Consider the following 72089-nt stretch of genomic DNA (forward strand, 5'->3'; position numbering starts at 1 on the left):
AGCAGCTGATCTCTGCATCCACCATTTCTGTATTCTTTAGGGTTCTCTTTACCCCTTAGTAGTTAATCATGCTATTAGTTAATAAGCCTTTAAGTTTTTTCCTAGTGTGGCTTCTGTCTCCTAACTCTACCCTGACTGACACAACTGATCTAAGATTTAAGAAACTCACAAAACCTTCCAGAAAACAAAGGAGAGGAGGGAATACTTCCCAACTGATTTTACAAATCATCATCCTGTTACCAAAACCAAACAAAGATACTGAAAAAAAAAAAAAAAGCTAGATCAGTATTCTGCATAAACATAGACAAAAAGAACCCTTAACCAAATACAGGCAAATCAAATTCACTACTATATAAACAGGGTAATAAGCCCCACTTGGTCATGATACAGCTCAGGAATACAAAGTTATTTTAATATTTAAAACTCAAACAATGGGATATACCACCTTAATAAAATATAGGAGAAATATCTTATTAGGTGTAGAAAAAGTATTTAATAAAGTCAATCTCTAGTCATAAAAAATTCTCAACAAATTGGAAATGGAAGGTAACTTTCCCTAGACAAAGGGAATCAACAAAAACAACAAAAAACCCTCTATAAGCTAACATCACACTTGATGATGACAGACACTTCTCCCCTAAGATCAGAAATACGGCAAGGACATCTGCTCTCATCACTGCTTCCCTACCTTGTACTGGAACTCTCAACCAGTTCAGTAAGGCAACAATATCAGAAACAAAGCAGACGTACAGGAAAGGAAGAACTAAAACTAACTGTATTCACAGGTGACATTACTGTATATGTAAAAAATCCTGAAGAATTTATTTTTGAAAAAAGCTACTGGATACACCAGAAATTGACACAGCATACTATACTTCAATAGAAAGAAAGAAAAGAAAAGAAAAGAAGGAAGGAAAGAAAGAGAAAGAAAAAGAGAAAGAGAAAGAAAGAAAGAAAAAGAAAGAGAAGAAAGAAAGAAAAAAAGAAAAGAAAGAAAGAGAAAGAAAAGAAAGAAAGAAAGAAAGAAAGAAAGAAAGAAAGAAAGAAAGAAAGAAAGAAAGAAAGAAAGAAAGAAAGAAAGAAAGAAAGAAAGAAAGAAAGAAAGAAAGAAAGAAAAGAAAAGGAAAGGAAAGAAAAGAAAAGTCTACTGGAATAAGTGAATTTAGTAATGCAGGAGGATTGCAGGTCAACATAAGAAAATCAACTGTATTTCAATGTATGCACAAAGAACTGAAAAATGAAATAAGGAAAAAAAACACCATTTACAACAGCATTGAAAAACCTAAAATATTTAACGATAAATCTAATAAAATATGTACAAGATCTGCTCACTGAAAGCTACAGAAATTGCTGAGAGGTATTATGGGAAGCCTAAAAACAGGGAGATGTAACATGTTTATGGATTGAAGGGTAAATATTATTAAGCTATCCACTCTCCCCATCTATAATTTCAATGTGCTCCCAATCAAAATTCCAGAAAGCTGTTTACAGAAATATATGAGTCTAAAATTTATGGAAATGTAAAGGACCTAGATTATCCAAAGCAATTTTGAAGAACAAAGTTGGATAAACTGAGTTCAATATTTACTATAAAACTACAGTAATGAAGACAGTGTGGTATTTGCCTAGAGATAGACACATAGATCAGTAGAACAGAATACAGAGTTTATTACTGGCTGTACAGTCAATTGATTTTTGACAAAGGAAGGTCTTTTCAGCAAATGATGCTGGAAAAACTAAATATCCATATAGGAAAAATGAACCTCAATCCTCACCTCTCACCATGTACAAAAAGTAATGCAAAGTGGATCACAGATCTGAATATAAAAGCTAAATATATTACACTTCTAGGAGAAAATTCCCGTGAACTTGGGGTAAACAAAGATGTCTGAGGATACCAAAAAAACACCTACCATAAAAGAAAAAAATGATAAACTGTACTTCCAAATTAAAATTTTATACTCTTCAAAAGATATAGACTTGGAGAAAAAAAATCTTCTACTCAAAATGTATAAAGAGCTCTTATAACTCAATATTAAGACAGAGAACAAAATTTTTTAAATGAGCAAAAGATTTGAACAGACATTTCCCAAAAATAAATGAATGCCACATAAGCCCTTGAAAAGACGCTCAATATCAAATGTACATATTATGAACCACAAGAAAGGATTAAAATTGGAAAGAGTAACAATAGGAAGCCTTGACGAGAATGTGCAGCAACAAAAACTCTCAAACATTGCTAATGGGACTGTAAAATCATACAATTATTTTGGAGAACAGTTTGACAATTTCTTATAAAGTTAAACACACACTTTCTGAAAGATTGAGCAGTTTCACTCCTTGGTATTTACCCAGAAAATATGAAAACATATGTCCACACAAAGACTTGTACACAAATGTTTGTAACAGCTGTATTTGCAATACCAAAAACTGGGGGACAAATTGTGTTCTACTCATACCACGGAATAATCTTTGAAATAAGGAGCAAACCGTCGATATACATGGCACATAGACAAATTTCAAAAGCTTTATGTTGAATGAAAGAAACCATTCACAGAAGAATACCAAGTGCATGATGTCACTTTTATAATGTTTTGGAACAAAGAAAACTTACCAATAGTGATCGAAATTGGATCAGTGGTTGCCTGACATTGGGGTCGGGGGTGAGGGAAATGACTGCACAGGTGTACAAGAGAGCTTTCTGGGGTGATGGAAATGTTCAATATCTTGGTTGGGGTGTTGGTTACCTGGGTGTATCCATTTATCAGGACTCACTGAACTGTACACTTAAAATGGGAATATTTTATTGTATGTAAATTACACCTCAATAAAGTTAATTTTTAAAAATATGTAGGGACCTAAACTGGAAATCACTTAGACTTGAGTTTTAACTTTAAAATTTTCTCTGTAATCTAATTTATTCTAATATTTAGTTTCTTGTCTCTAACAGTAATACAAAATTTCATGTCAGTTTAGCCTACATTAAACCACTACAAATTCAAAAATTGTAGAATTCGTTCAACAAAGCTTTAAGCTTTCATTATAAAGAATTCCAGAATTTACTTTATCCACATGAATAACTGAGTTGTTTCTACGAGGTACACTAATGCTTAGATGTAAATTACACTGCATTAGAAATCTGCTCACCCGTGCTTAAACATATCTGTACTTCAACGAAATAAATGCATCTAACTAAACAAAACGTTAGAGGATGATCCAATTCTGTGAACTAGCAAAAGGCTAAGGGTTCTTCTTCCAAGCACAAGGTGATAAATGTATTCATTCGCTATTTTAGTCTGTCTCCAGCGCCACAAGAGAAGACAGATCATTAAAGGCACAATGAAATGAAACACAAGAAAACTGCTACAATTTACCTCTGGACCCCCTTCCAGCATTGGCTATGTCGGGTTTCTGTCCTCCTTTCAGCCACAGAGAGTTACAAGGGTCACAAGACCAAAAGTTGGATTCAAAAGAAATAAAAAATGCAGATGACTCAATTAATCCACTGCTATTTATTAGTGTAGAAATAGCTTTGGAGGTAGTTTATTAATGAGGCATTTTTCAAATCATCCCACTCATCATGTCTATAATTCAAAAGCATCATCTTAAAAAGGAAAAGAAAAACACTTGTTAGTGTGTAAGCATAACACGTTGAAGTGGTTTTCAAAAAGCGGCACTTCCAGTGTCCTTCAGCTTCCTGGTGCGGCAGCGTCACCTGCGAGGAGGTCGCCAGCTCCCTCGGACACGCGGTCAGCATGAAGAAGTGCATCACAGTGATGATCACATTGCTGCCATCTGCATGGTCACTTGCAAATAAGATGACGAGAGCTCCCTCAGCTTAACACGAGGCTTTGAGGTCTGAACACCCAAGCCACTCCTAAGGACAGGACCGACATACACAGGGTCCTGTCTGCAGGACATAACAGGTCACGTCAGAGGTTCATCCATTTCCCCTTGGAATTAGTTAAAAAAAAATCTTCCAGGGGGTCTAGCAAAAATATTTTTTTCTCCCCATTTCTCTTCATTATTTTTAGCCTCCAAAAGGCTCATCTATTGATCCATCAGAACAAGAATTGGCTCTGAACCAAAACCAAAAAAAAAAGAAAATCCCTGCAGGGTTCTGTGGCACTTCATGAGTATCAGTGTGCAGCTTCCACGTGGAAGTTGTCAAACTGTGCGAACTCAAAGGAGTGCGTTCCTATCGCGGCCCAGCCGTGTTTCGGGAAGGTCACGGACACATTCTTCCAGAGAGGCCAGCCATTCAGCAGGCCAGACGAGAAGCCACCCTGGAGCGGGGAGAAACACAGCCCGTGAAGACACGTGAGAATGATCCTCTGGAGTCTGTCCCTTAATGGATGGCCCACCTACTTAGTGCAGCAAACAGCCTTCTCACTTAAGACATAACCACAGCAAAACGATTCCACAAGGTTGAGCAAAAGTTTGAAATGCAGGGAAAATTCTCCCAGAGGAAATTCTTATCTATTTATATAAACAGTTTTGAAGGCACAAGGAAAATCTTAATATTTTCTTGTACTCCACCAAAGTGCTGTAAAACTGGAAGAAATGGAACACTTTTCCTAACATTATGATAAAATTTTAGACAAAAGCTCACTAAAATAAAAAACATCTGTTATTTATAAGTAGTTGCAAGTACATGGGTGGTGGCTTACAGCCACCAGCTCTTCAGACAGGACTGCTGAAGCGAAAATGTTTAAGATCTTCATTCAGGAACCTCGGCCCTGCCGGGGGAGTAGTAATTAACCTTAGTTTTATTGTTTTATCCCCATGTACAGAGTATCGTTTCAAAGTCACATCAAGAGCCCACCCTTAAGTTAGAAGAATAGTAGCCATCAGTTAACCCGATGATTTGGAGGGTGGGAGAGGGGACGGGGAGAGGAAGGAAAGAATCCACAGGAACAACTCACTGATCACTGACAGAGTCCTCCGCAGACAGCTGCCATTCCTGCTTAGCTAAGCGCCTGGAACACAGCGAACAATGCACATGGACCCTTACTATCACCGTCCAGCATGCTTCTGAGCGTATGTTCACAGCATACTCCTTATAGCTACACTTAAAACTAGCTAATTTCAAAGGGTGAAGAGCTGAAGACCCAAAGTACTAGGCCAAGAACCAAAATGAAATCTGCTCTTAAGTCAGAGAATTATCATGGGATGGGCCTTCATTTAGTTCTTTTATTTAATATATGGAGCCACTGCCAAAGTAACAGGATTAAAAATCAAAGTCACAGGTTTACCAGCAGCGCTAGGGCTGGACTTGGAGTTGCCCAACTCCGCATTCAGAGCCACACGCCCTTCTGTTACTACACACCTGCAGTGGTCTTCAGCCCTCAAAGTGCAGGCTGAGTATCTTCTTCCACTTAGTGAATGGTGAATATTAACACTGAGCCAAGGGACTCAAGTATACAAATCACATTAAGCGCGAAGCCTGTGTCTAACGGCACCTCATCCCATCCTCCCCTTGCCCTCGCTCCCCAGGCCTCGGCCATCCTGGCCTCCCAGCTGCTCCTCTCCCAAGGCTGGTCACAGAAGTGCCCTCTGCACGGCTGCTCCTCCCACCAGTCGCATCTCAGGACAAACATCACCAACTCTAAACAGTCTTCCTGGACCTCTCACTAGAGAATCTGGCAGGGGAGCTTCTTTACCTCATTATCCCATTTTTCTTTCATAATTGTATTTACTTGTTCATTCAGAGCAGGAGTCAGCCAACTATGGCCCCCAGGTCAGCCACCTATTTTCATAAACTAAATGTTATTGGAACACAGCCACACGATTCACCTACTTACTGTCTGTGGCCGCTTTCCCACCGCCAAGAGCAGAGCTGGAAAACTGCAACACAGACCACATGGGTCACAAAGCCTGAAACATGCACTTTCTGGCCCTTTACAGAAAGAGTCTACTAGCCCCCGTCCTCGAAGAAAACGGGCACCGAGAGAGCCGGAACCTCATCCGTCTTGCTCACGGCTGCATCCGCAGCACCGGGAACAGTGCACGTAACAGATGCTTGATAACAAGGTGTCCAGTGAAAAAATAAAAAATACTTGACTCTAAAACAACCTACTTCCATTTTACAGATAAAGAAACAGAAGGTAAAAAAGTGAAATAACTTGCTGGAAGTCTCAGCATATGCCAGTAAGGAAAGATGAAAGCTGTCTGGTTCCAAACACACCCACTGCTAAGAGTATTAATTTGACTCATTAAGTGCTTACCACATAACAGGTACTGTACCAAACTTGCAAATATTTACTCATATATACATATATATGACTCCATGCACAAGAAGGGTGTGCCTTCGTGATATTATGATGAGAAATAGAGTCTGAGCAACAAAATATTTTCAAGTCTATTGCTCTAACCATCAAGCAGCAGTGCTGAGATAGAGCATCTGGTGTGTGTTGAGAAAAATTCAAAAATGGCCAACGTTAAAATGATAAAATCCTAATACTGGCAGTAATTTGGAAAATGAACATCATAAGAGATGTTTTGTTTTTCATTTATGGAGTGAATTTTTATACACCAAATGTTACTTAATGCACTGAGAATCTAGGATGAATGAGAAAGACAAGGTCCCTGCTCTTAGGGAGCTTACATTCCAGCAGACGGAGACATACAAACACACACATGATAAATAAGAGCTTAGCAATAAGTAGCACGTGAAGAATTAAAACAGGTTGATGTTACGAGTGCCTGGGGGACCACTTTAGATTGGAGAGTTGCAGAAAGATTCTCGGAGTGCGTGTGCAGAGCTGAAATGCAAGGGAGAAGCAGAACTGCCCAGAGTTGACGGAGCAAGAAATAATGGGGTAGTGGGTGGAGCAGGTGTAAGTCAGCAAAATCCCCATCTATCCCAGTAGCAAGATGGGAATTGATTTCTAAAAGCAGTAAATCCCACTGTATTAGAGAGATACCCGAAGAAACAGCGAACATCGTTCAAAGTGGCTGTGTCGGAGGAACAGAACAGAGTGGGGTGAGGAGGAAGGGACAAGCGGCGAGGCAGGAGGCAGCTGTTTTCAATAAGCCCCTTTGATTTTGTTAACTATGTATGCAAAGTATCTTTAGAAAATTAGGAAATTTACCTTTTAAGTCTCATTCATGATTTCAAAAAATTCATAGTTACTAAAAATAAGCCTAACAAGAAATGTGCAAAAACTACAAAAATAAAACTGAAGGACATAGTGGGAGATTTTAATAAATGGTGAGATGCAGCATGTTCCTGTGACCATGTTCTTGAGAGGGAAACACATTATTCTAAACAAATATATTATTTTTACTCAAATTGATGTATAAATTCAGTGTAATACTAGCAACATTTTTCATGGAACTGAAAAGATGTCTTAAAAATTCCAATAGAAGAGTAAATATACTATAAGAGAAAAGGTAATTTTAAAAAGAAATAATGAGGAGCTTGCCTCACCAGATAACCACTCATTCATTCAACAAGGATGCACCGGGCTCCTGCTCTGTGTGTGCACCAGGCACTTTTCTAGGTGCCGGAGAGCCGGCAGTGACTAAAACAGAGAGGTGCCTGTCGTGAAAGGAGCAGGTCCTAGTGAAGGGAGCAGGACAAACACACAAGCGATCAACAGAACATGCATGATGCCAGGAGGTAGTAAGAGCTTCGGAGAAAAATAAAGGAAGGAAAGAGGGGCAGTGAGGGACATGGGGTACTATGCTACATAAGGTGCTCAGGAAAGACTCAGAAGGAAGGAAGGGAGTAAACCACATAATCAAAGATTTTCTAAAGTAGACACAATTTAAAATGTGATACTGGATAGTAACAGACAAAGCAATTAAAGAACAGAAAAAAGTTCAGAAATAAGCCTCTGCACATGTGATGAGTTGTTGTATCAAAAAGGTGGTCTTTAAATCAAAAGCAAAAGGACAGTTTATATAATAAATGATGATGGCTATCCATTTGTTTTAAAAAAAAAAAAATATATATAGGGCTTTTCTCCTTATGATTCACAAATAAATTCCAGGTGGATTAAAAACTTAAACACACACAAAAAAAATCCTAAACTTTGTTTAGCTGGAGGCAGAAAAATGTTTCTAACCTTAAGAAAAGGTAAGGCCTTCTTAAATAAAGCAAAAAAGCAATAAAAAAAGTGAAATATGTGACAGTACCAAAATTTAAAATTTCTATTCATGAAAAAACCATAAGCAAAACTGAAGTACATGAGACAGAATGGAAGAAAATATTTGTGGCATATACAGCAGACAATAGGTTACTACCCGGAATATATAATAAATTCATACAAATTCGTCAGAAAAAGACAACACAATAGGAAAATGAGGAAAGAATGTGAACGGGTAACTTCAGAGAAGAAAAAAAAAACACAAATAGCCAATAAACATAAGAAGATGTGTGACCTCCTTAATTATCTAGGAAATAAAAATCATGTCTATTAGTTTGAAAAAAAATCTTTAAAATCGATAATATCAAATATGTTATAACTGCTATAAAAATTGATATAGTTTGGCTAGCAATAGGGCAGTAGCTGTTAAAATTTAAAATCCAATTCCAAGACCTAGTATCTTCCTAAACAAACAACAGCACATGGGTACCCCAAGAGGCAAGTAAAAGATCCCTCCCTTCTGCCTGCAAGTAAGCCAGCCCTTACTGCCTCAGTTCACTGCAAAAGGGGAGAACTGGGAGCCAGGTTATGCCCATCAAGTGTGACACAGTTAAATAAACTATGTTACACCCAAACCCGACATTCAGTGCATGTTACTGTTACTGCCAGAAAAATCAGTATTGTCACTTTTGCTGGTTGAGTAAGAGAACAAGTTCAAAGCTATTTGAATTCCATTTTTAACATCTACTGTAACCTAGACAAACTTATGACAGGACTCTTTTAGCCAAGAGCAGTACATTATACAGAGGACTTTCTCCACACAGCATCCCTTGGAAGCATGTCAATCAATTACCGATGATCAACCAGTAAATTGACACATATTTTTAGATTCCCATGATACTACAGTTAATCCAGTGTCAATCTTTTCTGACAAAAAAAGAGTCATGGAAACCAACTTCTAAAAAAAATTGTCTTTATAGTTGAAGACCAAATCATTCTTAACCATCAAAAATAAACTTATGTGGCTTTGCTTTTATACCTGTTAGCTCCAATCAGAATCTTGGTTTAAGAAAACTTGAAAAAAATAGTTCAATTATTAAATTTATCTATTAATTACTCTTGAGTTTAAAAAACAGAAACAAAATTTGAAAAAATAGTGGGGGTGATAAAGTCAGCTGTCGATGGTTCTCACGTGGGCTTACCCAGACACACACTGTCATCCCAGGGACAGTGGTTTGCTGGTATCGTGGCAGATTCTCTGCCTATTTCCACTACTTATCACACTTTCCCCCTCCCATCTGGTAACAGAACATGCTAAAAAGTCACAAGGAAAGAGCAGTTTACCTCCAGGCGTTCTGATCAGCAATACTCACCTTAATAGTTAAAGTGAGCGTATACCACTTTTTTGCTGTAATGTCAGCATGTCCTACAGTATATATGGTCCATCCAGCTGTAACACAAAAAGATTATCCTGATACATCTTTAAAATCTAAATCACAGAATCGCAGAACTCAGTGGGGGTTCTCAGGTGCATTTGTATGCAGTAGAATCAGCCTTAATAAAATTGACGTTTCCATAACTATAACTGATTCTAAAGCAAAACATCCTTCACTCAGGCATGCATTCAACATGCAGAGAGAGCCAACCCCAAGCCATATACTATATATGAGCTCACAAAAGAACTAGAGAATAAACTTACAAACTAACTATGGTACAACAGTGTATTAGCGTGTACAGTTCAGGTATATATATGTACACCCGATTGGATTAAATACAGAGGATAAGAAGGAACAGTCAAAAAGTACCATAAGCGTTGCAGCTAGTGTAACTGGCCACATGGTAACAGCATTCACTGAGAATTACGCAGAGAAAATAACCATTTTTGAATGCATTATATTTGAATGTCCTAGACACAGATTTAAATTCCTAGTCCCAGTTCCGCCACTAATTCATTCTGAGACCTTGGGCCAATCAGCTGTCCTCTCTGGCACTCTGTTTTGGATTGGAAAATGTGAGGTACCTTCTCGATCAGTCATTCTATGATTATGCAATTCCTATTCTAATTTTTTTTTACACACTCCTTCTTTAATTGTTATTTTATAATTGAAGCCCTTTTCACCTCAGGAAGAGGCAAAGAGGAGTAAACTTTAGGACAGAAGAGTTTTTATTAATGCAGGATAAAATTCAAGAGACTGTGAATCAAGAAGAGTCACCAGCAATAAAGACCAGTTTCAACAAAGCAGTGTGTGCACAAACCAAAGTGAACTGGATGGAATTCAACCTGAACAGACTCTAAAAGCACCCACTCTGGATAAAATACTATTCTACTAAGACAAGGACTATTCGGATGAATGAGAAAAGTCAAGCTGTTTTCAAGTTACTGACTAAGCCAAGAAGTAGGATTTCTCCATTGTAAGCAAATCAATCCTTCCCCTTACATTTCCATAAGCACACCTGCAACATTCTGACAGTCTTGCTTTTATTTATAGTATTTCCTAGGCATCCTCTCGGTACTGATACCACCTCACCCCCAGCCTACGGTAGTCCTACCCTGGCAGCCTAGTTCTCCTCTACAATAGCCGAAAAGCTTTGCACAATTTTCTCTTTCACTGTGCTGCCTCTCTCTGTACCAATTAATTAACACTATAATTTTGAATTGTTTGGTATTTGCTTACTTGTGTTAAATCTCTGCCCAATTAAATGTCCAGCACACTGGGGTATAAAGCTCTTTTGTTACTCCCTTAAGTAGTAAACAGATACAGCAACATATCACATAGTGAGTCACGTGCTATAGAGGAAGCTACTTACCTAGATCACCTGTAACTCTGTAGGTTCCATCTGCAAAAATCCAGAAGAAAACTCCTCTGGCACTTCTAATCAAAATGCCACCTTTATTCACTCTTCCAGCAATGAACACACCCCCCTTCTCAGGGGTCTCTATATAGACATCACACTTTATAGTCAGATTGGACCTGCAGAAGGGAGTGTTAGTGCTTTTAATTATGTCATTTCCAATGTAGCACAAATGGCTCATTTCACAGCCACATGCTTCCAAACTTCTCATTGAGGTGAGTACCTGATTTGCTAAGCCTACACTTATGGCAGGGATGGCCTTCAAGAATCTTCACTGATAATGGTTTTAAGCTTTACAGGATTAAAGTCAAGTCATTTCATCACTCTTTTAATGACTTACTACTGGAAAATAATATTTACTGTTTTCAAGTTTACTAAGAACATATTTCCTATCTCTCTATAATAAAACAATTTCTCATTCTAAAAATATAATAAAAGCCATTTTCTCTAGGAATACATAAAAGGTAAGTTTTCACATAATTCTGAGCAAAGAGGTTTATTAAATTTCCATCAGCAGAGAGAAGCAAGAAGACTACTAGGAGCCTTTGGGAGAACATAAGCTACATTGGGGCTAATTTTTACATTTAATCCTAACAAGACTTAAAAACTCCAGAAGAAAGATCTAAAATTATTTCTCTGCAAAGACACAGTCAACTCTACCCTGACTCTATAGGCAGGGGTTTTCAAACTTGAGCAGCGTTGAAATCACCCCAGAGGGCTCGTTCGATTCAGTCTGCTGGCTCCCCCACAGGCTCTGATTCAGTAGGTCTCTGGTGGGCCCCTTGACCTTGCATGTCTAACAAACTGCCAGGTGATGCTGACGCTGCTGGTTGGGGAATTCCACTCTGAGAACCACTTCCCCCTATAGAGCATCTCTATCTACACAGAGGCAGGCAAACTCTGGTCCGGGGATCTCTGGTTGACACCAGTATATCAAAGGAGGGGAAAGGTTCAGCCAGCCAGGAACTATCAGAGCTTTAACAGTGAGCTCTCCTCCAGGCTTCCTTCTAGAAACGCTACTAGACGCCTTCTGCAGCGATGCACCACCCCGATCCAACATGAGCAAGGAAAATAATTCCCCTCCTACTCAAATTCTAACTGCAAATGGGAAAGAGTTAGAAAGCCTGCACACAGCCAAGCAGTACAGCAAGCAATTTATCTAAAATAAAACTAAGAATGCCAAGAAATATATTTTAGAAATGGGGAAAAACTGAATCTTGAATTATGTGACTTTTTACATTTCTCAGAGTTTCTAGTCAGTGAATTTTGCACAGTGCAATTTTACTACGTAAAGGAAAATATAAAAAAGAAGCACCTACAACAGGCACACAGCAATCAGGAAAGTTCACATTTAGTCATTTAACCAAAGCTGGACTACTTTATGGGAAAATCAAATGCTACGTAACTAAAGCCCAGTCTCTCTCGTGTGTCCTCCCACAGCAGAGGGGGCTTTCCTCTCTGCAGAGCATCCCCAGCACGAAACCACTGCGGATCAGCCTCGTCCAGCACATCCCCACCTCCCTGCTGGTTCATCCAAAGTCTGAAAGTGTACAGGTCCTGTCAGCACCACAAACTTATTCTATTTAGAGTTAAAGTAAGAGAAGATCAAACGTTTTCCTTTTTTTTTTTTAACCTTACATTCCAAAATAAGTGATTCTTGCATCAGAATTTACAGGCAATTTTACAGATAATGAAGGAAACTGAATAAAAGTCTGGTTCAGTCTTCCACAGCCATAATCTCTCAGAGTGCTGAGAGAGCAAAAACCAGCCAATAAATTAAAGCAAATTTGATCAAAAGGATGCAGAGTTCAGATGTGTGCAGCAAAAGATAGTTTTGTGATTGTCTTCAGATCTCAACCAAGGCTCACTAACAAGGTGGAAGTCTTAAGGAGCTTTGGTAAAGTCCACCTTTTATAGTCAAATTACTGTGCTGATACTTCACTAAATCTAAATATGAGAGAGGAAGTTCTGCCATAAACACAGTTCTAAGAACCGATGGCACTGTGCACACGTGGCGCCGACTTACTCAAATAGCACCTGACTTTCCCTCTCCTACTCTCAGGAAGAAGACAGTGATTAAAACAAGGCTGTGAGGTGTATTCAAAAGAGCATGGGCTACAGCACCAGACAGACTTGGCCTCGTGTTCGGGTTCTGGAACTTCAAAGAATGGGATCTTGAGTAAATCTAGCCCTGAAGCCTCAGTTTCCCAATCTGTAAGGTAAAAAGGATGCTACCTCTGCCATAAGGTGGCTGTGGAAAGCTCACAGCAGCGTTCAGCGTTGCCCAGTTTTCAGTCCCTCCTTCCCCTGCAATAAAGAGGCATCACAGCCAGAAAACAGCAATGACCGTAGGATGTCTGTGACTCTCGGAACAGATCCGGCTGCCTCAAATCCAGAACAAGGTAACAGCAAACAACACACAGTAAATAGCATGAGACCAGATTTTAAAGGGTCTTGGAAGTCAGGCATAGAAGACTAGACTTCTCAAGACTAATATTAGAGCTTGGGACTAGAGTTGGGATTTATAATAGGGAGGAAGGCAATACGGAGGGATAAAGACTTTCTGCAGCATCCCACAGGGGAACAATTCAAGGTTCTTTTCTGAATTATCTTCCCTTTCCTGTCCAATTCCTAAGCTATGACTTGACTGGTCACGATAAGACTGGTGATTCGGCATTAATAGTTACTATCACCAAACCTGGAATGCTTGTGTTTTATGTTTCACATTGGAATTACACTAGTTAAAAGAAAAAATAGAAAAGATACACCTATAACAGTTATAGTAAGTCAATACATTGGCATTTCATAACTGACTTAAAGGGGAAGGTGAAGTTTTGGTTTGGCCATTATATTTTGAGTGAAGAATAAACACATCTTCTTTCTTTGTCAAATGCCCAAAGACAAGAGTGGAGTGCACCAGCCAACTAAAAGCTGATTTGCTTTTCACTGTTGCCATCTACTGTCACCTGGTAAATAGATTTTCCACCAAGGCTCAAACAGTGCAATTCAAGCGTGGATCCAGCAGGTGGCAACACCAGATCAACAAATCAATTCACCAGCAAAAACAAAAACTTAAAAGCAACAGGCAAATCACAAAGTCTGCTTATAAATAAATTTTAAATTATAATTAGTCCCCAAATCCTCAATTTCTATACTAAGATCAGTCTTATCCTGCAATAATTATTATTAAATTGGGCAAGGCCACTGAGGCAACAGAATAATTGGCTGGTTTGTGACCAGATATTCAGCAATTACCACAAACCTGTTAGGTTCTTAGACAAGGAAGAACGTTAAAAAGTCCTGGCTTCAGAATGTGCCTGACAATGTTACAAGGTTATTCCAGCCAGAGCAATGTGAAGGACGTCAGTTTTACATACCACTGGTAATCTCCTATAACACTGATCGTGTTGAACGCATCAGCAGCCCAAGTAATGGGTCTTTGATTGAGAACCTGGCGCAGTGTGAAGCGATGCTCTCCAGGGTCTTCAATATTCATGAAGTATTCAAATACGCCAGTCTGATCAGCAAAATTTGGAGCTTCACTAAAAAATGGGTAATCTGTTCAGGACACAATAAGTTCTGTTCAGTATCAAATCCTTACAGAGTCTCTCCTTTCTGACATTTTCTGGTACATTTGGAAATACTTTGAAAAGTTTTAAATAAGTAAATGATACTTATAACCAGTAAAAGTTTAGGGATTTGGCTAATAAAGAGCGATTGACTTTTATATCATCATTATTAAATATCACTATGGTCAGCTTGACATCAGACTTTACATATTTAATCCATGCAACTGCCTAAGAGGGAAGGTGATGAGTTCTGGAATAAGGCAGACCTACATTCAAATTCCAGCTCAGCTGATTCCATGCGCAAGTTTCTTAACTGCCCTGTGTCTCAAGTTTCCTCATTTTCAAGGGCCAGAGGACAAGAAAATTAAATAAAAGAATGTATATAAAGTGTGTATAAAAGCTAGCACTTAGCAAGGGTTCAATATGAGATAGTTTTGTTGTTTCTAATATGTGTCAAACAAGGTTCTAAATCACTGGTCACAGTCAGCAGCTGAGAGAATGTCAGAAAAGGCTGACTGCCAAGTTCAGAATTTACAAATGGCAACTTCTCTTCTCTTTCCAAAATGGAGCAAAAACCAGTTTGGGGTCTAAATTAGTTTTATTAAATTATAGTCCTACAATGACGAAGGCTATAGAAGATCAATTTGAGTTGTAATATCTTATAGCCACTTTGCACTTCATGCTTTTTCAAATGTTTTCAGACTCGCCACAACATTTCAGACATCAAAAACCCTATAAAGCACCTTGAACAACATGAGGACTAATCCGCATATAACTCACAGCTGGCCCCTCCCCATCCGAGGTTCCTCCGCATCCTTGGATTCAACCCACCACAGACGAGGGAGAGCTGCGGTATCTACCACTGAAAACTGCCCACACGTAAGGGGACCTGTCCACATCAAACCTGTGCCGTTCGAGGGTCAACTGTAGCTCTAAGGTCTGGCATATAGTTTTTTAACTTTAGTTTTTAGTTTATTTTGCAGCCAATAAAGCATTACATTTTGGATTTGAAGACTTGGAGTTGCCTTTCAGTTTTCAGGTCACAGAATACACGGTTTTGGTGTTGGCAGAAGTTTTTTAGTCATTAATTAGGCATATCCCAAATCCCACACAGACTCCTCGCCTACTGAAGGTAAGAAGCGTTCCCTTTGCCAACAGACAGCTGAGCAACAGACTGCTGCCCCTCTCGAGGTTAGCATTAATGGGTCGTCTATGAGGCCACTTCAGAGTTGCAAGGGAACAAAGCACCAGGCTCCCCCGAGGCTCACGGTGTGTCCAGGACAGAGTCCGCAGGGCCTGGTACTCCAATCAACCAGGAGATCATTTCCTGGGAAAGGAAGGTGAGACCCTGTGGCAGGGACTGGAGCGGGAGGGAGGAGTCTCCAACCTCGTGGAACAAGCGGCCGGGCAGCAACAGGAAGTTCAAGTTGCCCTCCAGCAACAGCAGTCTCCCTCCCGACCTCTCTCCTACAGCTACAGGTTTTAGGAGCAAAGAACAGGGCACCTGGCCCCTGTCTGTGAGGTCAGGGGTGCCAGACAACATCATCTACCAGTCAACAAGTTCGTCGCTTACTGAGTGACCTGGGAATGTAACCACAATGACCGTGCCTTCAAACTTCTCACACAGTTCTCCTAAGTGACCTATAATCAAAAGCTTTTCTACTAGCTTTAGGACAGATCTTCCGAGAAAACCAGGAGAGCACAAATATCAAGCTCCCAGGCACAGCCAGAGGGCAGAAAGTGGGCTGGGTTACCCAAGAACAGCTTCACTGCCCGTGGCGCTCAGTCTGCGAGCACTGTGGGAAGACAGGCATTTAAGTGCTTTAGTCTCCTCACATGCGGAAGACGTCAATAACGGCGTTCATGAAATACGGATAATGGGACAGTAGCAATGTTACAGATCTTAACTTTCACCCAGAAAAGGTTATTAGAGTTACAGATGGTCCCCAACTTACGAGTTTTCGACTTTTTGATGGTGTGAAAGCAGTGTGATTCTGTAGAATTGTACCTCGAATTTTGAATTTTGAATTTGGATCTTTTCCCAGGCTCACGATACACAGTACAGTCCCTCTTGTGATGCTGGGCAGTGGCAGTGGCAGTGAGCGGCAGTGAGCACAGCTCTGCCTCCCACACGATCACGAGGGGAAACAGCCAACACAGTTAGAGTCTAGAACCGCTCTGGACCCAGACTATTATTGCTTTTCCCTTTCAGTAGAGTATCAATAAAGGACATGAGACGTACCACACTTTATTATAAAATAGGCTTCGTGTGAGACGATTTTGCCCAGCTGTAGGCTCGTGTAAGTGTCCCGAGCATGTTTAAGGTAGGCTGGGCTGAGTTACGAGGTTCGGTGGGTTAGGTGTATTTAATTGCATTTTTGACTTAGGATATTTTCAACTTACAATGCATTTATCCGGACGTAACCCCATTGTAAGTCAAGTAGGATCTATATAACTTTCATTCTGACAATAACCTCTACCATTTTTTTTTGGCACTGAAAATTACAGGGCCCTCAACTTGCAATTTATCTTGAAGTAACCCAAGAATAACATCCGTTCACCATGCAGAGACTTACACCTAAGTCAATGTACCTCTCACAGCCACCCCATCACGCACTGGCGGGACAGGTAGAAATCCGTCCACTATTACTGAAGATGGACACCAAGTTACGTCTGAGTACCAAAACTTACCGACATTGAAGTCATCGTTGTAGACACAGGGGAAGGGCTGGGACTTGGGGGGCAGCGGGTAGTTGCCTTTCCTTCCCGTGGTGAGGGTGGTGAGTGTGAACAGCTCGTCCTCCTGCAGTTCCAGCGTGAAGCTGCCACCGCTGTTGAGCTGAGAAACAAACAACACCGTGTTCAAGCCAGTTGCTTTGGCTGATCTCATCTGGGCCAAATGACTCTTGAAAAAATAAGCTTAAAGAAAAGCCAAACTCATTTCTGTTAGAACTTCCTAACTACTTGTGAAAGACACACTCAGTATCAAGGCTCTCGGAATCTTTTTTAAGTTATTTTAAAGACTTCATAAAATTAAACTTTGTAGAAAGGAGCTTGAAAGAATTTACTTCACGGAAGGAAGACTAAAGGACCCCCAAAACTATTTCTATTAGTCTATTCTCTTCCATTAGGCTGTCAGATCCCTAAAGCTGGTGCATAATTCAACACATGTAACTAAGAGCTCTTCTTATCTACATTTTAGAACTTAACTAAGGTAGAAAAATTCATAAAATCTTACTGTTGACTCAGCTGTTAAACACAGAAATCCTTTACTACTAAGAAAAAAAGTCCCACTCATGATATGTTCAATATATATTTCAATTAGTAAGTTAGGTTTATGTCCCATTTATGATCTTGGCAATTTAATCTCTTTAAGCCATAATCTCCTCATCTTTAAAATGAGGGGGGAATGCATACCTCACAGGACTGTGAGGATTAAGTGAGATAATGTTTATAAAGTTCTGAGCCCACTAGGGGAGGGTGTAGCTCAAGTGGTAGAGCACATGCTTAGCATGCACAAGGTCCTGGGTTCAATCCCCAGTACCTCCTCTAAAAATAAATAAACCCACTACCTCTTCCCCTGCTAAAATAAAATAATTAAGTAATATGATAAATAGATAAAATATTTTTAAAAAAATAAATAAAGTTCTGAGCTCAGTGTGTGTGACCTACAAGAAATACTCCCTGCTCACAGCTGTCCTATGGTAAATGTAGACACTGAATGCTTTGCGTAAGTGATGTAGGTATTAAATGTACGTCCACTATATGGAATTTGAGGTTTTTTCCTACTCTGAATTAAAAGGGTTTATATCATACCTTTGCTTTAATAAATTATTGGTCAGATCTATGAACTATCTAACACCATGTTCTGACTTAGTAAGAGTATTTTTCCTATGGGGAAATTCAGCTTTATTGAGCTATTTCTAGTAATGTGTTGTGCAAAAAGTAGAAACTACACTTTTTTTTTTTAGAATTTAATATATTTTTTTTAATAGAGTTCCTGTCAGTGGGGAGGGGGGTGGCGTTCCCATGGTGGGGATACAGCCGTGCTGCTCAGCCCCCAGAGGGCAGGGCCAGGCGCCATGCTTCTGCACACAGCCCATCAGCTACATGTCCCACCAGGAATAGCGTATAATCATTGACACTGAGTAGGGGAGTCACAGAGCGTTCATTACCAGAAAGAGTAGCAGCTTTCTGTCAATCAGGTGAAGTGATATGCTTCATTCTTTGAAACATTTCCTGAGAAACCTCTGTGTGCTAACAATCTCTCTAGGAGGCACCTGGGACAGAAAGCTAAATAAAGCAGAGGCCCAGTCCCTGAGGCACCCAGTGTGATGGGAAAAGTGTCTGCTAGGTAAGCACATATCCCTCAGTGGCCACAACCTGAGACTGGTGGGGAGGGTTCCAGAGGAAGCAATACATGTGAAGAGTCTTGAAGGCTGACAAAGATATGAGCAGAAGGCATTCTAGGGGGAAGAAAAAGCATGTGCAGAGTCACAGAAGCCATTAACTTGGCACGCCATGCTCTGAAAAAGGCAAGAAGTTCAGTCTGTGAAGAGCGGCCAGTTTGGCAGGACACGCATCTAGAAGGAAAATCAGTCTTTTACCTCATGAGGTGGTAACAAGGGTCACATGCTACACTAACAGATGTGAACCTAGAGGGAAAATTGCTGAGGCATTTTGAGTACAGGACTGAGAAAAATCAGATGTGCATTCTAGACACATCATTCTGGTAGCAGCGTGGCGTGGAGAGAGTCAGATTAGAGTCTGAGAATACAAAAGGTAGTTTCTGAAATCCAAGAGAGAATGAGGAACTGAAACAAGTGGGAATGGAGAATAAGGAACGGGTAGGAGAACTATGTGGGTGGTGGTGTCTGTACTTGGTCACTGATGGTGCACAAAGGGTGAGTGGGAAAGACAGGCTCAAATGAGACTCAGATTTCTACCCTGGGCTACCAAGTGATGATTGGTACCATGCACCAAGACAAACTAAATACCAAGAGCAAACACACCTACCAAACTTCTATACTGCCTTCAAGAGGACTTCTACCAAAAAAAAAAAAAAAAAAAGAAAGAAAATTGAGAGCAACTTTATCTCTATTATGCTTCAGCCATAAAATCAATTATGAAATTAAAAATTAATTCATTAACCAAATGTCTATTTCCTTTTACTGTTGCAATGCTCAGATTATAGGAATTTATTCAAAACTACCCATAGAGAATCCAGTTGTTTGAAAAGAAATCTCTCAGATGGTTTTCCAAGTTTGGTATACCACACCTGTAGCTCTGGTATTTCACTCTAAGGAGAAAACACACACAAAAGGCACAGTTGAGTAATTCATCATCTCCTCTTTGAGGATTTCCAAAATCAGTACCAGTAAGAATGAGCCAATGACAAGCGCATTCTATTTCTATTTCCAAAAGACCCACCTCAAATCTTACATAGTAAACGTTTTGAAAGTAGGAAGACATTATTCAAGCAAATACTTTATTTCCTATAAATACTACAGACTTTTGGCAAATGTTTACGATTTCAGTGCCTTTGCTTCAAAAGTACTCATTACTATATCTGTATAAAGAGCTTTTTAAGAATCTCCCTGCATTAAAAACAATTCTTATGCAATTAATAGTCAGAAAGGGCACTATATTTTCGTATTCAAAACTAACAATAGGTAGAAATAACACGAATCTTGTGTCCCTTTTTTTTTTTTTGGTACAAAGTACTACAAAGATCAATGTTTGAAAGTTCCCTCGACTACACAAATGATGCTCTACCAACAAGAACAACTCTCCTGCAAGTAACCTTTGTTAAGGTTCTTCACAGCCACAGAGAGCTTTACCTCCTAGTGACTTCTGTACTGTTTCACTAAAACCAGTCAGCAGAGAGAAGACACCAAGGCATTTTTCTATTCATATTAATAGTTTATAATATAAGACTTCACATAAGAACTGCTAGTCTGTGAAAATATAGAAATTCCCAAATCAAAACCAGAGTAAAAGTTCCACACATTTACTTACAAAAGAACCCTTAAGGACGAAGGTAGCAAATTGTTGTGACACATTGAAATAGGGAAGAAATGGCCGTATACACATGGAATGTTTATGACTCTGAGGAGAAAAAAAAAATCATGTAAGTTATCCAAATGCTATACATGCCATATTAGGGGAAAAAAATCAAACATTTAATGCCCCAGATTAACAGAAGTGGTACACATTAGGTGATAAATACAAGTACATTTCAAATTTTTAAGGTTCTTTTTTAATTAACAACTCTCATTGAATGTCTATTGCGTGTGCCTAGTCAAAGTAAAACTCAATGGCATTTTGACTGAATTGAACTTTGAATTCCAGAATCACTTGGTGGCACAGACAAATTAATTCTTATCACTGTTTTTCAAGTAAAATACATCATTACAGTTCAGGATGTTTTCACTGAAAAGACATCTAAATACACCTTCAGATACACAACTGAGGTAAGCTAAGTGCATACAACAAATCTCATTGCCAACATCATCTTTTACAAAAATAGTCACTACATCACTACTATGGGCTGGGATCAAAAGAATTCTGAGACATAATCCTTACTTTAGGGGATTCAACAATCACAGAGCATTTACAATATAAGGTTCTGGGCCAAGCTTTGTGGGAAATCTTAAAAGTACAATTATAATTAGAGATTCCAATACCCTACCCTCAGGAATTGATAGCAAACAGACAGAAAATCAACAAGGATATAGGTATTTGAAGAACGCTACCAAGTAACGTGCCTGGATTGACACCTACAGATCACTTCATCCAGCAACTGCAGAATGCACATTGTTTTCAAGTGCACAAGGAACATTTACCAAAGTACACCACATTCTTAGTCATAAAAGATGTCTCAATAAATTCAAAAAGATTCAAGTTACACAAAGTATGTTCTCTGACTACAATAGAATTATATCAGAAATGAACAACAGAAAAACCTCTGGGAAAATTCCAAAATATTTAGAAAATAAATAACAAATTTCTAAATAATTCTTGGCTCAAAGGAAAAGTAAAAATAAAAGAAGAAATTAGAACTTTGAGCTGCACAAAAATGAAAACACAACACATCAGGACTTGTGGGATGCCACTAAAGCAGTAGTTAGAAGAAACTAGCAATTAACACCTAGATTAGAAAAGATGAGAGGATCTGAGACTTCAGCTTAAGTTTCTAGGAAAAGAAGAGCAAATTAAAACTAAAATAAGCATGGGGTATGGGATTAAGAGATACAAACTACTACATATGAAATAGATAAGCAACAAGGATACAGCACAGAGAAATATAGCCATTATTTTATAATAACTTTAAAGGGATAATAATCTATAAAAATATTGAATCACTATGCTATACAACTGAAACTAATATAATATTATAAATCAATTATATTTCAATTAGAAAATTAATTTTAAAATAAAACCAAAGTAAGCAGAGGAAAGAAAATAATAAAAATGAAAGGATAGATCAATTAAACAAAACCCAGAAAAACAAGAGAGAATAAACAAGAAACCAAAAGCTGGTTCTTTGAGAAGATCGATAGAACTGAATAAACTTCTAGCCAGACTAATCAGAAAATCAGTATAAAAAGAAAGAAAACACAAATTGCAATTATCAACAATAAGAAAGGTGACTTCAATACAGAGTATATAGATATCCAAAAGAATAATGGGGAATAATATCAATAACTTTGTGCCCAGAAATTTAACAACGTGAATGAAATGGACAAATTTCTTGAATGACACAAAAACCCAAAGCTCACTGAAGAAGATATGGACGATCTGAATATCCCTGTATCTGTAAAGAAAGTTGAAGTTGTACTTAACAACCTTCCCCCAAAGAAAATTACAGTCCCAGACAGCTTTACTGGGAAATTCAAGTCAATCTTGGAGCTTTGCTCAAATAGGAAGTAAACGCTAAGGCAGTGTTGTAAACTGCCTGCCTCAGCATTGAGAAATGCCCCAACGATGCACACAGAGCCCATCAGCAAAGGCTGGGACACCTGCCAGTTCCAAACATGAGGAAATCTGCACAGTCATGATCTGACCACTAAAAAAACTGAGCAGAAGCTTCAGTGGTCACATATGATAAAGCTTAAAAACTACAGAATTTGTTCAGGAAAGTCACTCAGCAAATAAACAGCAACAACCATGACAAAGAGCAACAACCAGGAATGCTAGAGAGTGAAAAGAATCTGATCTCCAGAGCCGCCATATTATTTCATGTACTATATCTAGTTTTCAACAAATCGTCATGAGATTTGCAAAGAAACAGGAAGGAATGGTCCATATATAGGAATAAAAACAGTTGAAAGAAACTGTGTCTGAGAAAGCCCAGGCATTACTTTCTAGACAGGAGACTTACAGATAAAGACTTTAAATCAGGTATTTACATATGTTCAAAGAACTGAAGGAAACCACATCTAAAGAATTAAGGAGAGATCTGCTTCCAGAATGGCAATGTGAGGAGCTCCATGAAACTGCTCCCAGCAAAACTGGTGAAAATTATTTAAATAATAATAATAAAGTCTCTGGAAATGATCCTAAGGGCATGCAGCAAATATAGAAACATTCAAGAAAATCTACCAAAACTCAGTAAGAATATCAAGAGTTTATGGCATTTGCAGCAACATGGATGAACCTACACATGATCATACTAAGTGAAGTCAGACAGAGAAAGACAAATATCATATGATATCACTTAAATGTGGAATCTAAAAAAATGATACAAATGAACTATTTACAAAACAGAAACAGACTTACAGACATAGAAAACAAACATGGCTACCAAAGAGTAGGGCTTGGGGGATAAATTAGGGGTTTGGGATTAGCAGATACAAACTACTGTATACAGAACAGATAAACAACAAGGTCCTACTGTTATGGCACAGGGAACTATATATATTCAATAGTTTGTAATAACCTATAATGAAAGAGAATATATATATGTATGTATAACTGAATCACTATGCTGTACACCAGAAAAAAACAAGATATTGTAAACCAACTAGGCTTCAATTAAAAGGAAAGAGTCTATAGCATTTAATCCTCAATCTACTCCTTCCCTGTCCCTCTTAGCCAGAGAGACAGAAACTCCATGCCAAGTAGGTGCAGCCCAGAACACAGTGCTCCCTCCCTCCCACCTCCCAACTTAAGGTGACAGTATCTTCCTGGGAGAAGCAGGATGTCAGCATTTCTCACCCCGCTTCCCCTCAGTTACTTGATGCCAAGGCTAAGCACCTGAAAGTGTGGCCAAGAGGCTGGGAGTTCCCTTCCTCTACCCAGCTCCTATTCATGGACTCACCTTAAGCATGGCACACTGAGAATACAGGGATCCCAAACCTCCACCCAGCAGCCTGCTCCTAAATCAGAGATGTCACTAGGAGAGAAACACACCCTTGCACCATTCCCAGCTTCAAGTCTGAGCTCAGGGATTTTGTCCAGGGGGACAGAAAGGTCATAAAACAAAGAGCTCAGAAAGTCTCCCCAAAGAAACTGATTGTACTTAACAGAGCATGGAGAAGTTCAAGAGTAGGGGTGCTTTCAAAAATAATGAAGGTTTTGGTGAAATGCAAATAAAAAGATGATTAGCTTCATTAGATGCATAAGCCAAACCCCTGCCCAGCTAGTTTGACAAGAAGAACCACAAAAAGAGACGGCTAGGAAGAACTCACTGGAGGTCAGAATAAACCTAAAACACTGATGTCAAAATCCACCTCTGCAAATAAGTTGGATTAACAGATACAAGCTAGTATACATAAAATGGATAAGCAACAAGGATTTGCTGTATAGCACAGCGAATTATACACAGTATCTTGTAATAACCTATAACGGAATATGATCTGCAAAAAAAAAAGAATCACTATGCTGTATGACTGAAACTAACACAATATTGTAAATCAACCATATACCAATTAATTAATTAATTAAAACAAAGCTACAAATAGACTGAAAGTAAAAGGAGGGGGAAAGATATATTAACAGAACCCACAAGAAAACTAGAATGTCCAGAGTAGTAATAGACAAAACAGATTTTAAAACAAGAAAAAAAATGTCTCCAGAGAAAGACGTTTCATAGTGACAAAGGTCAGTCCAGCAGAAAAATATAAGAACTATAAACATATATGCACCTAAGAAGAAAGTATGATATTAATAAAACAATTTGGAGTTGTATCAAAATATACTTAAGAATAACTAACAAAAAGAAGTGCAAGACTAGTACACTGAAAACTACAAACATCTTTGAAAGAAATTATATAAGACATAAATGAATGGAAAGATATCCCACATTCATGGACTGGAAGATTTGAAACTGTTATAATGGCTATACTCCCCAAATTGATCTACAGATTAAACATGATCCCTATCAAAATCTGAGCTGGTCTCACTACAGAAATTGACAAGCTGATCCTAAAATTCATACGGAAACACAAGGGACCAAGAATAGCCAATGTGAAAAAGTAACAAAGTTGGAGGACACATGCTTCCTGATGCCAAAATATACTACAGAGCTACAGTAATCAAGACAATGTGATGCTCACAGGAGGACAGATACATAAGCCAATGGAATGGAATTGAGTGTCCAATGGGGGAAAAAAAAACCTTACAGTTATTGCCAGTTGATTATCAACAAAGGAGCCAAGACAGTTTAATAGGGAATGAATAGTCAACAAATGGTGCAGGGACAATTAGATACCCACATGCAAAAGGATAAAGTTAGACACATTTCTAACTCTATATTTTTAAAAAATGGATCAAAGATGTAAATATAAGAGCTAAAACTATAAAACTCTTAGAAGAAAGGATAGGTATAAACTTTCATGACCTTGGATTGGGCAATAATTTCTTAGATATGACACCAAAAGCCCAAGAAATAAAAGAACAAATAGATCTACTGGACTTCATCAAACTTTTGTACTTCAAAGGGCACCATTAAGAAAGTAAAAAAAAAATTCAAAGAATGGGAGAAAATGTCTGCAAATTATACAGAGAACTCTTATAATTCAATAATAAAAAGACATACATCCCAATTTTTAAATGGACAAAAGGTTTAAATGGACATTTCTCCAGAGAAGATATGCAGATGGACAATACACACATGAAAAGATGCCCAATATCATTAGTTACTAGGAAAATACAAATCAAAACTAAAATAAGATACAATTTCACACCCACTAGGACGGCTATAATCAAAGAGACAGATGGTAACAGCTGTTGGTGAGGCTGAGGAGAAATCAGAAGCGTCACACAGTGCTGACAGAAATATAAAATGGTACAGCACCTTTGAAAATCAATTTGGCAGTTTGTCCCTCAAAACGTTAAACATAGAGCTACCATTCCACCCAGTAACTCCACTGCTAGATATATACCCAAGAGAAATAAAAATACAGTCCACAGAAGAACTTACACACCAATCAATCTCAGCCTTATTCCTAATTGTGACACACTGGAAACAACCCACATGAAAATAAACTGAGAAATTAATAAATAAAATGTGGCATATTCATACAACTGAATATCATACAGACATAAAAATAATGAAGTACTGACATAGAACCATGAAGACATTAAGCTAAGTGGAGGAAGCCAGACACAAAAGGCCACATATTCTATGATTTCATTCATATGAAATGTCAAAAATAGGCAAATCCACAGAGACAAAATATAGAATAGTGGTTGCCAGGGGATGTGGGAGGAGGGAAAATGGAGTAACTACTAATGAGTATGGGGTTACTTTGGGGGAAATGAAATTCCCCAAATGTTCTGGAATTAGACAGTAGTAATGGTTGCATAACTCAGTGAATATACTGAAAAAAAACACTGAATTATACACTTCAAAGACTGCATTTTATACTATGTGAATTAAATTTCAATTAAAAATCAATTAATGTAATTTATCATTTTAATAAAGAAAAACCACATGATGCTTTCCATAAATACATAAAAACCATTTGACAAAATCCAACATCTATTCCTGACTTTAAAAATTGCTAGGAAGGGAAGTTAACTTCATCCTGATAAAGGTTATCTATGAATAACATCATATTTAGTGGTAAATGACTCAATGCTTTCCTCCTAAGTTCAAGGACAAGACAGGGATATCTGCTCTCACTGCTTCTATTCAACATTGTCTCAGAAATTCTAGCCAGTCCAATAAGGCAAGAAAAGGAAATAAAAGATATCCAAATTGGAAAGAAAGAATACAATTATTTTTATTTTCATATTATATACAAAAATATCTAATGGAAATTACAAAAAAGCAACCAGAACTATAGATGAGTTTAGCAAAGCTGCAGAAAACAAGATTATACAAAACTCTACTGTATTGTTAAATACTAGCAACTAAAAGAATTACAATTCTTTAAAATATCATTTTATAATAGAATTGAAAATGTTAAATTTAACCAAAAATTTTGACAAAAGATAGGAAAGACCTGTGAACTGAAAACTGTAAAATATGGTTGTGAGAAATTAAAGAAAACCTAAACGAATTTGAGGATATGCTTTTGTTAGTGGTTTGGAAGACTCAGTGTTGTTCATATATCAATTGTCTCCATATTAAGCTATAGATCTGAGGCAATCTCAAATCAAAATTTGAACAGGTTTTTTTTGTTTGTTTGTTTTGGTAGAAACTGACAAGCTGATTCTAAAGTTCATGTAAAAATGCAAATGACCTAGAAGGGCCAAACATCTTTGAAAAAGAACATAGTTCAAGGGCTAATACTATCTGTTTCTAGGAATTATTTTACACACACACACACACAAATCATGGTGTCGGTGTAAAGATACATACATACAGATTAGAGTCCACAAACAATCTTACCTATATACGGACAACTGATTTTTTTTTTACAAAGGTACAAAGTCAATACAGTAGAGGAAAATATAGCCTTTTCAACAAATGGTGCTAGAACAAATGGATGCTCATATGCTAAAAAGGATATTCACTTCTTAGATACCACACCAAGAGCGTGTTCCATGACAGTAAAATGAATAAATTGGATTTCATAAAAATTTTGAATTCCTGCTCTTTCAAAGACACTATTAACTATTAATAAATAAAAACAAAAGCTACAGACTGGTAGAAAATCTATACAAAGCATATATCTATAAAGGACTTGTATCCATAATATGTAAAGAATTTTCAAAACTCAACAATAAGAAAACAATCCAATAAAAAATAGGCAAAAGATGTGAATAGACACTTTGCCAAAGAAGATATATGAATGGCAAATCAGCACATGAAAATCTCAACATCATTAGTCATTAGGGAAATGCAAACTAGAACCAAAATGAAATACTACATCATACCTATTAATAGCTAAAATTTTAAAACTGATCACATCAAGTGTTGGCAATGATAAAGAAAAACTGGGACTCTTATTATGCTGCTGATGGGAATTTAAAATGATACAATCACTTAGGAGAACAGTTTGGTGACTTCCTAAAAAGATAAACATAAACATATCATATTATCCAGCCATCCCACTCCTATGTATTTACCCAAGAGAAAAGAAATACATGTTCATATAAAAATTGGACACAAATGTTCATAGTTTTAAGTATAATAACCAAAAAAGTAGAAACAACACAAATGTCCATCTACAAACTGAATGGACAAACTGTGGTATGTCCTTACAGTGGAATACTACTCAGCAATGACAAGAGTCACGCCACACAGATGAATCTCAAAAATAAGGTTAAGTAAAAGCAGCAAGACAGAAAAAAAAAAAAAAAAAAAAAAAAGCATATACTGTATGATTCCATTGATATAAAACTCTAGAAAATGCAAACTAATCTATAGTGACAGAAAGCAATGATCAGGGAAGTCACAGTATATGGGCAGGAGTGGCACAGAAGGAATGTTTATAAAGGAACATGAGTACTCTTTTGTGAGGTGATAGATATGTTCACTGTCTTGATTGTGATGATGGTTTATTGTATATATATATATATATATATATATATATATATATATATATGCTAAAAGTTATAAAATTATGCATTTTTAGTATATGTTTGAAGGGGATTAGAATATGCCACCCCCAAATATGCCACTTTGGTATAAAAATTATTTTAAGTTGAAGATATTTGAGACTCAATAGATGCAGAAGATGTCTTCTCTGAGCTTCCCTTATCTGACTAAAAGCAGCAACTTCTGGGAAATAAGGCTGCCATAAATTCCTCTTCAGGGTGGATCTACTCCCAGAAAGGAGGAACAGGAATAAAACCTACCCCAAATCTCCAGGGGTGTCTATGGCCCTGAAGGAGAGGGAAGAGTACTTATACCGGTATAGACAAACATTATCCACAAACTTTATCTCCTATTTGTTCTCCTGAAAACCCATTTATCATTCCAAAAAGTCATTTACTTTCCCATAAGTGTCCTTTTCCCCCCTGCCCACTAAGCTAGGTATATAAACCGAAACTCTAATCCTTTTGAGTTACTCATCACTGAGTTTCTCCCACAGGTATGCATATTGCAAGCACAAATAAACTGTTTTCTTCCCCCTGTTAATCTTTTTTTTGTCAGTTTAATTTGTGGGGTCCCAGCTACTGAACCCAAGAGGGTATAAGAAAAGGTTTCTTCCTCCCTTCCATGTTTTTTATTATATGTTAATTAAATTTTAGTAAAGCTGTTTTTTTAAGAAAGGTGTTCAGTTGTGTTTTACGCCATTTTTCCAACACTGACAAAGTGAATTAATCCAATAAAAACAACAAAGAATTACCATAGTTTCAATGATGATGGTAAGGTTACCTAAGCCATCTGTCAGAGCTACGTAGCTTCCTCCTTTCTCTAAATGGCCCACTGTCTTCAGGTAATACCAACCTGGTTGAGTAAACTGTGTGGTGTGAGCTACAGAAAAGCAGAGAAAGACCAAAATAAGATTAAAGTAGGTGGTAATAGAATTTCTTCAAAAAATAAAAAGCTGTCTACTGATTCGAGTCTGAAAAAGAACAGAACATGCCACCCCAAAACATGCCGCTTTAGCATGTGGATTATTTTGAGCTGATGACAACCAAGGCCCAGCAGTCCAAAGGAAAACTTTTATCTCTCCCTTAACTGCCTAAAAGAATTTAGACAGGAAACCCGGCCTAGAAAGAGAGCTATTACCAGAGATAACACTCTGTCTGACAGACTCACCTCCATGTCAAGGCAAACATCTGCTCTTCTCTTCCTGGGAAGCCCTAGGCCTCTATCCCATTCCATAGCTCAGGAGGCTATAAGCCTCAATTGCCTGCCTGCCTTTGAGTCTTAGATTTTTATGAAAGTTCCATACATACAAAATCAAATTTGTTTTTCTCCTGTTGCTCTTTATGTCAATTTAATTATTAGATCAGCCAAGGAACCTAGAAGGGTAGAAGGACAAATTTTCCACCCCAGATCTGATTGAGTCTAACAGCTATTTTCTGTTTTGGAGAAAAATACTTGCCAACCTCATATTTCAACTTTTGAATAATAAGTCCAGTTAAATGGTACAATTATGGGAAGATTCTTAGAATGACCAATAAAAATAAATGAACCATAGTCTACCAGTTCAAGAATATTGATTAAACCTTTTTTTCATGATTAAACTTTTTTTCCCAAGATTAAAATAAAGTTATACCACCCCAATCCTTGTTCATCTCTATTTAACCCATCCTAATTTAACTACAAATAAATAGAGCTTAAAAACGTTAACAAAGCATTTCAAAAATGCTTTCTGGTTTCAAACAAGTTTATTTCCACAATATGTACTTATCAGACACCTCCAAAGCTGGCCCTGGAAATGTACTGAGCAATATTCCATGTCCCATTTTGAGAGGTGACAAAATTAACCCCCAAAACCAGTGAACTACATTAGTTCATCTAACAATGTGGGACCATCTATTGCAACATTTAAGGAGTTAACCAACAAGGATACATAAGTCCAACTTAATATTTCCATATTTTTCAAGGAACAATTTAAGGAGTTTAGAATAATGTCATGATTATATGATTAATGTCATGACTACAAATCTCTGAGAAAAACACATCAACTAAAAAAGAGCCTGGTCTTAGAATAATCAAGAATGGAATACGGAAAGTACTCTAGTTACCCAAAATATTCTTACAAAACACTGAAAAATCTTGCTTAGAGACATACTTTAAACACATACCCCACCACAAACACAAACAAACACACATACACACACACACACACACACACACACACACACACATACTGTTTGTATAATCCCCTCTAAGTGTTTTCTGCTTTGTCTCTTAGAGAGGAATTCAGGGAGTGAGAGATGGAATCCTAACCATACCTGATATCCAGATAGGAGCTTCTACAGCATAGTGCCCGCTCCACGGCTCCTGCGCAGTCATCAATCCGCAACGTCCGTATGGCAACTGCTCATAGTAACTAGCTACCAGATTCCAAGCAATTGTGCTAAAAGATTCATATGATAAAAGAGAAACACCAAAGCAGCTTGTAATAAAAATGTGAATGTCTAGAAGCCTATAGTAAAATAGACCTTATCAGAGTCTATACAAATATAGATGGATGGATGGATAGATAGATAATCAAAAAATGACCACCCAAAACTGCTGGATGCATCTAAATATTTTTAATGGTAAATTATATAAGTACAGTACAAATGTATATGAAGTGTACAATTTGCACTGAGGAATGGTGTAACCAGAAGACGAGTCATGCCAGAGCAGTACCAGACATGTCACAAAGGTGAGTCAAATACAAATAAAGGCTTTATCCACACCTGCTTTCCTTTTTGATGGTCAGCCTCTTAATGATCCAGTTTCATGACATAATTTTATGAACCTGACTCTGAGAAGTTGCAAAGTTTTAAAATTGAGAACTCTTAGAGTCTGACTGCCTAGGTTCGAATGATGGTGTAGGCAGATAGGGTAGGAGGGTAGGGGCTCCACAGAGGAAGAGAATCAGACATAACTTTCTTGACGTAAGAGAAGCCATTTTAGGCCTAAGCCATTTTGTGACCTACACCTGGCCACAATGCTGCCCTTGCAGAACAGGTCTCAGCAGTTACTGATTTTAAGGGAATAGAAGAATGTAAGAACAAACAGCTATCATCAGGCCAGGGAAATAACTGTATCAGAGATAATATATTAGCTGTGAAGACTCCCAGTTCTGTTTCAAAGGTAAAGCTTATCCTGAAGCACATTCCTGAGCTGTTTTGCAGGATCCAAACTCTCTCGAAAACTCAACCACCAGACTAATTGGAACCTAAGAAATTATGATGCTGACCTTTGCTGACCCTTAGGACTTCAATTAACTAAAACCTGGACTCTGTCAATTGGTCCCAATTCTATGCTAAATTCTCCTCTGCTCAAGCGCCTTCATGAATATGCAGGAACTCTTACCCCTTTATGAATATGCATGAACCTTTAGTTTAAACTTCCCCAATTTTGCTGTTTGGTGAGACACTGCCTGGGAAAAGATCCCTGGTGTTCTCCATACTTGCTAAAAGTAATAAATCCTTCTTTCTCCCACTCTTTGGCTTGGCTTGGTTGTGTCTTGTGACTTGACACCCACCAAGAAGCGAATCCAGTTTTCGGGTAACAATGGTTCCACCACTTAACCTCTCTGGACCTCAGTTTCCTCATCTGTAAAATGAGAGTAGTAACTGTACCTATCTCATGTGACTGCTGTGAGGATGAAATGTACTGTGCACATGAAGAGGGCAGAACAAGGTCTGGGCTGTAGCACTGCTGTGATTCTGTTTCACCTACAAGTGCTAATTGGATCAGCCTGCTGCTCTGAATTTTGGTCCATTCTTTCAAGAGTGCACAGCTGGTGCTGAACCCTAAGATTGTGACTCTCTGGTTCTCAGGAAAATCCAAGGGCAAAAGGTAAGCTCTGGATCCTGGCACTGCAGAGTTCCTCAAAGTTTGAAGAAAAAAAAAAACAGAGTTTACCTATAGAATTTAATTTTTCTTATCTTATAAGTCCTCACCCAGCATAAAATGACAGACTGGCATTCTTAGAAAATCAAAGCCTTCTAATTCTGTCAACACAAAACATAAACCCAATTTTCAAAAATCCTTACCACCAGTGAAAAATTTTAAAGTTCTCATGATTTTAGCCATGGATTGGAAGATGCATGGTGTCTACTCTGGCTATTGATAGAAGTATAAATTAAAACAAAATATCTAGAGAGCATTTTGCAGTAATACAAAAGCCTTTAAAGTCTATATACCTATAGACAGAGGGAAGGGTATAGCTGAAATGGTAGAGCACATGCTTAGCATGCACGAGGTCCTGGGTTCAACCCCCAGTATCTCCATTCAAAACAAAAAGAAAACTAGTAATAAATAATTAAATAGACCTAATGATTTCCCCCATAAAGTCTATATACTCCTGACCCAGACATTCATTCTATTTCTAAGAATGTACCCTAAGGAAATAATCATAGATGTACACAGAGATATTTGTATATATCAATCATTTCAGGGTATGCAAAGCTGTTCATTAAAACAGAACAACTTCCATCTCCAGGAAGAGGAGGATATCAGCGAGGTATGGTGTAATGTCTACATCAGTGTTTCCCAAATTCGCGTGGCGTCAGCATCACTGGGGGCACTGACTAAACAGAGTCCAAGCATCCTTCCCTGGAGGTTCAGATTTGATAGGTCTGGGCAGTTGCCAAGGAATCAGTATACACAGGTATCTCAGGTACTTCTTAAAACAAGGCAAACTGGGAAATTCTGCTTTAAGTAATGAAATATATATAAGCATTAAAAATGATGAAATAGAGGAAGTATACATATTTATCTATAAAATAAGAGGAGAAAATTCATAATACCTTGTTAAGTGAAAAACAGCTTACTAACTAAACATTTTGTAGTACAGGGTCAATTATGAATTAAAATTTTACACATAGCAATATAAATGGGAGGACATACACCAAAATTTTTTAGGACTATTACTTCACACATGGCAAGATTTTCGGTGATATTGTTTCCTTTTTTGCACCTATACACAGTTACTAAATTCTCTGCCATGAGTATGTATTACTCTTAATACCAAATTAAATGATGAGAACCAGACTCTCCACAATAAGCATCTTTTCTTTAAAAAAGAAAAAAAAAAGACCAAAGGCTGTAAGAAGAATGTGTCAGCTCACATTAACATCACAAAAGTATGTATTGGCTGCTTTTGTTCTATTTATCATTGTTTTAGAAAGGTAATTTGAATCTAATTACAACTAAAGCTTCTCAAAGCATTTAAAAAATGCTTCCCTGAGAAAGAGTGTGTTCTCCCTTAAAACCTCTGTTTTGTAAATAGACAGTAACACAAATGAAGTGATGCTGTGAGGAGTTATCAGGCAGCTTGGGAAGTAGATAATGCACAAGACAATTTGCCTGTCTTTTCAAAAGGTCACTGTCATAAAGAAAGAAGAAGAAAGGCAATTATTCTAGATTAAAAGAGATTTGTGGGGCATGACATCTAAATGCGATGCATGGTGCTGTACTGGTACTTAGCTTTAAAAAAAACTATAAATGACATTTTTGGAGACATTTAGGAAAATTTAAATATAGACTGAGTATTGGAAATATTTTTTAAATGCTCCTATGCTTTTAAATTTCAAGCGATATTGTGATCATGTAGGTGAATATCCTTTTGGATAATCTAAAATCGGAGACACATCCTAAAATATTTAGAGGTGAAGTGTCAAATTATCTATAATTTACTTTATAATTATTCACTAAATAAATATATATACAGCTTGTCTAAACAGAACTACATGAATTTTACTCTATATAAGTAATATCTCACAAGTAGGACTTCATTCAATACAGACTATATTGAAATGTAGAAGAATAGATAGATACAGCGTGAAAGAAAAGTCAAAATGGAGTTGGTGTTGCCAAGAGGACTCCCTAAAATGGAGCCAGAAGGTCACTAAGGAAGTGTGACTTATACACATATAGGCCTGGATGGGATCTGACCTTTTGACCTGTGAAATCATCCAGAACACCTGCCAGAAACTCAAGATACTTACTGGGCATTTACCCTAAACTAACCATGACAGTCCATCTACTACTTATGGGACCCCTGTCCTAAAACCTGTGATTCCTTAAGGACAGATACTTTCTGACTCATATCAGAGTCAATCACAATTCTTGCCAGGCAACGTTAAACAGCCTCATGGCTTTTTGTCCTTATAAGCCCCTGACTCTCTCTTCCTTGAAACACTCTTTCAAGGTTACCAGAATCTGTGTCTCCCAAATTGCAAGTCTTTACACCCCAAATAAGCTCTATTCTTACTTGTGCTGCTTAATTTTTTTTTTTTTTTTTTGGTTGATACAGCTTAGGTGTCAATATCGGGATAGATGAAGAAAATAAGACAAATGTTTATAATCACTGAATCTAGGTTGTGAGAATGTGTAAATTCATTGTATTCTTTTTCTGCTTACTGTCTTTTGAAATTTTTCAAAATAAAAACCTTTAAGAGTTTTTAAAAACTTACGCAGTCATGTAACCATTGATATAATTCTGATTCAGTATGCGACCCCAGCAGCCTGCACCCACATCATTATTTGAAGTGCTAAAATCTTCAGAAGACCAAAGCTTCTTCTTAGTCAGCCTCGCATCCTTTACTGTATGGGTCCCAGGGTAGTGAGCTCTAGAAAAGAAAGGGTGGGAGGAAATGTCAAAAGGTCAGAACATGGCACTTACATCTATTTGTTGAGTGAATAAAAAATACATGTTTTCTTTTTAAAACAATAGGCAGCTTCCAGATGGATGTCAGACTGACTGTAAGCCTCTGCTTCCCGTCCTTGTGTCTCAGGATGCCCTTAGAATGAGATAAGCCTATAACAACACACAGAATGGGAAGGAAGATCATCAGTGGATGAGAATTTGCTTCTGGAAACATAATACGGCGGGAAGAAGTGACGGGGGAGGCAGCAGAGGAGGCCAAAACCTAGAACATTCCGAGATGAATGAAATGGAGACAGAATTCAGACTTCCCAGGGGAAGCAGAGAGCTTGGGACAGTAGAAAAGAAGGAGTAAGAAGGAAGCCAAAAATAAGACAAGGAGTCTTTTACATAAAGTAGTGTCTCGTCCCCTGCTCCCACCCCTAGCAGACAGAGAGAAAGAGAGCTTCCAGTTATTCCCAGGCAAAAACAAAAACAACAAAACCCCCAGAGAATTCTTCCTTAACTAAAAAGAATAAACCACTTTGGGAAAAAATAGAAGTTATTATCCCAGAGCATTGGTGGTTCTCAACCTGGGTGACTCTGCCTGGAGGAGAAGACAGGGCAGGACAGGATTTGCTACCGGCATCCAGTGAGCAAAGGCCAGAGATGCTGCTAAACATCCTACAACACCGAGGACAGGTCCCCACAACAAAGAATGACCCAGGGAAAATATCAACAGTGCAGAGGCTGAGAAACCCTGCCCCAGAGTAATGAGCTAGCATTTGCTAGAAGTCAGTCAGTTGAAGTATAAATGTACATTTATTATTCCAAGAGTAAAATATTGCTGTAATGATGATTGTGGAGGCTAATTATTGACTAAAAACAATTATGAGATTTCAAATGTAAAACAGAAAATAGACTGACAGTTAATACAAGAGTAAGACAGCACATTAGCTAAGTAACTTTAGGGACAAAAGCGTATACTGTTTAGGCCAAGAATTATTTACAAAAATGATATTTAATGATAATATATGCAGAATAACGGAGATTGCATTATATTACAATTCTAATCTTCCTGGTTTGGTGTAGCAGTATTCACAACATTAAAAGAAAGATTGTAAAGAACCTGTTTCAGTTTTTAGTTATTTAATTTTATTTAGGTCACGAATCTTTTAAGAAAAAGCCCTATTTGGGAATTCATTATATCTGGTAAACATGAATTAAGGAGGCACATTAGTCTGGCATTCCAGGATTTCATGAGGAAGAAAAAAATGTACAGTAAACAAAATAGAATGAAGAATTAGAGAAAAATGAGGTTCCATTAAGATTTTGTTGAGTCACTACACTCATTTGAAAATAGGCATCTATTCAGTAATATAAAAATACACCACAGAGACCTCAAGAGAAAGCTAGCACCTAACAGAATTAATAAATTATTATTCCAGCACTATAATTCTCAACTAGGAAACTCTGACTACTAATTTTTGTAATTATATAATTTTAATAAATTTTTACATTTTAGATTCATTCATATATCCCAGAACTTCATTCCATAATCATGATATGAAGCTTTGATGCCTCAAGCAAATACTAATTTTCAAATTCATCTTGTCACTCACCTAAATATATGTTCAGTATGTCTATGGCTAAAATACATTTGTTTTAAAAAAAATAAATAAAAGCCTGGAAAGTAATAAGCTGTCATGTTCCCAGTGATCTCTAGATGTTAGGGGTATGAGTAAGCTCTGTCACTTGCCTTCACTAGTCAAGGTCATTTTAATTTTTGCTACCAAGACTTGCACGTCCCCCAAGCAGCACGTGGCCTGAACAACAGATGAATGTCCAAGTTGTTTTCCAGGCACTCGGAGTTGGCTACATCTTTTTTTAGCTGAGCCAAGAGTCAGCTGTGTCTAATACGAACTGAGCTGGTTAAGAATGGATGGGACTACTGACCCTTCCACTCGGCATTCATGAGTGCCCCCTTGATGACCTTTGGAACGTGCAAAGGTCTATACCGTAGTTACACCTAGGCAGAGCCACAATTACTGCACCTTTTTCTAATCTCCTTCCCTCACACTCCCCACACCTCAAACCGCCTTGCTTCTTTATTCTCTACCCCTTAAATATCCTAAGTCCCTTGTCTTTAGAAAGGTGGATCTGAGATTTGTTTTCCCTTCTCCTCACTTGGTTGCCTTGCAAATAAAGCCTCTCTTTGCAACAAACCTCAGTATCTCAGCATTTCTGCTTGCTGTATACTGTGCAAAACAAACCTGGTTCAGTAACAAGTATCTATGTATATGTGTATGTATAATATTCAATTAAAATTTTTAACGAATCAGAATTATTAGACAACAGAGGTACATGAAACTAAAATATGAGACTTATAGAATATTTATTAAAAAAGAAGAAAAAGCTTTTTAGAAATGAAGACTAAAGTAGAAGGAACACAAAACAGAATAAACACTGTAGAAAGCACAATAAAGGAAACAGAGGATAGTAAGGATAAAATTATGTAAAAGCAACCAGAAATAAAGAGATAAAAAAGAATTGAGAAAAATACAGAATAAAGACAACATGCAAAGGAGATCCAACATGTGTAACTGGGGCTTCTAAAAAGAAAATCAAAGTAATGGAGCAGGATAATTATTTAAATTAAAATTTAACTAAAACTTATTGAAATAATACTTAAATATAGATATTAAAAGGGCATATACCATGTATCAGGAAATGGTAAATAATGTAAAACTACTAGCCTTTGAAGTTAAGAAAAAAATATCTGTTGGCCATACAGGAATTATGCCAAGTCATTTATAAGCAAAGGAAAGTAAGTCTGGTATCAGAATTCTCAACAGCAACATTTTATGTAAGAAATCAGTGGAGCAAATTTTATGATACTCAAGAATTCAGAAAATGTGAGTTAAGGATTTTATATCAAGCCAAACTGTCCTTCAAGTATAAAGGCCACAGATAAACAGTAATAAACATGTGAAAGATCAAGAAATACTGTTTTCATTCGCACTTCCTGATATAGTAGATAGTAAGCTTTCTGGGACCCAAGAAACTAAGGGAGATACTTCAGCAAAAGACTTGAAGGTGAGCACTGAATACACTTAATGGTAGAACTAGACTAAAAGAGCAATTAAATAGTGTATAAGTATTATATATTCTGACAATGTGTAACTAACAGAGCTGAAACAAAATAAGAGGAAAGTGAAAGGTGAGTTTGCCAATTGGCTGGGAGTAAAAGGTTACATCTTGTAGCTGACAAATCAAGATAGTTCAAGCTTAAGCTCATGTTAAAAGTACAAAGATTAAGAAACTCTGGTAATTAAAATTCCATTGTAGGAGAGAGAAGGGGAGGAATAAGACATTATAAAATAATCTTAGTATTAATTATAGTAAACCAACAGACAATATGTAAATAGAGAGGGAAACAAAAGTCCTAGCATAAAGCAGATCTCAACTTCAGCACTATTGACATTTTGACTGGATAATTCCTTGTTGTGGGGGAGTTGTCCTGTGCACTGGAGGATGTTTAGAAGCATTCCTGGCCTCTGTCCATCAGGTGCCAGTAGCACCTACACCAGTGACAATCAGAAATATTTCCAACATTGCCAAATGTCTTATAGAAGGCAAAACTATCCCCAGCTGGGAACCACTGGCATAAAGGTATCAATATAAATGTAATCAATAGAACCAAAATCAAATCTTGCTAAATAACAAAAAAAAAGTATCTCCTTTAAAAAGAGCAAAGAAAACAAATCACATAGCAAAAGATTTTGTATTTGTGTATATACAGCACAAATCTTTAAATAACAAAAGACAGTATAGTAGAGTAGAAAACAAAACCTTCACTTATATCAGTAAATATTATTGGTTTGCATAAGATACCCACATCAATAAAGATAAAATGAATTAAGCATCCAACTTATTACTGAAGATACAGTAAGACTTATACTTTCATTTAAATATTTTTCCTAGTCATATATATTCAAGGTCAACACAACTTTTTTCCCTTCAAGACTTGAGCTATTTATGAAACTTTTAACAATAAGGGCAAAAATTATACACTAATTTCAATGTATGAGATGTTTAAATATATTTTATTTTTCTTGCAAAAAAAAAAAAAAAGTTAAGCCTGAATCCAGTCTAACCACACCTCTATCAATTTTCAAAAAGAAACAGGAGAGAGAGAGGCATGTTAAACTAAACTACAAGGATGAAATCTGTAAAATGCAGACTGTGAGAAGCTTTACATGACAGACAATCCAGTTTCTTCAACAAATAAAAGAGAAAAAAATGGAGCAAGAACCAAAAAATTAGAAGAGACTTAAATATCAACTAATCAGTGTATGATTCCAAATTGGATCCAAATTGAATCAAATAAAACCATAAAATAACAGTAACAGATGTTTGATAATATCAAGAAAATATCTCATTTTTAGAATAATAATGGTTTTGTTATTGTAAAAAGAAAGAGTTCTTGTCTTTAGAGATTCGTGGTAAACATTTTTATAGAAGAAATAATATAAAGTCTGGGATTTGCTTCAGAAATAATGTGGGGAGGAAGAAGAGAGGACTGCACAGACGTGTAGATGGAGAACTGTCTCCAGGCTCACAGTTATGGAGGTTGAGTGATGGGAACATGGATATCCACCATGTTACTCTGCCTACTTTGTGAATGTTCAAAATTCTTCATAAAAATAAACGTACACGTAGATCAAGCAGTCTTCACACAAAATAAAGAACAAACTCCACATATACATGTCTTCTATTTTTCAAATGTTTATATATGCTGTCTGTTTATGTATGTTGTCATGATAGGTAAAATTCAAACTCATTCAAAAAATAATAATAATACTGGAACTCAGTAAGGTCAAGGCCTAGAGGGCTGAACGGCAGAATTAGACTAAGCAGCAGTGTCACAGCCATACTGCTAAGGATATGTGACAGAAGCCCTGGTCAGGGATCATACCATACCATTTACGTAAGTGTTCATGAGAGAACTCCCAAGTACAGGAAGTCTGAGGGTTGGGAACTAATTTCACGACACTGCCTTTATAATTTCTAAAACGTAAATACTACTCTATCCCTTGGTCTAAACAAAGCCATGCTTTTATTACTCCAAACATTAACACAATATTTTAAAAGTTACCAATACATTACACTGTCATAGAAAGATACCAAAATACATAACAGTTCCAAGAAAAAGGAATGAAATATAATTTATACATGCTTTAGTTAAGTAAATACGAGAAACCCACCTTCCAAAAATATAATCAAATGGGGACAGGTCAAAAACCAAGGAACAGTCGGTATCCAGAGCAAGCAATCAGAAACTGTTAGTTTTCAAAGCAAATCGCTCCTTACCCTATAACATCAATCACCTCCAAGAGCTCGGGGTCATGCAGCATAGAAGCAGAAATGGGCTCCCAGAGGTTATCGCTCGCTATGATTTTCACTTGCTGGAGGCCTTGATAGTTCAGCATTCTTCTTAACACCTTTCAGAGAGATAAGCAGAACACAGGGAAGTTTGCAAATGAGTTTTTAGCTGCTGAATTATGACCAAGAGAGCTATAGTGTCTTCAAAAATCAGCACTCTGGATAATAGCGTCCATATTATTTCTCAATAGAAACGTGCTTTCAGTGGGGGCGGGGGGCACCTCATCACTAAAATAACCTACTTCACAGGAATGGAAAAAGAAAAAAATACTCAAGAGGTAAAGATGTTTTATATGGATTTTCCCTCTGACTTTAATATTATATTTAGTCGTAGAAATTTGGGTGGCAGGGTGGAAATTTTTTAAAAATAACCACTATTATTTTGGTATGCATTCTTTCAGAATTTTCTTATGCAGATACAATAAATTGGGATCAAATTAAACAAAACATTTGGTAAAATGCTTTAACCTATTGTCTCATTTTGAGTATTTTCCAATGTCTTTAAATAAGCTGCCATTACTGAAATATTAAAGTTCTTAATATTTTGTACCATACTAGAAGTAGAATAAGAAATATCAAATCTTTCATAGGTGTAGACAGGACAGGCAATAAAATCTGCCCATAGGACTATCCACCCACACAATTAAAAGTAACAAGCTAAGCTCTAATAGATAAATCAACAAAGCTCAGAATACCTACTCTGGTATTTATATTTAGCTCTGTACTTGGGCCCCATGAGGACTCTAAACGAAGCACAAGATGGGGTCCTTACCCTCAGGTGAAAAACACACTCACCAGAACACTAAAACTAACAGGAAGTACTAAAAAAACAGAGAATAGTATATACTGAAATGTATGGATTGCCAATATGTAAAACAAGAGCAGAGAAAAGTAAACATCATTTCACCCAGGAGCAGAAGGATCAGATTTCAAACCAGATTCTGATGAATGAACCCACTGCTATACCTCTAAGCACTTGGAACTGTCTGGATCATAGCAGTAGGTGCTCAAATGAATATTGGTTGAATTAATTAAGATAAGAAAGAACAAAAAAACTCACAAGCTCTCTTTCACATTCTAACTTTTCTAAACTAAAGAAATTTCCAACAATGTGCTCTTTTAGGAGGCAAATAATATAAGTGCTAAATCAATTCTACTCAGGAAGCAATATGAACTGATCTTTAATAGTAAATCGAGACCAATTCTCAAGATTCAGTAGGACTGAGAATCCCTATTCCTCTATTAGGAGACCAGCTTTCAGTTTCATCATCCTGAAATTCTTGTTCTTACAGAAAGGAGGGACAGCGCCTTAGTCACAGTTGGATTTATCACTATATCTAGTTTTTCTAGGGCTATTCCTAGACCATAACCTCTAAGACTGTTAACTTTTTTATATGGTATATTCAAATATACTCCAAAATATACAAGTCTGTAAGTTGTGTTTTATAAATAAGTTACCATCCCAAACTCAGTAATGAGTTAGCAGCATTCTTTGAGCAAAGTTGCATCTAATATATTTCAAATGTTTTTGCTGAGGAAACTTTCCCTTTCCTCTCAAAAACACATTAGATAGAAATCCAACTTATAAGATACACCAAAGGGAAGCTGTTCTGATTGAATTGACTAGGGTATCCAGAGACTCACACATCCATTTCCACCCACAACCCTCAGATACTACATGGGATCTTCCAGACACAATTTTCAAACCACATCACTGAAATCCAGAGTAAATCATAAATACAATGTAAATAGCAAAAATAAAAGAGACAGCAGCCTTGCTATCTTTTCATAAACTGTTTATTTGCACTGTATTTATTCCTACTCTTAAAAACAAATCCTTATTATTCCCAGGGCCACCTTATTATAGTATGTGAAATATATATTCATTAATCTTACCAAATCTGAATAACAACGCATTTGCCATTACTTAACTCTTCCCAATAGGTATTTTAATAAATAGAATACAGATTCTAATAAATCTTGCATGGACCTGGAGATTATCATACTAAGTGAAGAAAGTCAGACACAGAAAGACAAATATTATATGACATCACTTATATGTAGAATCTAAAAAAAAAAAATGACACAAATTAACTTATTTACAAAACAGAAACACATTCACAGACATTGAAAACAAACCTATGATTACCAAAGGGGAAAGGGGGAGGAAGGATAAATTAGGAGTTTAGAATTAGCAGATACAAACTACTACATATAAAGTAGATAAACAACAAGGTCCTACTGTACAGCACAGGGAACTATATTCAATATCTTATAATAACCTATAATGAAAAACTATATATTAAATAACTGAATCACTCTGCTGTACACCAGAAATTAACACAACATTGTAAATCAACTATACTTCAATAAAATAAATAAATAAATAAATAATAAAGTCTTGCTACAAAAATGGCAAATGCGAACTAAAAGTTTTTATATCTATCCTGAGATATTTACTGCTGGAAACTAAGGATTAAAAGAAAACGAAAAGAAGTCTAAATTGTTTAAAACACTGATGATGAGTCTTAGTACAGCAATTAATCTTTCAAATCAGGTAAGATGAATTAGAAAGCAATGGAATCAGCAACAGAGTCTTAATAGTAAAAAATAAATAGTAAAAAAAATTAGTAAATAATATAAAACAACCAACTTAGTTGCATATCATTACTTTAAAAGGAAAAGGAAACCAAATTCTAATGCTTCTAATGTTTCCTTCAAATGAAATAAACACAGCCAAAGAGAGACAGATATATAATCCCAAAGGGAAAAAAAAATGGAAATGTCAAATTTGGGAAGATATAAAGTTCATTACTTTTTACAAGTAAGACCCTGCAGTGACACAGTCCACAGGCACGAACTTGGCTCCTGCTTTGTCCTCTTGCTGCTCTCACCAGACCTGTACTCAGAGCACTCAGGACTTTCCAGTAACAACTCTTGTGCATCAATCTCATACGAGCTCCATTGCCCTACCTCCCGTAACCATGCACCCCACCACCACCACCACACTCCTACCACTTCACTGGGAATCCCTGGAGTCTGGAGTTGACTTTGAGTTGGCTCTGGCTCTGCCTGCAACCAATCCTCTCAAATTTATGCTCTCTCCACCCCACAGCTGGTGATTAAATTGTGCCATTACTCCAGTGAACATACTGGCCTACTAATGACTCAGAGCCCACTTGTCTAATCCATCTTTCATCACTTGCTCTTCTCCCAAATCACTTTTCTCAGTCTTCACTTCTTCCCAATGTCACACCCCTGCCTTTGCAACCTGGGGAGTTCCCATCCATCCCACCTTGAAGATTCCGACTACATGTCACCTCTTCTAATAGACTCCCCTCATTCACACAGGCAGAGGTGTCATCTCCTCTCTGCACCTTCTGACAGCCCTGAATGTGCTTTATTCTGCTAGAGAAATTATGGCTGATACTTTAGTTGTCCAGATGGGACTCTCTAGCCCCCAAATGTGAAACTCCTTTGGGGCAGAAACAGTACTTTTTAGCCTTATAGTCCAAGCACGTGTACACAATGCCCGACAAACTAGGTGTTGAGTGAATGCTTCCTGGCTGACTGAATGAATAAATAAATGAAAGAAATTTAGCAGCTCTTACCTGCTTAAAAACATAAGACACTCAATTTTAAAGAAAAAATTTTCAAACTGAAAGAAAATATAACCACGAAATTATATTTCTTGGAGAAAAGACACATAAAACAAGACAAATATAACTAAAAAGTAAACTAGAGAATATTTCCACCTGAAAAGGTCAACTGTCATTTGTGTTCCAATGACAGGGATCAAGGAAAATTCAACACAACTCCAGACAAAGGCAATTCAGGGCTTACAGGGAATTGCATATGCTGTAATCAGGAATAAAAATATTATTAAAATTTTGCTTGAATTTTATGCCACAAACAGCAAAACAAGTAACTGTGCTGTAAAAAAAAAAAAATACAGTGTTCCTACTACTAACTTCCATGGAACCATAAAGGAATTATTCACTAATAACTTAAAGATAAAAAGATTTTAAAGTTTTACAGACCTTGATATAATTGACGTCAAATGACCTCTCATTCCAAATCTGCAGAACAGAAAGTCAAAAAGTCAGAATGGAAAGTTCTGTGTCAGAAAGTGAACATTATCATTAAGATGCCTCTTCTTTCACCATCTTTCATATCATCTGAAAAGCCATTTTTCTTACCTTACGGAATTTCCTGTTATTAAATTTATAGATATTTATAAGACAACACAATTTTAATTAAAAGATTATTTTTAAAAACCTTAAAATATTTGGTGGGTAGTTTTCAAAAAGCTACTGATTTCAGAGATTTCTAAAAATGAAATATCCATTCAATTATTCAACAAAGACTGACAAGGCAGTGTGTGCCAGGGGCTACGGCAGGCACTGAATAGTTAACAGACACAGAATAGTTAGCAAAGTACCACAGAGCCAAATTAGGTTTTAAAAATTTCAAATAAATGTCCAAAAGTTAATCATGTTCTAAATATATTACTGACCCCAATATAATCGATGTCCAGGTCATGATAATGCTTGGCGCCCACAATCCAGGTCACGACATAGTAGGCAGTCAGCTGACGATTTACGTAAGGCCAGTTGAAACCTTTCCCCAGCCATCCCGGGAAGGACCACGGCAGCCCTGCGGAAAGGAAGACGCAAAGTTGGAGTGGGCAGAACAGTGCTGGCACTATTAGAAACAAAGGAAAATAAGCCAAAAGGAATGAACACAGGCTACGCAAAAGCCAGTACAGATCTGACTACAGGAAAGACTGTAACCCACGCACAAATTCTCAAATTCTCTCCCAGTCTATGAACACAGCAACTCCTGATTGATCCCGAGAGTCAGGCTCCACAATTCCAAATGCGCTTTCAAGAAAAATACATAAATAAAAACAAACAGCAACAAAAACAAACACCTCCCCAATAATACTCACTTACCGATAAAAGGATATGTAACATACAATGCAACTTAACATCCCCACCTCCTGCTAAAAGGATGTTCAAAATTCAGTTTCTGTGCTCTGAGGTCAAATCAAAGTTTTAAAAGGCTTATGCTTAACTACTTCGAGGAGGTAAGTATAATACAAATTCTTCTTTCACTAGCGCATCGTCTTACAACTTGAGGCTACTTAAAATGCTCATCAGTCAGGTTATCAAAGTTAGCAAAATAAATGCCAATGACTCAATAGGGAAACATACATTATATGATATAGAACCACATCCACATTCTCATAATACCCTAGTTATTATTTTTAAGTTTAAAAAACTAAGGAGAATAGAGAAGTACTAATTAGAACCCTAGTTCTGTTACAAATATATTAAAATGAGTTCAACATTAAATTCCTTAACTGTTAACATATATTACCAATCTAGTTCACCACTGAAAAAAGTACAAAATCAAAATGACAAAATTCTTATTTTTCTAAACTCAGGAGGAATGCCTAAGTGTTTCTACATAAGAAATGTGACATTAAAATAATGGAAACTTTTAAAACAATGAAATGTCAGATACACTCTGAAGGCCTACCATGTGTAAGTCTCTGTCAGGACAGGGCTCAGCATGCCAGATTTTCTGCATTTAAAATAAGAACTGACCTGGACAGCCACACAGTGGGCGAGTATGTGCTGAAGTCAATGATGCTTTTGATTGCTCAAAACAGTTCTGGAATCTCTTACAAAAGTCCATTTAGAAAGAACACACTGACCCCTCATTTTTTTTTTAATTTAGAAAAACTCATGCTTGCCCTTTAATTTAATGATTGAAAATGACTTTTAAAATAACTTGAAATCAAGTCTATAGAATGAATCTCATTAATCTCACTTTATCTTGGGCTGACTGTGTAAAACTGTCTGAAGAAAATCAGATCAGATTTCAAAATCTCATTTTTCAAAAAAAAAAAAAACTCATCAGATTTCAAATGATGAGAGTATGCCACCACTGTGTGTGTCTGAAATCTTTAACAGATCTGTATGCTGCTACAGGAGAGCAGTGAAAGGAATGCAGTCCCATTTGAGAAACCATCCAGTGATTCTGCCACTGGAACCTAAGGTCCACAAGGGCAGGAATTGGGGCTGAATTGTTCCACATCCCTAGTGCCTAGAACAGTGACTACCACATCCTTGAGGTTGGAAACAAATCAACAAACACTTTTATATGTACTGCTTCTAGAATTGGGGTCTACTACTGCAGGTAACATACAATTTTGCAAATAGTTGGATATACTACTGCATATAGCATACACTTTTATAAGTAGAATTGCTCTTTTAACAAATTTTGATGAGAAATTTTGTTGAGAAAATTAGTTTAGCATCACACACACAAAAACTAGAATAGAATTAGGTTCTAAATCTGATTTTGCCATTTACTAATTCTCCGACCTCATGTCAGTGGCATAACCTCTCTAAGCCTCCACTGCTGCAGCAAAATGGCACAAGAAATGCCTTACTCCAGAGGTATGATGAAGATCAGACATAATATACATGAACAAAGAAAGAATCATGCCTGGCACATGCTTTGCTTCTGGTACCACAATGGTAGTATTAATAGCATTATTAGTGCTTCAGGATTAATAGACACTCCACATACATGATTCAGAATTTAAAAGTTAAAGGAAAACAGACTGCAAAAGTGTAGCAAACATCACTTCTTACCCATGAGTGTAATATTAGAGTTCCGCTTCTTCGCTTCCTTCATTAACCACCACTCATATCCTCGGAAATAATCCTCATCTAATGCATAGTGCATGTGGGAGGGCTCGGTGCCATCTGAATGGGAGACAGCAAAAGAGAAGGGAAACTATCAATGGAGCGTTGGAGGACCACCCTCCCCTCTGCACATCCACACATTTCACGGAAGTCGTGTTCCAGATCCAATCCTAAAGTGGGGCAAATAAGAATAATCTTAAATAACTTGAGGATGGATGATCAAAGCATATTATTTCATCTTTCATTACCCTAAGCATCATAAATAACAAAACTACAACTTTCTATTACAAGCAGTGTTAAGAGAAATGTGATCAACTCATATACTTGAAAATTCCTAGGACTACATTCTGCCGGGATTTAGTCTCACTGGGGTTTTCAAATCCCCGTGTCCAGCTTTCAGTTCAGATCACCTCAGCTTCCAGCTTCTAAATCCTAGATGTGAATCCTGGGCTCCTACGCCCCAGTTCCCATACCCTATGCCTTGAGGCTGTAACATGCCTTGTTATACCAAGACAACAGAATTTTGAGAAAAAACGAATAAATACACACTCCCACTGTAAGAAAATTCTATACTAACCTCCACAGGGTGCCAAGGTAGGTAACTGACGTCAGTCCCCACGTGTTACCACATTTCACAAACTTCTGCCCTTGTTAAGAAGGGCCTCACAAGGAGAGGGGCCCTAGCCCTCTTCTTCTTAAAAGGTAAACATCAGAATTCCTAAGAACTTCCTGCTTCTGTTTCTTTGCCTCTAATTTAGCTTCAGCAAATGAAGATGACCCGTCATTATCAATTCTGCATAAAAGGTTTGACAATAAAATGTATGACTTCTTATAATAGCTTGGGGATAGTTTTTGTTATGGGGTTTTGTTTTGTTTTTGATTTGAATTTTTCTTTCAGTATAAATTAAATACCAGTACCACTATACAGACATATCTAGTGACTTGCAAGTCACTAACAGGAACACAGGCATATAGATAATACTCTAAAGTTCACTATGATGAAATCTGGCCTATAAATAATAAGCCATGTACAATCATTGAGACAATGATCTTCTTCCTGAAAACCAGAGGCCCATCAATTTTGAACTGACTCCACAAAGCCAATCAAAATGGTGACAATGAAGAGTGAAAATTTAGTAGTTAAAAATTTTATTTTTAAAAGACAAAAAAGCTGTATCTCTGAAATACTGATTACTTATATTTTTGTCACATATTTTATTTAAAGCGAGTAACACCTTACATGTTTTATACATTAAAAGCTTTCTTTTTTTAACTTCTCAATAAAATTCCAAACTGTCCCTAAATGCTGTCTAGTGAATATTAGTTCATAAAAAATTGCGGATGTGTTTACTACTGATTACTTCAACTAAATAGGTAATCTAAAGTCCAAATCCTGTTTTGTATAGAAAAATGAATATTTTAACAATTAGAATAAAAAAGGAACAATAAGGAACAATCTAAACAATAACCAAAATCAAAAGTGCTGATATCATTTATATTCTGAAATCACAGTCCATAAGTTTAGGTACAGATTCAAAGGTTGGGGGAGAAACAATCCCATTCCCCGAATACTCCTACCTGTTGTCTGCCCATCACCACCTATTTCAACTTTTAGAATATGCAAAGAGGCACCGAAGTTCGGCTGGGGAAAGAAGTAACAGTATTAACACTGTGATTCATTGTATGAAGGACAAAACACTTCAAGACAATTACTAATCACTGCCTTTGGTTTTACAGATGAGAAAACCAAAGCAAAACTTCAAATAAATAGTAACTTATTCCAAAAGTAGTTTGTCAATTTTTTAAAGACCAGAATGGTGAAGGTGATTAAGGTCTATTGGTGAAATTCACCACAGTTTCTAAAAAAAAATCACAGGTACCATTAAATAATTATTTTTTCTTTACCTTAAAGAGATAATCCAATATTTGAGAACGATAGGGCTCTGGGTAATTTACTAGAAGTCGAGAGGTTGCCTAAAAAAAAGTTTTCAAAAGAATGAATAAAACAAATCCAGTCATGAATACTTTTTCACAGTGTTTATGCACACCATCTAGCATGCCCATATTCAGCCAGCTCTTGGGCAGAGCTGAGCTGTGGAAAGTCATTTCCCAGGTTATTTGTTTGTCTGCCTTTGTTTTGCCCATTATGAGGCAAACAGGGCTATTGTTTGTCCAACAGCTAAAACATAGGTTCCAAACAACAACCAAGTTACTCCTCTACTGAGATGAGGGTTGGCTGGGAGGTAAGCTTGCTAAGACTATTGATGAATCTCATGGTTACAAGTTTATCTTAAGGACCTTGACTCAGACAGTGGTTATTAGAGGAAATGAAACTTAGCTTCTCTATGTTAAGGCTGTTTGTTAAATACAGTATCTTGACAGGATGGCAAGGATATTCATTAATATCAGGTAATTTCCCCCCTCAGCATCTTGTAGAGAAGTACTGCAATCAGTAATGCTTAAAGAATCCTTTTCTCTCCTCATCCTTATTAGAGATTTATGGGTGCTATCTGTTGTTATTCACAATGACCACACAATGACCCCTCCCCCAGGCCAAGCTGTCCTAAGGAAACCTCACACAAGACTGGCATCAGAATGCATGGACAGAGAGTAATAGAAGAGCCAGGCAACAACACTCGATCACACCCAAACCATGACTGATAACTGCTTGAACAAAGAAATCACCAAAACCAACAACTGACCAATTATGTATACTTTAGGGAGCAATATAGGTAAGGGGAATAAAAGAGATAGGTCTTAATATGACACAACGGTATGTCCCTACGCTTGGAATCCAGACAAGCCCTAGGTTCAAACCACTGACACCTCGCCAGGTGCATGGCAATGGCAAGGGCCAGACCTGGCGCTCACGGGGCTGCCGTTCGGTGTTACGCTCTCATACATGCTACCACTGACGTGCTGGTGGCCCCCTGTTCTCCCCCTCACACCCAGCCCCTCCCAGCCCCCGGCACTGAGAAGCAGGCCCGTGGAGCTGCTCTCCAGCCACCTCAAGCTCAGCAGAGCCCCAGCCATAGCATTTTCCCCTAAATTTGTTTCCCTCTAATGTATCTGCTATCTTAGGAAAAGAGCATCTGCCCGAATCAAAAACATAGGATCACCCTTTCACCGAACTTTCCATCCATCTTCAGTCACCAAGACCTCCTTAATCTCTCTCAAATCCACCCACTCATCTTCAAGCCCACTACCTCCATCTAGGCCCTCCTCAATTATTAGAACAGCCTAAATGGTTTCAGGGTCTCCCACCTGCCTCCCAGTATTCTATCCTCCAAACTACTTACCAGATTAATCTTCCCAAAACACAAATCTAACCATGAAACTACTCTGTTTAAACCTGCCAAGGCCTCCTCTCCCCCAAGAGCTTTCAGGATAAAGTTCAGATTGTTCAGTTTTATACTCAAATCCCTTAATTATTTGGATTCTAACTCTGACATTTTATCCCTTATTATGCTCACACCTTCTATCTAGCTATAGCAAACTAGTTTTCTTTCTTCTGTCTGGAATGCATTCCACACCCTCATTTGGCCAATTCCAATTCATCTTTCACCTTTTGGGTCAAACTCCATCTCTTCAAGGAAGGATCCCTCCTGTTCCTCCCCACTGCAGGAGCCTCTCCTGCGGACTGTGGACTCCCTCGGCACCAGGTGCACATCTCTACCATAACTCTTCTAACCCTGCAGCCTGCTCACTGCTTTACTTCCCTGTCTCTCCTCTAAGTTTCTCAAGGACAGGGACTGTGTCTTATTCAAGTTCATAACACGACTTACTCCCTTATTCAGTAAGTATTTATTTAATATCTTTTATGTTATCATTTGTTGCACATAATACAGGCTTTGAGTCAGATGGCACTTGCATCATGATTACGTAAAACAAACAATGTGACCAAGAGCAAATTATCATAAAGTGGGTTATGTTACTCATTCAGCTGTCCTAAGGCTAAAATAAGAAATACGTAAAGGACTTATCACAGTAGCTGGCACACGGTAAGTTCTCAAGAAATGACAGGCTCTGTACACACAAATTGTTTTTTAAAATATAGTCACTGTTTAAAGACCAACAGAGGCTCAGATACTGAAGTCAGCACTCTTCAGTGAATGAATGCTGTATGTGCACACTAACCTACCCTTGACCCAAGGTAAACAACACTTCCTTCCCCACATTATGTTAACAATATATATTATTGTTAGAACAGTGTGTTTTGCTGTTTTGGAGTTATTTCATCCTCTACGCTTTCCTGTCCTTAACATTGAAAGTGCCAACTTTCAGCAAACACACCACATCATTATGCTATCACAAGCCTATGTCATGCCTAATGCAAAAGCATGAGTCAATGTCAATAGTCAGTTAGGAAAAGTATAGCAAAACGTTGAAATGTACCATGAAGCAATAACAAATTACCAAATTGCTCATCATGCTCCCTGAATGAGGCCTGGAGCTGTTTACAAGCAGTTCAAGAAGAAGTCTTAGCACAGTACTGGGAAAACAGTAAGCTCTCAATAAATGGCAGGCATTGTATACCCAAACTGGAACAAGTTTTTCATCTAAAGTCCTTGGGATAACTTCCTCTCCCCTAATCTATGAAACAGAATGATATTAACCAAAATTAATCACGTGGCAGATGCCATCCTATGTGTCTTGACATCTATCCTCACAATGTTCCTACCAGGCAGGTGTCACCATATCTCGGAAAAATACCTGAGATACAGAAAGGTTAAATAACCTGCCCAAGGCCATACAGTGAATGGGAGGACCTGGAAAAGACCCCTAGCAATCTGCTCTAAGTCTGCGTGTAACATACTGCCTTCCATATCAGGTATGAAAATTAAGTGAGGACATTCCAAAATTTACTACCACAAACTGTGCTAGGTACCAGGGTCTCCAGAAAGAAGTTAAAAATGGTGTGCAAATATAGTGTTGAGTCATTTTCATTCAATCAGCATTTACTGAACTTCTAGGATGAATAATGTGTTTCACATACATACACTATCATAACAGATAAGAGTTTCCCGCTCTGAGTTACAAAACAATTCTTCTCATTTTAATAATTTAAAAACTGAGTTAATAAACATAAAATAATGAAAGGTTTCCATTTTTCAGCAAGTTAAACAATGGATTTAATATCAAAGTAAAGATATTAGGACACATGGGTCCTCATTTTATGAAATACTGGCAATTCCAGGTTTAAACCACAAAATAAAAAGGAGAAAGGTAGTAGTAAGAAATTAATACATTAGCTCATTAGTCTACTGTTTACCTTGAAATATACACCAGCACCTATGAGTGAGGTTGCAACATTAGGAAATAAAAGTTTAAAAATCAAGAAGAATCAGTTGGGTTAGGGAATAGGGGTTTTTTGGTTTTGTTTTTGGGGGTTTTTTCCCTGCTGCAGGTCAGATCTGTGATCAGACTACAGACCAAGTTACCCACTGGCTTTTTCATTTTGTAATGCAAGTGCCTAACTTAAGCTCTGATGGCTGTGGCACCCACTTTTATAATTATGTTTTACGGTATGTCTATTTAAAAATAATCACCCAAGTCTCTTTGGTAACTTGCAATATTAGAGTATTACTAAGTTAAATGATGAACACTCATTATCTATATAGATTATTTCCAAATAATATACAATGCTGAAACATTAATTACTGAACATAGGTTTACCTACTTTTGGTTTCTTATTACAGAGAAACTAAAGATATTTAGATCTGGTAGTAAACATGTCCTGTGCTATACTGGAAAACTGTACTACAGAAAAAGAAGCATATGCTTCTAGAAATTATAAAATACATTCATAAATTTGCCAATCTATAGATGCTGGTATAACACAGTTCACAACTGCTTACTTCCTAATCTTCAGTACAAATTAAGGTTTCTAAGAGTTAAGCAATCTCATTAATATATGTAATTAAAAATACTGGAAATAATATGAGAAGCAACTCTACGCAATGAAAGCAGGATGCATTTTGGGTAAGAAAAGGTATGAGGTATGGAGATATATTTTTGTTAATGGAAATTAAAGTAATTTTGCCCTAAAGTAGGCAAGATGAGTGGGTATAGAAAGCTGGGAAAAGAAAGGGGGAGAGAGAATTTTACTTTGTGTAGTCAACCTAGTTGAAATAAATTTATTATAAGGAGCTTTTAAAATAAATTTTAATAAATAGTGTACTTATGTAAAACTAAAACTTAATCTTCTTTCAACTGCTAAAAAGATAAATTTTTATTGGACTATGGGTATATCTTGATAAGATTGTGAAAGGTTTTTCTTTACCTTTCAAGTAATCTGCCTAGGAAACAAAGAGTCTGTGTTTTATCAAAATAATAGTCTATGCTTCACATTATCTTTATCAGATCTTTAATTACTTAAAAACCTAAGTCTTCTCTATTAAAAGAGCAAAAGCTGTGGGTAGGGGGAGAGGGGTTAAGTTGGGTTAAAATAGGTAACTTTCTGTACTTGCCTACAAAGTCCTTGTCATTTTGGTTAAATGGATAACCAAGTATTATTTTACAGTGACCTGTGATCCTATTTAATCAAGTGTTTAAACATCTTTTGGTATTCTTGACAAAATTCCCAAAGTAAAATTCTAAATGAAGTCTTTTGACCTCAGACTAATTTGGAGATTTTCCAGAGGGGCCCTGAAACACCTAAAAGATTTGTTCTTTCTCCTTATAAAAAGCGAGACATTAAACTAATTAGGCCTATTTGGTATGTTAAATTTCATGGGAAGCATTGTCAAATAAGATGTAATGCTAAAATTGCTCTAGGCTATACTTGTATGGACATACGTAGTTATACGTATTTCAGAAATTATATGACATTCGTAGATATCTGCTATGTTCCGTATGTTACCACTTGTAATTCTAGTTATCTTAAAATGTTGAATGTCAAAGAAATAACCAAATGTCCTTGTCAATTGCATTACCATAAACTTCCAGCCAATCTTTAACATGGTGGTTTTTAAGTCTTTTTGTCATTTACAGTGATTTTACCCTGATGTTTTTGCAAAAGTGTTCTTCCAAAAGTGCTTCATCTTCAAGGAGACTTGTAGAAAGGACTCTAACAAGTACAGGTTCTGGTACCTTTCAGATCATACTGATGAACAGGGTAAGAATTTACAGAACTCTGTAAAGGTAAAACAAGATTCATAAAGCTGCTATCAAAAGATCAAGATTAACAGGAATTAATTACACTGGACTGAATGAACTGATGAGGATCATTATAATTTCTTACGACTTTTTACTTGAAACATTGTGGTTCTTTAATATTTTTTTTCCAGACTTAAGGAAATCTTTTTTCCTAAGTTGACTATGATTTACAGCAATTTGGTAAAGTGTATCCTTGTAAACAAAAATAAAAAATCTCCCCCACCACCAACATGATCCCTCCAGAACTCAGAAACTCTTAGTGAGAATTCTTATTTTCACAGTAATATAGTTATTTGCATAAGTTCAGCAAGAATCTGTCCTCCCTGCAACAGGACACAACTGGAAGCACTGGAATGTCTACTTGAGAGAAATGTACACAGATTCAATATGACCAGACAGATTTAAGGAACTAAGGTTGACTAACGGAGTCAATAAAGCCCCTTGGAAAAAATCAGCCTGGTAACTTACTTACAGGGTTCCCAGAAACCTTACCAGATAAGTAAGGAAGGTCACTTCCTGGCAGATGCAGGAATCTCAGGATATTTTGGGGACCTCGAGAAGAAAGAAATTCACCCAGATCTATCAGTATTGCAGGTGAAATCTGATGGTAAGTTCATGGCTTGGTTTCCTTGCCTTCAGAGAGACTTTTATTTAAGAGCCCAATCTGAGATTCCTTGCTCAAAGGTCTAGCAGAGCACACTCAAGAGAGCCCATTTGGTCAATCACTATTCTTGCTGTACTTATATAACCGGGCCAGGCTGAATGAGACTAGACTTATTTTGCGAGCAAATTAGCTTTATTTTGATTATCTCTGATAAAAACTGGGGCAAAGGGGTGACTGTAGAGAGAAAAATTATGCTTCAATAGAAAACTATGGTAAATCCTACGGATATCAGATTTTTGTTCTGTTAATTGTCTTTACAGTTTGTTTCCTACCTATAAACTGGACTGAATACTGAATTCTTCTCACTTCCTATGATATCTGGCTACAACTCTACAAACTAACGTTTTCATTTTCTCACTTTTCTGACTTGGAATTATTAGGAACTAAAACTGCCCTTTTCCTGAAGCCATGTAAGCTGAAGTGAGACAACCTGATATAAATGCCAAAGAAATCACCACAGCAGTTCACCCATGAACAATCTTCATGTCTATTGCTGTGTGGGACACTCAGAAAAACCCCTCCCCGGAGATACTCAAACTGCAAATTAGGAAAATCTTTGATTGTCACCATCTATCTCCACACTGGCTGAAGATGCTTTAAGCCCTACAACTAGAAATCTCAACTAGCTACCCTCAAGACTCAGACTAGGTTTATAATCTGCCGCACAACCTAACCATTGTTTTTCTTTTCTTTCCATAGAAATGCCTCTTATTAAATAGCCTAAATCAGACATCTGCACCATATAGGCCTAATTTTATAAGCACACCCACATCACTGCCTCTTGAAACACAACCCTTAAATTGAACTGACCTATTCTAAGAGAGTAGTTAAATGAGATACGACGCAATCCATCAACTCAGGATAGGTTCACACCTACTGGCCCAAGATGTTAATCACAGTATTATGCTAACCTCTGAACAGATTCTTAGGGCCCCAAGATCACTGACCTGGTTTCAAGGTGGGGCCCTTTAAGCTTGGAACAATGTCTACAAATTGGATTTCAGACTACTGCTTGTGTAATTATAAGGGTGCTACTATAATCCTATTTAGATGTGTACTTCTAGGTTATAACATGCCTTATCCCTGACTTTTAGCAAATCAGCTACTCAGGCAGTTAATGTCTTCACCATTGACTCCAATGCCTAGCCATCAAGGGTGGTTTGTAGTGTAATCCCTGGCAGTTGGTTTCTCCTTTTTTTTTGTAATGTAAGTGCAAGACTTAAGCCTTGATTTCGAGGCATCCACTTCAAAGAGGTACCCCACTTCAGAGCCGGCTATCACAAACATGTTGATAGCCACAGAACTAGGTAAAGACCCAGATGAGGAGAGACCTCTGTTTTTTGGTTGATTTGGCTAGCTGACCATCATTTGGGCCACTTATTTTTTCTCTCCCTCCACTTTAAATTTCCACTCTTAAGTTTTAACTCACCAATAAAAAGTAAGCCCACAAAACCCTAGGCCCTCACTGTGGACCCTAATGAAAGCAGAATTTCAGACTCCCCGACCCTGCAATCTCCCTGTGTGGCCCCAGGTGTGCCATGTGCATTCCAGAATCTGTGAGTAACAATTTTTTTTTCCCCAAAGTTTTCTGATGGTTATGGCTGAGGGCATCTTGCAATCATAACACGAACCACAAGGGCGGGTGCAGCCACAACACTGGTTATTGATAAGCTGAGATCAGCCTGAACCACCTACCCAGCAAAGCAAGCACTCAAGCTAATTTTGAACTGCATCTAAGGATACAAGCGCCATCTGACTCAACCCAACGAACAACCCATTCAAGAGCTCAGCCTTACCACTGTCAAATAAAATCAGCTCTAGCTATGATCTGTGGTACAAAATGGAAAACCCCTCTCACCCAAAGGTCAGCCACCATAATAAACCCCACGGATCCAAAGGCAATAAACAGAAGGGGATAAAACAAAGACAAGACAAAGGTCAAACAGGAAGGGACAGGACCAAGTAAACTGTTAAGAGCCAAGAATAATCACGCTACTGTAGCAAGCTCCCAGGCCTAGGAGCCACCTGTCCTCATGACTAGAGAACCAAGGAAATTACTAGCTGTGCCAATAAAAATTTTGCATTAAGCCGAAACAACCCTCCTGTCTCCCTTAACGTAAGTGTTTTAGAATACCCACATAACAGGAACTAATCCCAACTGACACAGCCTAGAAATGACTGAGACATGTCAATTAAATGTAATTAGTATCCTGGACAGGATCCTGCAACAGAAAAAGAGCAATAGGTAACAACAAAGGAAATATGAAAGGAAGTATGGACTTTCATTAATGTTAACAATATTGGTTGGGACAAATGTATCTTACTAATGTGGGATGCTGATAATAGGGAAAAACTGGCTGCAGGGTATATGAGAACTCTGTACTGTCTTGGCAACTTCCCTGTTAATCTGAAACTCTAAAATTAAAAATTTATCACATACAAACACACAAAGAGCTCATCCCTACCTCCAGAGATCCTTGGATCAGGGAAAAAAGTTCTCTCAATAGTTAGTATGCGAATCAACTGGTGCATCTGTTAAAAAACAGATTCTCAGACCCCACTTCGGAACTACAAAGTCAGGGGGCTGGAGGGAGCCCAGAGTCTGCATTTAAACAAGCACACCACGTGATTCTTATGCCCTCTAACGGTGGTGAGTCACTGTTTTGGTTGGTGACCCAACATTTCCCTCTCCTCGCATACAGAAATCCACCAATGAGGCACTAACCCTTCCAGATGGCAACTCACCCTTTGGGCCTTGATCATCAAAGAGAAAAACAGTCCCCCAGCAGTAAACAATCCCAGACTATCAGCTGATACTAGTGTAGCCTGCCGGAAGGAAGGAAAGAAGGAAGGCAGGCAGGCAGGCAGGCCAGAAAAAAGAAAAGAAAGAAAAGGGAGGGAGGTAGGATCCTAGTTTCAGTCCTCTCACCTTCCTACAGAGGCCTTGGGGGCATCTGCTGTGCCTCCAAACAGAAACCTATCCGCCACTTGCCCCTTTGAAAGAGCGCAACCGCACGCTGACCTCCTTTCCTTAAAAGAGGCACAGCCAAAGCATCCCACTGGGAATCCTCTAGGCAAACAGATGCTCCCCGGGTCCCTGGCCATCTCTGGAGCGACCCTCCCAAAATTGCCCTCTCCGCGGAGAAAAGGCCCGAGGCCCCAGGCCCCGTCGCTAAGGTTAAGGGAGGATCTGAGCCCCAGCCTTGTCACTATCTAGACCTAAGACATACTCGGTGGACCTCCGGATCCTCATCTGGTAAACCTAACTGCCTCTACAGGTTCATTTAAGCGAACAACCGCAGATCCCAGCTCCACAGCCGGAGCGTCCTGACAGCCGGACGACCGGCGCCCGCCGGGAGCGCGGCCGCGACAGGAGTGCGTCGAAACGCGGGGCTGCGCCGCGGGGGCTTGTGGGGCGGGAGGGGGCGGACCCCCGGCGCCCCCCGGGCGCCCCGCTGCCCTCAGCTCACCCCCCCGCCGCTGACTGCGCCGATGCCGTCGAACTCCCGGCCCAGCCCGTCGGAGTCGTCGAGCACGTACGCGCCGCCGGGCGCCAGCAGCGCGCACAGAAGCAGGGGCACTGCAGCTTGGCGCGCCGAACCCGCGGCGGCCGTCATGGCTTTCACTCGGCGTTGCCGGGAAGCCTGGAGTAGGCGCTCAGCCATTGTGTGGGTCACATGACTCCGGCGCCCAGGGAGGCGGGTCCGGTCGCCGCCATGATGGGGAAGGGCAGGAGGCCGCTGGCGCCTCGGCCGCCATGTTGAGTGAGGGCCGCGGGTCACTGACGCAGCTGCTGTAGTGTTGTGGGAGGGCCGAGCGAGCCTTTTCTAGACGCCCCTACGTCAGGATCTGACTCCAGCCTTCACGGGTATCACTTCGCTGCGTCTCTTCCCACTTCACCTACTGGAGCACTTTAGCGAAGAGAAAGTGACTGTCCAAGGCCTGCCAAGCGTGGACCTCCCCCAGCATCTCCGTGCACTTCTGCCACGTGCCAGCAGGTGGCAGAGCAAGAAGGAGGACCAGGCTTGCAGCCCTTATCCAAGCCCTAGTTCACCTGTCAACTTTGGGGAGTCATTTAGCCTTCTGAGCCTGAGTTTCGCTTATGTAAGGGGAAACAGGAAGAGCACTCGCATGGAGGCCGTATGGCTAAGTGAAGTACAAATGAGGTAATCAGCACGCAGTAAATCTTAGCTGGGTGCGTAACACAAATAGCAAGAGTTAACTGACAAGGGTCTTCATCTTGGTGACTGCTGTTTGTATTTAGCATTTAGCTTCTTAAGCTGCCTTCCACTGCCAGTTGAAATGGTTCCAGGCAGATAACCCTAAATTGGTAGGGAAGTTGTGAATTGTCTCGGGATTCCTGCCACATCCGCTGTTGGTCTGGGATTTCTGATTTTCTTGGTATTGAAGCTAATTGGAGAGACTCTTGAGAGGCTGCAGAGAAAGCATTTCTGATCCCCAAATCTCGCTTGGCAGAGGCATGGAGTTGGTTATCAGTGTCCGCACAAACCCTGGAGACATCAGAATGACAAGAAGGCCCAAAGTCTGTAGGAGCCTTTGTCTTCAGGGTCCTTATTTGGAATATGATTCTTTTGCTCCTTAATTGCAAACCTAAATTTAAATGTCAAGACCACAAGAAAGATGAGCGATCTTGCCATTTAAAGAAAAGCTATTGGTAAAGTCTGATAGCAGTCTCTTACCTTATACTAGGAGGGAAAGTGTCTAACTGGGCAGTCCCAAAACACTCATCAGGCCCTTCTGATGTCTCTAGGTTCTTAATGAACAGTGTGCTTGCTCTTTCCACCTTCTTAAATCCATTATGCTTTACCAAGGACAGTCCCAGCTTGTTGCTGTTGTCCTAACTTAATTATTAGTAGTCCCTCTTTCACTCTCAAAAGTGTCCTGGCTTGGATAGTAAGTTAGGTAGTCCCCAGTATATTGGCCACCTGTTTTTCTTCCATTTCTTCTTTTCTCTGTACAGCACATGTCTGAACTACCTTTACGACAACTACCATGCTATGGTTCAAGTCAGTGACTGTTCAGCTTCCATAAAACCACCTTCCCAGAACTCACTCTAATCCATTTGTTCTAATACAGTATTTTAAGCATGAGCTGGAGCACCAGTGGATGCAAGACACAGCTGATAAATCAACTAAATGCTAAGCTTCCCACCAGCCCTGAGATTTTATGTCTGTGGTACATATATAACATATGCATAATAGTGTAACTAGAAGGGAAATACCAAGGTGAAATAGAGGAAAATAGTCAAGCAAAATTGGGAAGTTGAAACCAGTACCCAGCATACGTCATCCATTTACCTGGTATTTGGAAGGCACACCACAAGTATTTGTGCAATGTGTGATATTCATAAAAGAGGAAACACCATATTTAACAGAAAATGTGTCCTCACTTCCAGGACATACCACTAGTTCCCATTACTTCATAACCAAAGTAATTCCTTACCAGGGAAAGTATCTCTTGTTTCAGATTTCCAATCTATGTTCATGAAACCATTAGACAAGAGCATTTCTAATAAAAAAGCAATAAATACAAGCTGAGAAAGAGATCTTGGACTTCAGGCACAGCACTCAAATTTGCTGAGAAATGGCAGTTACCAGCCAAGTGATTGTGTATTCGGCCTCCTGTGCTTCTGTGGTTTCAGGGTCCCTGAAACAAACAAGACAGTAGGAATGGCATGTCTCTCAGTTCTCAAATTTCAGATGAGTTTAGAAAGAAAGGACTTCTGAGTATCACAACTGTACTTCAGCCACATCAAATCTCTTAGTTTTCTAAAAGGAAAAATGTGATCAAAGTCAGATGGTCTCTTGAGAAAGATGAGAGATCTTGCCATTTAAATAAAAGCTATTGATAAAGTCTGTTAGCAGTCTCTTATCCCACTTTAGGAAATGGTTTTAATAGTTTTAGAAGTCTGAATTAGGCTGCCAGAAATTCAAAGGCAGAGGCCAAGTCTCCTTCCTCTTTGTACTTCTCAAGTGCAGTATCCAACCCATAGTAGGTACTCAATAAATATATATATATTAGTTAAATTGAACTTAAATAAAAATCACTGTGATGATGGAGCCTCTAAGCACTGGGAAAGGATGGGCTTTTAAAAAATTTGTTATTAAGACAACTGGATAACTATTTGGTAAAAGATCAAATTTTAGATCTATGTCTCTTGCCACACATAAGTATAACCTCCAAGTGGCTAAAGCTCTAAATGTAAAATATGAAACCTTATAAGTTCTGTTAGAAAACGGGTAAATTCCTGTACAACCAGGGGTCTGTATAGGACTGAGTATCTCAATACAACAAAATAAAAGTTTGATTTTTATAAAATCACTGAATAATCATATAAGGGGATAACAAAAAATAAATATTTACAGAAGTTGGAAACATCCCTTAAAGCAAGAGCCTCTGGAACAGAAAGTATGAAGTATTTTCTTTTCATGAACTATCCTGTAATACCTGCTGTTTCTCTGATCTTTCCAACATTTACATAAGTTGCTTGATCGCAGTTGTTAATTACATCACTCCGTGTTTACTGACTTCTCTCTGTTAATTCTGACCCCATGGAAGACTCAAATGCTGTATGGGTTCCTTTCCCCACTCACAACCCCTCTCCCCAAAATCAGGAAAAGATAATTTAGACAATAACATGCTTTTCCACCCCCATCTCAGACTTTAATTATTGCCTTATGCTATGGACTGAATTTTTTCCCTTCAAAATTCACATGTTGAAGCCCTAATCGCTGATGTGACTGTATTTGGAGATATGCACTATAAAGAAGTAATTAAGGTTCAGTGAGATCATAAGGGTGGGGCCCTGATACAATAAGATTAGTGTCCTTATAAGGAGAGACATCAGAGTGCCCGTGTGCTCGTTCACTCTGTTCACTCTCTCTCTCTCTCTCTCTCTCTCTCTCTCTCTCTCTCTCTCTCTCTCTCTCTCTTCACCCCCTCCATCTCTCTCTCTCACCCTCCACCCTTTCTACCCCCAACTCCTGCCATGTGAGGACACAGTGAGAAGACAGCTGACTGTAAGACAGGAAAAGAGTCCCTACCAGACACCTTGATCTTGGAATTCCAGCCTCCAGAACTATGAGAAAATCCATTTCTGCTGTTGAAGCCTCCCAGGCTGTGGTATTTGTTATGGTAGCCTGAGCTGACTAGTACACCTACTGTCTGTCTGTACTGCTTGCATGTGCAAACCATAGGATTAAGATTTTTTTCTCAGACAACATTTTTTTAAACATTTTTTATTGATTTATAATCATTTTACAATGTGTCAAATTCCAGTGTAGAGCACAATTTTTCAGTTATACATGAACATATATATATTCACTGTCACATTTTTTTCTCTGTGAGCCACCATAAGATCTTGTGTATATTTCCCTGTGCTTTACAGTATAATCTTGTTTATCTATTCTGCAATTTCAAAATCCCGTCTGTCCCTTCCCACCCTCCACCCCCTTGGCAACCACAGGTTTGTATTCTATGTCTATGAGTCTATTTCTGTTTTGTATTTATGCTTTGTTTTTTTGTTTTTGTTTTTTAGATTCCACATATGAGCGATCTCATATGGTATTTTTCTTTCTCTTTCTGGCTTACTTCACTTAGAATGACATTCTCTAGGAGCATCCATGTTGCTGCAAATGGCATTATGTTGTTGGTTTTTATGGCTGAATAGTATTCCATTGTATAAATATACCACATCTTCCTTATCCAGTCATCCGTTGATGGACATTTAGGCTGTTTCCATGTCTTGGCTATTGTAAATAGTGCTGCTGTGAACATTAGGGTGCAGGTGTCAGACAACATTTTTTAATCAGCAATAAGTAACCACAATTATTAGAAACTTCTGTTTAAAATGAGTTAAGAACAGGCCATAAACCCAGAGAGTTAGCAGAGTATTTTGGTTATAAAAAGGGAAATTTTCTTGAATATTGACACTTGCCTGAATTAATCCTGTGTTCATGATTTACTTCTACATGGAACCACTGCCACATTTACATCAACTCAACAATATATATACTTAATTAGTTGTCTGTTGCCGTGTAACAAATTGTCCAAAGTTCAGTAGCTTAAAGCAACAAATATTTAGTACATCTTAGTTTCTGTGGGTCAGGAATTCAGGATCACCTTCACTGGATGATTCCAGCTTAGGATCTCTCATGAGGTGGCAGTCATGATGTTAGCAGGAACCGTAGTCATCTGAAGGCTTGCAGATTTGCTTCCAAGATGGCTACTCATATACTGTTGGCTCAGTCAGATCCCCACCATGTGGACCTGTTCTCACCACATGACAGCTGGTTTCCCTCAGACCAAAGGAACAGAGAGAGAGAGAGAGGAAGAGGAGAAATTCACAGGGTTATTCTGTCCTCGTCTCCAAAATAGCACACCATCACTTCTACTTTATTCTCTTTGCTGAGAGTGAGTCACTAGGTCTAGCCCCAACTCCAGGGGAGTGAGGAGGGAAATTGGGCTTTGCCTCTTGAAAGGAGGCGTGTCAAAGAATTTGTGAACATATTTTTAAAATCATCACGTGTACCCATGTCACATTTCAGCAAACTCCTCATATGATTATTAAGTATGCAGTAATTAATATTCTGTGGGCTTATTTATAGAAATGGGTATTATAAAACAACATAAGGAATTTACTCAATCACTACAAAGATGTGCAAAGATATTTTAGCATCCTCTAAGAAAAGCACTGAGGAGAATAAAGACGTTAGCATTATTTTCTATAAAATGACAAGTATTCCTATCATTCTTGGATTTTCACTATAATCTCAGCTCTGCTCACTCTGTGGATTCTGGTATGATCCCCAGCTTTGGGTAACAGAACCTGCTTTCACCAGCCCTGATGCCACAGAACCCACAGCAATTAGCTGGCTTCAGATCCTCCCTCCTGTCTGTCGCTAGTCCCTCTGCCCCAGGTGGCTCCGTTTTTTGCCAGTCGTCTCTACTTCTTCTCTGCTCTAGCCTTTGAGTTGAACCTCCATAAGTATCAAATATTAGTGCGTGTCTTGTCTAAATCTGAATTAATGAAACATTTTTGAATCTTAAATCTTTAACTATTAGCTGGTTACCCCTACCACAAGCAAATTCAACAGAATAGATAATTCCACAAGGATTTACACTTATTATCCTGACTTCAAAAGTTAAGCTAATCAGCAGCCTACACTAACCACAACACATCAGAGGAAGCTATTTGGAGTTAATCTTCTTAATGTATGGTTAAGTTATTTCAATAAATGGGCATAGCAAAGGCATTGAAAGTTATGTGTGTAATTTACAGACATCAAGAAATACATATTAAATCTTCTAAAAAGATATTTAGGATATTAAAGTCTAGTCTTTAGTTTGATAACATATCTCCATTTTAATTATTACTATACTTATGTTCTGACTTAAGCTTTATGTTAAAAATATAAGTCTGAAACGAGAGGCTGTATTAGCTCAACTTTTTTTTAAGAGTAGAGCCAAATGAACTAATGGTACAATGATGAGATTTAATGACTGATGCAGGGGTAATAGCGCTGTAGGGGAACAAAATTTGCCACCCAAAATGTGTCACTTTGGCATGAGGATTAATTTAGGCTGGTTATTTTTAAGAGACGGACGACTTGGGAAGTTTTTCTTGTTACCTCCCCCTTAACTGCCTAAACGAATGTGGATAAAGGGCCTATTCCCAGAATAGAGCTATCCCCAGAGAGATCTATAAATACAGACTAGGTGTGCTGGGGGAAACTTGGCAGGGCCTTTTTTTCCCTCTGAATTCACTTATTTAAAGATAGAACACAGCCATTCAAAATCACAGAACACATTATCAACACAGAATAAACTTGGAGAATTGAATTGTTATATTTCATTCACATTAATAAATACCTTCAAAGAAGCAAACATAGATTTTTGAGATTCGCTAAGACACCATGACACCAGTAACTAAGAGTTTCTAAGTTAACGGTGATATTGCCTGATTTTCAGGTTGAAAGATAATAATAACCTATACATTTAAATTAGATGGCAGCAAACGCAAAGGCATCTTTTGAACTGTATAGTGTGCTGTAAGCAGGAGTTTACTGTACAGCATTCCATCACTCTCCTGGCCTCAGGGTATACATAGAAGGCATGCTGGACACCCGCAATTCACATCACATGAATTATCCACCACTCACAAGGTGTAAAATCTATCATGCATAGAGTCCACTCAGTGTCCCACGTTTTCTGCACAGCCCAGCAAACACTGGTTCATCAAACATTTGTTTTTCCATCTCTGTGTAAATAGCCCTCCTCCCCTTTGAAGGCCCAGACCACTACCTGCAACGTCCTCTTTTGTCTTTAGCCGAAGATAATAACTAAGGTGAGGAGTTCAGCCATTTTGGTGGGTTACTCAGTTTTCCCGGGCCACTCCCATGCATACATTAAAGTTTTGTTTTATTTTCTCCTGTTAATCTGTTTCATGGCAATTTCATTCTTGGGCCAGCCAGAAGAACCTAGATGGGTAGGAAAAAATTTCTTCCTTCCCAACAGGGTTAAAGTACCCAAACCAAGCAAAAATTTGAACAGAAAGTATTTCTACCCTCTTCCCTTTTCAGAGGTTCTATTCTCCCTGCTTCCCCACCTCCCAATGTCTTACCCAGGCAACCACCCTGTATACCAGTTATTCTCAAACTTTGGGCCGTCAGAAAACCATTTGCAAGGCTTTTTATAATACACAGCACTGAACTCCAACCCCCGAGTTTCTGACTCCCTGGGCCTGCGGTAAGACTGAGAATAGTAGTTCTAAGGTGAGTCTGCATGTCTAAATACTGAAGACCAGAAGGGAAAGTGTGTATCTCAAGAGAGGCCAACATTGACAGAGGGCAGCCTTGGGAACTGAGGGCTGAGCTACATCCCTCCAGCCTTAGCAACATACAAACTCCCTGGACCCTAGATGCTGTGATGAGCTGAACTACGGTCACCTAACTCTCTGCCAAAATCCGTATGTAACTGTCACCCCATCCCCACCTCTAGGCTTGCAGGGAAGGGTACACCAGCAGTGAGGATGCAGGTGTTAGAGCAGGCAGATAGCTAAATCTGATAAGAGAAAGGAGATTGCTGGCCAAATGGCAGGAAACCATACATCATGTGAACAACAGAGGTCCTTGGGCAGACTAAGAAAAGCAGGGACATCAGGACTGATAAGAAACCACACATTTTGGAGAGAGAAGTGTCCTAGAGGCAGGCAAAGAAACGATGGGAAAAGGCACGAATCTCCAGTGTCCTAGTGTAACCTTTTGCTTACTATGCCCTGATTACCATAAAATTAGCCTTGCAAATTAGAAGTACCCACCATGCACCGACACCATGGCACTTCTGATCCAGACTAAATAAGGACAAAAATCCCTCCTCCCCTTAGGAAGGTGGATCTGGAATGAAAATCAGGGACTACAACCTCAAACCCTTCTCTCCCCCGTGAATATTTCGACTATTTATCTTTGCACCCTGTGTAACCAACTTGCCAAAGACATTTAGCACAGCTGCTCCCCTGAGCCTGCCTGCTCTCCCCTCAAGAGCTTTATTAGCTAGCCTTTAATAAATCCTCACTTTACTTTCTTGACCTCTGTGTCTCATGTCTTGTCTCTGAATTCTTTCTGCAATGAGACAAGAGCCTAATCTCAGCGACACAAGGTCCTTGTCTCAAGCAACCACATCTGAGCTCTTATGACTTCCTCTTTCACAACCCTAAGCCCCAGCCCCACCAGGCAGGAAAAACCTTTATCTATTTTGGGGGGCAGGAAGCTTTGCTTTATGTCAACAAGTACTCTTCCAAGCAGATTCTCTGCACCTCAGTCCTTTTCAATCTCCTGAGTTGCCTAAATCTTTTGAAACTCAAAACCTAGGCGTTTCATACTTTTCTGCCAAGAATTTCTTCTCTGAGGCAATAAATGCAAAATGGCTAATTGAAAGGTGGGGGGAAGGCTGTACAGGGATGGGTAAAAGGAACTTTGGCTAGGGAAACAAATCAGTATTTCAGAACATACCCTGCCATGTTTAGTTGCTGCTTTTGTGAACACTTTAACTAATGAAATTGCACCAAAAGGAAAATGTGGCCACAAAGGACCCTTCATCAGCAGATTAGGCTCTTGCCCTGTCTGCCCCATGGAGAAGTTGGAACTGGGCAGAACCACATTCTCTTCCCCTTTTTCCCCATGGGCAGCCCAAGTCCCCTTCCAAGGGCCAGTGCTGAGAGTCCATTTTGTGACCTCAGGGGACCAGATACCTACACACCAGGAATGCCACCTCCCTTGAGGCAGTATTCTGAATAACTGCTAACTGGCTTTTCTCACGTTGGAGTTGTTCAAATGTCAGACACTCTGAATGCTCTGAAATTTTCTTCCTCATTAGCTAGCCCTGTGGTTGAAAATACAGTACTGCCAAATATTCTGGACTAAAGAAGCAAATTTATCAAAAGTTCTTAAGTGTCTTGATGTGTAGAAATGATAAAAGCTTCAGCACACATCAGCCACATTTTTTCTCCTATTGAATCAGAAGGGAAAGTTTGACTGTGATTCTTGTGTTTTTTAAACAACATTCTTTTTTTTCTTTTGAGGAGCAAAATACATAAATATTTGATGTGGATATGAAAATACCATTTCCCTAAAAGCAGAAGTATTGTCTACTTAGGTAAAGTAAGAGATTTTGAGAGTCATGAGATAACCTGTGCATAGAAGCCACAGCTAAGTGGATGGGCAAAACCAAGCAAAAATGAGAATTTTGGATTAGAGTCACAAGTACACTGAGATCATTGCTTTCATCTTTTTAAAGGCTTAAGTTCCTCACTATTAATTTTCTACATGGTACTTAAATTTTTCATTATTTCGGTAAAAATAGAAAGTATTCTGAATTTTTAAGTTACTGTATGCTAAATTAGTTTTTAAATGTACTTTATAAATCTGAATTATGACTTTTATCATTCTCAGTGTAAGAACTCCAGAGGAAGTATAAGAAACCTATTACATTCCTGTTTCATCCTGAATAACCCCAAGGTTAAAAGTCTTGGTTATATCATAAGATCGTCTTTTCCATCTCTGGAAAGAAATGAAAGGAAAAAAAAAAAAACTACCAACAGGAATCTGCAATGTCCTTTTATAAAAACAGACTCAAATTGCTATGATTACAGCTTTTAAAATTAAGTTAAATGTTTCCATCCCAAATTAATTCTGTCCTTATAAAGTAAAATTTCCTCCTCCATTTGTAATAAAAGTTTAGGAAGGCAAGATTCAAAAGTGATATCTCTGACTTATTTATATGTCAGAAGTTCTAGAAGCTAATTTCACTTCCTATTACGCCACTTACAGATTTGGCAACAACTGTCAACATGTTAATATGCTACATGAGTTTTCGTTATAACAACCCATGTCTTTCTCAGATAAAATTTCAAGTTTCACAAAATTATTGATTCACCTAAGCCAGTTAGTTCAACTGGTTTTAGCACTGTCTGGCAATCTCTGAATTCTCCAAGAGGCGAATTAAAGGAGAAAATGGTTCTATAATAAAACACTATATAGATAATCCCAATGGTCCCTTTAAAAAAAAAAACTTTACCAAGTTGGCTACCTTGGTCCCATGGCAGTGAACATGCTCGTAATACACCCAACCCCCATTCTCCCCTGCCATTTTTCTCCCAGGATGTTCACCACCCTGATTCCTTCTACAGCATCCTTGTCTATCTCACACATCCAATGACTGAGCCCATCTCTTTAGTATTTCTCTTGGAGTGCCTACCCATTTTTACCATTGATTTGTGATCATTATTGCTTTCTCCTTCACTCGGTGATAAACTCCTTACAGGCTATAGCTAGGTCCTATATATCTCCCAGCACAGTGAGGACACTGTGAGGACACGTTATCTGTGTTGACTGAATAAATAAATGAGTGACTGAGGGAATGAATGAAATTCTAGAACACATTCTATTAAATAAAGCAATATAATATTGATATACAATTGTAATTAAGATGCAAAGAGAAAAGTGAGTTATAAAAATTATACTGCAGTAAATAATAAATAAAACATCTTCTAAAATATTTAAGAGGTTTCTTTTGCTCAAACTTGGATAATGTACATCTTTCTCATTAAGATGCTGCTTCCTCATTGGTTTGTGGTGAAATGTGAGTGCAATTTCCTGTCCCCTCAACAACGTTGGTTTCTTCACTGGATGCAAGCAGATTGATCGGGCTCCTCGGTGGACAAAATCATCATCTCAAGAAACATGGGTAAGTGTAAGATTAAAAAATAAACTAAGATTTTAAGTGGATAACATACTTTTAAATAATTGTCAGTAATATTTGCAACGTTTTATCTAGCTTAGGCTGTATCAGTGTGGTAATGAAAATCATTATAGGACAAAGAGAACTGGGGATGACATATGGTTTCTACTTTGAGCAGTGGTAAGGGATGTCAAAATTTACGTTTAGAAATACTTACGTAAAACTATCGAAATGCAAAGAAAGATGTTTATGTTCCATTTCCTCTTCAGGAAACCGTATATTAGCAAACTGAAATAAGTGGTTAAGAAGAAATCTAACAGCTCCTGGCTGTAGAGCTATCTGGCACCACTTCCTCTTCTATACAGTGGTCTAGGGATAATTTTCATACCATCAGAAACAATGTGAAATTTGAAAATAACATCTCCATACTAATAAATATTTATTAATAATTCTTAATAGGTCACCATCACAGTGTCTGACACATGGCAGAGTCTTAGTAAGTAGCTATTCAACTGATAAATGAAAGTTTCCTGTAACACTTTTTATCTTCTGATCGTTGTTATCAGTAATTTGTACTATTTGTTTTAGGGACCTATGGGTTATCTTCTTTAGGCATTTGTTAAAAATTAAAATCAGAATTAAAAATTTATCCAAATTTCTCAGTTCTAAAAATAATTTACTCAAATATTTCTAAAAACAATTTTCTCAAAATTTGATTTAAGTGGAAAAAACCCCTTGGATTCACACAAATTAATTTAACAACTCTTATCTGCAGAGTTTGGTACCATATGTGAACTTTTACTGTATGAATTACACTCTGAGTGCCTTTGGCTTCTTTGTTGTGCTCTGGATAGATGATCAAAGTTGATCTCCTTTCAGGACATGTAGGGGAAAACACAAAACTACTAGTGTTGTCATTAAAATAATATCCATTAGGGAGGAGAGTGGGAAGGGACAGACCGGGAGTTCAGGATTTGTAGATACTGACGTGTATATATAGAATAGATAAACAGTTTATACTGTACAGCACAGGGGAATATATACAAGATCTTGTAGTAGCTCACGGTGAAAAAGAATATGAAAATGAATATATGTATATTCATGTATGACTGAAAAATTGTGCTCTACACCAGAAATTGACACAACATTGTAAACTGACTATAACTCAATTGAAAAAAAAAAGCTAAAGGGAATCTCTAAAAAAGAAACAGTATCAGTTAACGTATAGTGAAGGCTACCATGTGCTCGGTACTTGGCTGCATGTGTCACCTCCTTTAATTCTCACAAGAATTCTATGAAGTGGTCGCCATCTTACACCTGTGAAAACTGAAACTTAAAAAGATGAAGAAATGCACATGGTGAAAAATTTCCCAGGAGCTGTGGAGAGTCTTTCAGTCCCCAGAGCCCACACACATAGCCACAAGCCCCCAAAGCCACTGCCTCTGTTGCCCGACCTGGAAGATGCCCAGTGTCTGCTTCATCAAAGCTTTCAGTCCTATGGTCATTTTAGTCAAGGCAGGAAATGTTTTTACAGAGAAAGAAATCTATTCCACTGAGAATTTTGTAAATTTGTCCCAAACTGTTTTTTTCCTTTTTATCTATCTTATCTTTTTTAAGAGAAAAGATGGCTATCTGTTGAATAACATGGACCAAGGAGGAGGGGGCAGTTCCTGCCCATTAGCCACTTCTCCCAGTCCTGCTTCTAAGGAAGGCTATTTTCATGGTTTAAGCGTTGTACCCCAGACACCTGAGCCCAAGGATGGATATGATGTTGTATGTCCTCAGCGTTCCATCCATCTGCTTATTCAGTTTTTCACGAACCTCAGATGTTTTTCTAGTGTCATTTTCCTTCTTTGCTTATATTCTTTAGAAGTCTCTTTAATAAAGATTTTGGGGGTCAATGTTCTCCGTGGTAGTTTATCTTAAAAAGTCCTTATTTGTGCTCTTATTTTGAAATTTAGTTCTGTTGAGTATACAGTTATAAGACGAGATATATTTTCATAGCAATTTGATAGTATCAGTCCACTGTTTTCTGGATTCTGGTATTACTGCTGTTGAAAGGTCCTTTGTCGGTTGAAATTTCATCCTATGTAGGCAGTCCATCTTTTTTCTCTGGCTCTTTTTTCTTTGTCTGGTGATCTGCCGCTTAATTGCGATCTGTCTAAGTATAGACTTCCATCTCTGTTGGTTAGTTTGTTTTTCATCTTACTGGGGTTTGCCAAGCTTTATAAATCTGAGGTCACCATGTCCTTCATCAGTTTTAGACCACTCTCAGCCAGCTTCTTTTCTAGTATCTCCCACCCGACTTTCTCTCTTTTGTCCTTATGGAACTTCAATTATACGTATGCTGACCTTTTACCTTTATCCTCCGTGTCTCTGTGGTATTTTCCCATCTCTTTAGCACTCTGATAATTTTGTTTTATTTCTTTAGCTTTATCTTGCAGGAGACTAATTCTCTCCTCAGCTGGAGCTAATCAGTTGGTTAGTCCCTGTGTTGACTTTTAATTTCAAATTACATTTTTTTTATTTCTGAAAAGTCTGTTTCAACATTTTTAAAAATATGCCCAGTCATCTTTTATAGTCTCTTGCTCCTTACTGATGTGTTCAAATTCCTTCTTTTATTTCTGCAACCATATTAACGTACTTGTTTTGTGTTATATATTGAT

At 38.0% G+C, this 72089-nt stretch overlaps 2 protein-coding genes across 9 annotated transcripts in view; one reads left to right on the forward strand and one right to left on the reverse strand.

Moving 5' to 3' along the window:
• Positions 1–3493: 3493 nt before the first annotated feature.
• Positions 3494–58853, reverse strand: GALC (galactosylceramidase). 7 transcript variants are annotated; one of them, XM_031454144.2, is made up of 17 exons: positions 58638–58851; positions 49251–49319; positions 48924–48987; positions 47292–47405; positions 45140–45279; positions 44664–44702; positions 40552–40682; positions 35009–35164; positions 30824–30948; positions 29263–29390; positions 20534–20623; positions 19728–19814; positions 17207–17354; positions 14324–14504; positions 10902–11065; positions 9467–9543; positions 3494–4286 (listed from the first exon to the last, which is right to left on the reverse strand). In XM_031454144.2, exons 1-17 carry the CDS (start codon positions 58830–58832, stop codon positions 4140–4142), a joined length of 2055 nt encoding a protein of 684 aa, XP_031310004.1. In that variant the 5' UTR covers positions 58833–58851; the 3' UTR covers positions 3494–4139. The 7 variants fall into 7 exon arrangements, with proteins under 7 accessions (XP_031310004.1, XP_031310008.1, XP_031310007.1 ...); XM_031454148.2 differs by lacking the exon at positions 58638–58851 and adding an exon at positions 58097–58487; XM_031454147.2 differs by lacking the exon at positions 58638–58851 and adding an exon at positions 57633–57723.
• A 10460-nt stretch (positions 58854–69313) lies between these two features.
• The window catches only part of GPR65 (G protein-coupled receptor 65), an 8106-nt gene continuing 5330 nt past the window's right edge, over positions 69314–72089 (forward strand). The window contains exons 1-2 of one of the 2 annotated variants that reach the window (XM_031454152.2): positions 69336–69429; positions 69883–69919. The gene's annotated coding sequence lies outside the window, so the exon portion shown is untranslated. Of the gene's footprint in view, positions 69430–69882; positions 69920–72089 lie in introns of both variants that reach the window. The other variant, XM_010999175.3, reaches the window with a different exon arrangement.

This window comes from Camelus dromedarius, chromosome 5 (genome assembly GCF_036321535.1).
Source record: "Camelus dromedarius isolate mCamDro1 chromosome 5, mCamDro1.pat, whole genome shotgun sequence".
Classification (NCBI taxonomy): Eukaryota; Metazoa; Chordata; class Mammalia; order Artiodactyla; family Camelidae; genus Camelus; species Camelus dromedarius.

What these genes read in the sequence shown, in the direction of transcription:
- GALC (XM_031454144.2), bottom strand. Translation starts at nt 58,832, where the DNA reads ATGGCTGAGCGCCTACTCCAGGCTTCCCGGCAACGCCGAGTGAAAGCC. An exon ending in ATCAATGGTTACATGACTGC is followed by an intron (nt 30,949 to 35,008) that starts GTAAGTTTTTAA and finishes TGAATCTTTTAG; the next exon opens with CACAATTGCTTGGAATCTGG. An exon ending in CGCTCACTTTAACTATTAAG is followed by an intron (nt 4,287 to 9,466) that starts GTGAGTATTGCT and finishes TCCCCGCTCCAG; the next exon opens with GGTGGCTTCTCGTCTGGCCT.